The 72,089-nt window shown below is 42.1% G+C and overlaps 1 protein-coding gene across 2 annotated transcripts; it reads left to right on the top strand.

Moving 5' to 3' along the window:
- The first annotated feature begins 1,634 nt into the window (after nt 1–1,634).
- RBFOX3 (RNA binding fox-1 homolog 3) lies at nt 1,635–59,810 on the top strand. 2 transcript variants are annotated; one of them, XM_053452858.1, is made up of 12 exons: nt 1,635–1,888; nt 34,739–34,987; nt 41,105–41,242; nt 44,157–44,210; nt 44,944–45,036; nt 48,628–48,688; nt 49,082–49,135; nt 49,367–49,499; nt 50,202–50,241; nt 51,296–51,354; nt 51,739–51,817; nt 57,660–59,810. In XM_053452858.1, the coding sequence occupies exons 1-12, from the start codon at nt 1,787–1,789 to the stop codon at nt 57,660–57,662; spliced, it is 1,065 nt and encodes a 354-aa protein (XP_053308833.1). In that variant the 5' UTR covers nt 1,635–1,786; the 3' UTR covers nt 57,663–59,810. The 2 variants fall into 2 exon arrangements, with proteins under 2 accessions (XP_053308833.1, XP_053308832.1); XM_053452857.1 differs by lacking the exon at nt 57,660–59,810 and adding an exon at nt 54,724–56,092 and having other exon boundaries at nt 1,640–1,888.
- The last annotated feature ends 12,279 nt before the right edge of the window (nt 59,811–72,089 follow it).

The raw sequence follows: 72,089 nt of genomic DNA on the forward strand, positions 1-72,089 counted from the left end.
CTGAGAGGGTTGTTGATAAGTGGAACAGCCTCCCAGCAGAAGTGGTAGAGGTTAATACAGTGAGGGCATTTAAACATGCTTGGGATAGGCATATGGCTCCTAAATCTAAGGAGTGCTGTTAAATGTTTCCGTGAACCTATACATTTGCAACCCGGCTCGTATTTATAAGGAGCAGTTTTTTAGCATATTCTAAATTTGGTGCAAAAAGCATTCTATTTGTTTCCATGGCAATTGCTCCACCAGTTAGTGCTTCGCCCCAAAGCTGCCTTTTATTATGGGCTAGCGTAACCTCCTGTACGTCAGTGACAGTGTGGGGGCAGCCGGGGGCAGGCAGGCTCCTATCGCCCGTACAAAGGGCATATCTTTTCTGAATGTATTTTGACCAAAATTGCAGCCCCCTCTGTTATAAATAATATTTCCCTCATTTTTGGGGTAATATAGGCTTTTGAGGCATTTTGGGGTTTGCACGGTGATTTCTGCAGCCACACGTTGTAAATTTTGAGTAACCACCACACTGCGCCATTAAAAAACCATCCTGAAAACCTTGTTTTCAAGAATTGCCAATAAATATTAGTTGTGGGGTGGATTAAAATAACAGAGAGTTTAGAAAAAGTAAGATATTTCACAGAGAGGATTTAGGCTGTTCTGGGCTTCATTAAATGACTAGAAATCGATCCATACCCAATCCAAAAACTAGATGTTGGTATTATTCTGGACTGAAGACACACAGAGGATCTTGGGATTGTTCTGTATTCAGTTCGGATGTTAGGATTGTTCTGGATTTGAGAGTGGATTTAAAATGGAATTGGATTTTGGGATTATTCTGGAGTCTAGATTTGGGGATCTTTCTGGATTTGGTCCACAGAGTAAATAAAATGCTTAATCTGGACTCAGGAGTGCAGATCTTGGGTTATTCTGGATTTGATCCAGAGAATAGATGATAAATAGTTCCACTCCAAAGAGTGAATCTTTGGATCATTCTAGATTCAGCTCAGCTTGTTGATGTTACGATAGTTCTAGACTGCAGAGAGTTGATCTGGAGATCATTCTGGGGATCTCGGTTCTGTAATTCACTGCCTTTTATCTTGGGATATTTTTCGCATCCTTTCACTCGTTTAGATTCCAAAGTCTTTTCCTCTCCTTGGTTCCTAAGAGCTCTTTTTTGGTTCTGTGTCTTTACTTCCCATTGTTCCCTTTTTTCTTTCGATCTCTTAGGAATCGGTCCCCCGCTGCTCCCGGAGCGATCGCACCGGGCAGTGTTGGGACCGGTCAGGGACTGGTTAATGGTGTCCCGGGATGGGGAGCGGGGAGAAAGTGTCAGATCAGCTGTCCTTCCCTTTTTTTCCCTCTAATTTTATACAGTTGTGTGTTTGATGTTTAGATACTCTGGGGACACCTCCCTCCCCCCACCTTTCCTCCTGTATCGACTGCTCACTCTCTCTCTTCCCCCTTTCACTGCCCTCCCCTTTTATTCTACTCACTAACACTCTCTCCTTCCCATCCAATCTTTCCGAGCACGCGGAAGCCAGCAGCAGAAACACAGCCTAGTGCCGCTCATGTGTGGTGCGCTTCGGCTGGCACAGGGCGGGCGATAGCGAGAGCGAGGAATAGACCTTAATAAACGTAGTGAAGACGGGGGGAATAGCGAGAGAGAGAGAGAGAGAGAGACGGGCGGAGGGAGGAGGAGAGGCGGAAGGCAGACTGGGAGACACGAGGGAGAAAGCAGTGTGTCTGCAAGAGGAGGAAAATTTGACTTATACAGAGCAGCTGCCTGACCTCGCATTACATGCTGTGCTCTATGGCTAATTCTGGTTGCCTCTTACTTACCAGCTCTGCCATGATCCCCCATTCCATCTCTGGTCCCCCGGCGTTCCTCTACCTTCAGCAGGTAAGACGTCTCCTTATGTTTCTGCTTTCCGAACGGCACCCAGACTGTCCGAACCGGTTTGCCTGCTCTCGGCACCTGCTTGGCTCCGATACTCTGTGTGTGTATGTATGTATGTATGTGCGATGTTTGGGGGGTAGTGCTCGGCAGCGAATACCGTGAGGGGTTTCCCCTCCTAGGGTCTGCAGAGGAAATGGCCAGCCGCCGGCACCGCGATCCCGTCTCGTGTGGTAACTTTAGGAAGGATGGATGCTGCTGCGGATTGTGGGACTCGAACCGATTGTCCTCCGCTCTGCCGTTATCACAGCGAGTGCAGACATTCCATCACAGCGCATCCCGACCGGCAGCACATGTCCCTCTCCCGCCTGCCAAGTGCTGTGCGGCAAAAACTTCTGGAGCTGCATGTTTGCATGTCCGAAAACACAGCCGGATAAGTTTTCTTTTTTTGGGGGGGGGGGATTAAGATTTTCTTTATTTTTTTTGGGGGGGGGGAAATGTATGCGTTCTCTCCCTAAATGATATTGTGGATGATGATTTCTGCGCTAGAATCCTCTATGTCATGATGTGTGTAACAATATCGCAACACATTGCAGCACAGTTATAGAAAGCACAACGCCTGGGTTAACACTTTCATTGCCAGAGATAGGTTGTGGTGTGTGTGGAGGGGGGGGTCGAAAAGCACCCCATAGATCTCTCTGGCAAAAATATTAAACCTGTAGAAAGGGGTCGATGGGGTGTTTTTAACCCATCCAGTGTCAGATGGGTGTAGCACACTTGAGTTCACCCCTCCCTGGCACTCCAATAGTTATCTGTCTGGGATATATAAACATATATACGGTATATATATATACACACACACACATATTTCATAATGTACTGCAGTGCTAAGAGAGAATACTGCAGAAGTTTTCTGGACATACCAGAAGACGATGGTATTTTAAAACTATTGAATATACACATATATATATTTGTCTTTTACAGATACGGTATTTTGAGACCCTGTTGATTTCTATACATTCACGCGCACACACCCATACACACATACATAGAAACGCACCCGTCCATATACACATACAATTGTATAGTTATAAATATTGGAGCACACACTGAATCACATTATGATATACTGCAATGCTGTGGCATGTCATTTATTTAAACGCGAGGATGTATTGTGATTTCTACTTATTGACTGTGGTTATTATTAATGCTGTACGCTGAAATAAACAGAAACACTTTGATTGTTTTTTATACACGATGCTATGTTTTGATATTAAGGGATACGTAATATTTTGTAGAGCACTCTTACGTTATAGTGTAATAAGTACTGCAGTACAGACAGTGGTATAATTACCGTGCTGGGGTATAGTGTGTGTATGTGTGCCTCATTTGGACCAAGTCCCCGAGTCCCATCAAGCCTTGCTGTGTAAACAGAAATGTTAAATTAAATTGGATCCAGGACTAAAGTACAGCTGGTGCACTGAATGCCACAAGTCGGGCTACTCAATCTTCTCTGATTTCCACCCACCGGCTGGGAGTCAAAAAGGCCTGCTCGTCCTGGCTTTTGGTATTCCAACACCTGTACCTTACCGGACGGGGTCTTGGAAGAAAGTTATTTATCACTCATTCATATTTGACAGATTCCTGTTTTGGAGTCTTGTCTGTCCAAAATAAAGCTAGGGTAATAATCTGGAACATGGGCCTACGATTATGTTTTTAATGATCAGTCTTCGATTTAGTGCACCACTAGTTTGAATTTGTTTCCTGGGGGAAGATGTTGGTCTCTTCTCTCTGATGAAGAAAGTGTTGGGACTTTTGTTCCTCGTGGAAGTGTCAATGTCTCATTTGTAACAAGAGCAAGGGTTGGACTTTTATTCCTCATGGGAGGAGCTGGAACCTCATAGGAGGGGATGAATCATTACTACAATAGGTTTTTTGACATAATAAGGTTAGTTTTTTGTCACTATGAAAGGTTTGTATCTTGTCTGAAGTACCATGAGAGATATTCTGTACAGGTCTTTAGGTTTAGTCCTATAAATTCATGAAAATAATCTGCCATTATATACTCCGGTGTGCTAAAGGTATAAGCATTTTATTCTGTTTAGCACATAGGGTTATGTTTCTGAAGAACAATATTGAGACTAATGTTAGGAAGCATTAACCAAAGACTTCACAGCCCATAGAAGAGGTGGGAAGTTTCCCCAATTTATTATCTTTTCCATTTGACCAAATAACCAGATCTATACATAAAAGGGAAAGGCTTGGATAAAACATGTTCCATTGTGCTGCATCAGGGAATATGCTGGTGCTTTATATGTAGCGGCATGGGAAGACACAGATTTACATGCCTAAATAAAAATGTGGTTGATTAGGAGAATCCCAAACCACGAACGAAAGAACCTTTCTTTTTTTTCTTTTACAGAGTCTTGCTAGCTACGTTCCTCCTCTTTTATATATTTAATCGCTTTATGCAAACCAAACAGCAGCAAGTGTTCTCCACTTAACCCGTGAGCAGCGCCGGAGCACGCCTCTATGGACAGGCGTTCAGTAAATCACCGTGGCTGCCTCCAAAGGGTTAATCCAGAGGTGATTACTTGGTTTTATCTTACAACCCGCAATTAGCCATCAGCACCTCTAGAGTGGAGACATCCAGCATTTAGTGGCTATAACCTCTTCTGCAGAGCCATTAAAGGGATTTCCAGGAAAAGTCTGGTAATCTCTTCAATTATTCCAACAACTGTACAACTGTTGCATTTCCCCTCGGCTCCCCCAGGAACGACAGAAAGGAGTAAGGAGAAGACCACTTAGCGTAACTGCTCGCTGATCTGCTTGTTACAACGCAGACCTTGCATTAACAGAAGAATAGGATTAGTGCCAGTGTACTCTTTAATAGACATTGTCGCAGAGAATCTGAGGACACTTAGTGGTTTTATTCTCCGGTACCCTTTAGACCCGAGTCCTTATTCTTCTTTTCACCGACAAAGAGATAAAAGCTGTTTTCAGTGATTTTCTCATTAAAATAGATAAAGCAACAGAAGCAGACCCCGTATCTTCCCAAGCGTCGAGAGGGAGTGCTGAGGCTACGAATTAAGTGGAAAATTGTTCCACATTACACCATTAAATCAATACGCATCTGCTCTCCCCTGCCCATTGGCTTCCTGAAAGGCTGATTCTTTTTACGTGTCGGCATATTTTAAATCCAGAGCTGAAGGGGTTATGATATTTTGGCCGTGTGGGGTGTATCAGGTGACCGGCGTACTCCTGCTCCTTACTGCAGTAAGGTTCTTGTGAGTTCCTTCTCACTCTGAGACCATCCATCAGGCATCTGTTGCTGGAACCCAGAAGGTATGTGCTCCGAGCCCCAAGCCGCTGCAGATATAGAACTTAATATCTCCAAATCACTTTTTCAGTGTCTGGTTACCCCGAAGCACCTTATAATGCAGAACGCACAGCCCCAGTGTTAAAACCCTATATTTCAGTACTTACACATTTGGCAATGGAGACACGCGATAGCCCCAATCCCACCTTGGGCAGCTCTACACCATCGGCTCGACCTAGATTGCTAGCTCTTGGCTCTCACTGCAAGAGCTAGCAGGTCTCGATATTCTTCTAATAGCCTAGAACCCCCACCTTTTGCGTCACCCAGGACTATTTGGGCGAAGTGTTATACGTAATGCGTTGCATTGCTGTACCCCCTGACAGCCAAAGGGTTCGTTACCCTAGGTATACATGTTTACAATGAACCTCATTGCTGGGGGGGGGTTAGCGCTGTTCAGACAGGTTGCCAAAGGCACAGAACATCATTAGTGTGAAATTGTACTTCCAATTGTTCTTAATCATTCTATTGACTTCTTCAGTTAGATAAGCTTGTCTTCATAGAGAAGAGCAAATTTGGTGTGAAATGCCGTGTCTGCCGCACATTACGGAAGCCGCATACAGCGAAATATTAAAATCGATTTAGAGAACACAAACATATTCAGCAACGCTTTGGGACAGGAGCAACAATACCGATAATAAGTGAGATCACATTTAAATATACTAGCAACCATAAGAGCTTACAATCTAACTGTGTTTCATGGACGGAAAAGCAGAGTCTGGCTGTGTGTCATAGGAGCCACAGTGCCCAAAAAAGTAAGGGTGGGCCTACTGGGTGGTATGCCAGCCAAATCAGTGGGGGGCTAATACGGGGGCTTCAAGAATGCCTTCAATAGACATAAAACTGCCCTGAGAAGAATGTAAAAGCTGGATGAGAGTGATGGTAATTGCTGTCGCACAATGGCTGGAGGGCCGCAAGTAATGCAATTCTGATCAATATCAGGCAATCGTTCTCACTAATATCAAGGGGCCATAATACATGGAAATAGATTTAACATTCTAACGTAGACACCATGTTTGCTGAAGTGGCATGTGGCCCCTGGAGGCGTGGACCCCAACCTGCAGGAAAGGCCACACACTTCTATAATATATCATTACCAATTTAATAGACTTTGCCTCCCCCAACAGGCTGCAAGTCTTGTAAATATATACGGCCCTCCATTACACGGTTGGACAGTACTGTGCAACAAACGCAAGCAGCGCCTGTGGATTATGCCCCGTGACTCCATTTCTGTTTACAAAAGGGGGGGTTTAATGTATGCAAATTGCTGAAAATGATCTAGATTTCGAGAGTATTCGAGATCTTCCCAAGTGCTGTTATACTAATGAAGCCACTGTAAACACAACACGAGACAAGGAGCTCGTAGAGACAACACTCCGGAGCTCGGAGTCCCAAAAGATCGTCAAATGAGTTATATTTTAGAGATTTAGTCATTTACAAATTTCTGTATGATTAAGGGGTTGTTTTTACAGCCAGGAGTGGAGTCATCCATAGGGATCCACATAAAATAGCTAATAAATGGAAGGCAGCAGAAACGTTTTAGTAGCCGTAGCCACGCAGCGCCTGGGATTTGTGCTGCCCTTTGTCAGGTGGGGTGACCAATGCAGTAAAAAGTAAGAGTCCCATACATATAACCCCTGACGCAGTTATCAAGCTTACCCAATAGTCCTTATTTACTGTTCGAGTGAATGAACGGGGCAAAAAAATAAACATTTTGGCCGCAGGACAGTTTAACCCAAACCTGCCTCCGTTTCTTCTGGATTCCAACTCCCATCCATCGTTGGTGGCTAAAGCTGCACCTTCTGCATTGCTAGCCACCTTTATGTGTTACGGGTGAGGGCATGCAAGACTTTTTTTAAAATATTTTTTTACATGGCTTCACAACTGCTAGAGCGTTATTATTATTATTCTCTTTTATTTATATAGCGCAACCAACCTCCGCGGCGCTTCTTACAGTCCCTACATTCAAAGGGTCCGACAAAACTAGAACTGACAGGCTAAGACGAAGCGATAGATTAGGTAAAGAGGGTCCTGCTCGCAAGCTCCAATGTATTTGTGTGTTTATCAGAACTGGCTGTATTATTTAAAAAGGTAATTTATAAACACATTCCCTGCTGTTTATAAACACAGTGTTGTTTGTTTTATTGCCATGGAACACATACTAAATATTCTAAGCCCCCGGGACCCCAGAATAGTGAAACGGGACAGAGGGATTTTAGTCTAATGTTACCATTTGGAAAATTGGGATATTTTGCTGTTTCAAGCAATTTTATAATGTTTTCTTGTTTGTATATAATCCTCTAGAGTTTAACCATCAGCACAAAAGCCTCCTCAGCCATCTGGCACTCAGAAGGTTAAGTGCTTGCCTGTGCTTTTGTTGAAGGGGAAGGGTTAACAATTGTGATGGGATTCTTACAGTTCAAAAACACAACGAGTTCTGCGAATTTATTTATTTTTTTAAATCACAGAATTTAGGTTATTCTACAGGTTGAATAATTCGCTAATTCTTAGCGGGAACAGCAAATTTAAATGCAAATCTCATTTGATCGGTTTGTCCGTCTTTCGCCTGCTTCATGGGCTTTGACGTTAAAATGTGATGAGGACAATAGAGTATACAAGTCCGTCATTACGTTACATCTGTTTATATAGCGCCAGCGGATTCCGTAGCGTTGTTAGAACAAATCAGATCTTTTCAAGCTAATGTGTTTATTTATCTTGAAAAATAAAAACATAAAAATAACCCCTATAGCCCATATATTTGATTATATATATATATATATATATATATGTGTGTATATGTGTATATATATATGTATATATATATCCTTGTGGGTTTGAAAGCCTTCAGGTATTTCCCAGTTTAAGTTATTATAAACCCGCAACCTAAACACTTATCTAGAACATTATCCAGAATGTTGATGGGGAATTCTGCATCTTTACTGCCCTTACTGTAAAAGGGTTTCCTGTAACCTTTTCTTCTAGTTCATCGGCTTCTACCTTTCCACATAACCGCAGTGGTGTAAACAGTTTGCCGCGAGTCATTCTTGTGGCAGTTTTGATATAGTATTCTGATGATTGCGTGTTTCGAGTTCACATGGATTCCCTTCCGCGGGTGGAATTAGCTCCCATTCCGCTCGTTCACGTACAAACCATTTCAAAGTGTGTCATTGCCAAATTTAATCAATCTCACAGTTAAATATAATCTACTACTGAATGGTAATTAGATTACTGGTCCGGCTCCTGGAAAAAAAAAAACTGGTTTTAGTAAATACCGTCAAATTGCTGAGACTGGAAATTTCACACTTTAGTGAATCGACCCCTTTGCAGCTAATTTGGGGAAAAAAAGCAATGGCGTGATGTTAAAGAGCCCATTAATACAATGGCAGAGAAAGGATTTAAAAAGGGAAAGGCTGATGGGTAACACATTAGCTTTACAGTAAAGGTAGTAGATATATGGACTAGCCTTCCAGGACAGACATTTTAAGTAGTAGATACCAGGAACTGTGTTTCAGAAGAAGCATTTGTGAAAATCCAGAAATGTTGGGGACATCCCTGTATATAAATTCGGGATTTTTGAATATAAATAATAAAAACTAGGCCAGTTGTTTTCCGCCAACACCACAGGGTTAGATTCCGATAGCCGGGGTAAAATATATAGCAGTTTTTTATCTTAAATATTTTCATTACAGCCCATGGTATTCAATCTCGGGAGATACGTTTGTCTCGGGTAATAGAACAGTAGGTCGGGAGCGAGATTCTATCAGAGAGGAGCTGTCCGTGGTGCTGGAGGAAGGGCGCTGCTGGGATCGGGGGTTGGGGGGGTCATGCAGCGAGACGTTTCAGAGAATGGGTCCCAGTGAGCCCTCGCAGGCAGATTAATGAAATCATTAAAAATATATCCCAATACTTCCATTACATAATAACCAAATAACCAAACACCTCATTTCATTATAGATGTTATTCTGATATATCCAGCAAAGTTTTTACATTAATAGTGCAAGTTCCGGAACTCGGAGAGAATGTTTGGGTAGCCGGATGATGTAAATTTGCCCTGTGGGTTTGGAGCTCGGCAGAATATATTCGGAATAAAATTAACGGTTTTAATTATACAGTGGTCATCCGCGAAGAGGCTGTGTAACAAAACTACGAAGCTGCACATGCACACACAGATTTGTTCTAAGTCCCTAAATGACCCATTCATGCGGCTGTAAAGGGTCTAAGGGAACCGTGTGACCTCACGTGTCTGATGTCATAGAAACGATTCGATATGATGGCGGATCAGACCCATTCAGGCCATCTAGTGTGCCTGTTATTCCTGATGTTTAAATTCCTTTACTATATTATCCTCTACTATATCTACTGAGAGGCTGCTCCATGTATCTTCCACTCTCTCAGGTTTGATTTTCAAGGTATATATATCTGATCAGCTTGGGGAATATGGTTTTAGGAGCTTACACTCATATCTGTCTTAAAAATATCGGTATACAAATGTTCCAGATTAGAACTCTATAAAGCCAGTGATAACAAAAAATGCACTTTAGAGGGTTAAGATTCCAGTGAAGTCCCCTTTAAATACTGCCGCTGACACTCTAAAGAAGTGGTAAAAAGGGTTCAGTCAGCAGGAGTATGCTGTCGGTTGCCGTAGTGACTGCACCACTTTTTTACTTTGCATCATAATTTATACATAACCCCAACTGTTGTTACAATAGTCGATGATGTAATGAAGGATAACATCGCCTTATTAGGGCATTTGGTGGATAGGTGGAGGGCAGATCAGTACTGGATACAGGGGAGGTATGTTAGTGGGAGACCAGTTCCAGACACTGCAGAAAACCAGGTGGGCAGGAAAACCCAGTAAAGCTGAGGCGTAATCGGCGTGCCTGCGCTAATAGCCTACATGATCCGGGCGTGCGGAGGGCATGTGGCAGGCTGTGGAGGAATGGCTCTGGAGTTTGCAGTATATGTGAAGGAATGCGGCTCCTCGCCATCCTCCCCGGGATTCTGCAGCCTGCAGAGTATCAGACCTTCACTAATACACAGCGTTATCTGCTTGTTCGCTGATAGCGAGAGGACCCCAGGGGACGCAGACAGACATGTTCACTTATCACTTAAGTGTTTCTGCAGCCCTGGTGCAGCTTCGGGGGAAGAGCTATCAGAGGCCAAACTCCCAGCAATACACACGGCTGTACAGCCATCCGACTAACCCAGATTCACGCGAAGCCGTGTGCACAGAACCGGCCCCCGATTCACGCGGACCCCGCGCCCCGTACATGCAGCGATAACCCACATTCACAGGCACGGGGTCTGCTGTGTACGCAGAGAGCTCACCCCGCGTGCAGACATATGAGCAGAAATCACTCGCATTCACACGTAGGAAGCCTGCACAGCGAGGAGCTCCGGTGCAGCGAGACCATAACATTTGTAGGTACGGAACTTTACCAGATGTGCCCTTCAGGGGGGCTTTAATGTCTCCGAGAACCAGGGCTTTGCTGCACCAATTACTCAGCCTCCTGTATAGACGGAACCACGCTAGAAACACGCAAATGTATTGTGTCTGCAACACAGATACACGTATCAATCTACCGTCTGCCCCTATACACACGGAATGAACACAAATACACATATCAATGTACCGTCTGCCCCTATACACACGGAATGAACACAAATACACATATCAATGTACCGTCTGCCCCTATACACATGGAATGAACCCGGATACACGTATCAATGTACCGCCTGCCCCTGTACACACGGAATGAACACAAATACATGTATCAATGTACCACCTGCCCCTATACACACGGAATGAACACAAATACACGTATCAATGTACCGTCTGCCCCTATACACATGGAATGAACCCGGATACACGTATCAATGTACCGTCTGCCCCTATACACATGGAATGAACCCGGATACACGTATCAATGTGCCGTCTGCCCCTATACACACGGAATGAACCCGGATACACGTATCAATGTACCGTCTGCCCCTATACACATGGAATGAACCCGGATACACGTATCAATGTGCCGTCTGCCCCTATACACACGGAATGAACCCGGATACACGTATCAATGTACCGTCTGCCCCTATACACATGGAATGAACCCGGATACACGTATCAATGTACCGTCTGCCCCTATACACACGGAATGAACCCGGATACGCGTATCAATGTACCGTCTGCCCCTATACACACGGAATGAACCCGGATACACGTATCAATGTACCGTCTGCCCCTATACACATGGAATGAACCCGGATACACGTATCAATGTACCGTCTGCCCCTATACACACGGAATGAACATGGATACACGTACCTCCATAACTGCCCCTGTGCACCCAGATCTAACCCAGTATCATCACGTACCCCCATAACTGCCCCCGTGCACATAGTATTGCATTAAGATGTATATGATGATTTATACATGAAACCTGCATAGAAGCGACAGATAACTGCTCTCCATTCATAATACACGAAGCCGCGCGTTAATTAGAAAGAACGTTTTATTACACTTGAAACGTGTCATTTGTGCACCCCACTGTTTTTTGTGTGGTGCCAGCATGTTACATTCTCCCATCTAATTACAATAACGCTACAATACAATATTCCAAATTAACAACAGAAAAAAAGTAGCAAATGTGTTACGACATCAACAACGACAACAACAATAGTAATAATGACAGGGAAACACAATAGGAGTAAACAATGGGCAAAAGCTGTCCGATGCTCATAAGTAAGAGAAGTCGTCATTCTTGGACTGGATCCCCAGGAAACCCCCCCCCCCATATACCCCATGGAGATGGGGCAATACAAAAATATCTGGTGCCCATAATAAATATCGATGCTTTGGGCCCCTCAACGTCATCTCTATTCCCACCGCGCTTTATGTATAGAACGCACTCTGCTTGTATCCAATAAATCTATTCGTCTTAGTCGCTGTGTATCGGTACGTTCCTGCGCGCAGGTAACATCCGGGACGCCAGACAGTTAAAACCCAAAGCCGGGGCATTTCCAGCCGTCGCCAAAGATTTATTTCCAATCCGGTTTCCCCACAGATAGAGTCCCCTATAGGAACTAGGAGCTATTAATTCAAGGCTTGCTAAGAACAGATAAGGACCGGTCCTGTTGGCGAAAAAACTGGTAATTTCATCGGTCAGATTTTTAAAATTTGACCCTTTCCTTGCCAGGGAACCTAACATTTAAATGAACCAGACATCGCTGCAATATATTTATATATATATTGTAATTGTACAAGATTTTATATGTATATATGTTATATATACTATTAACTTAATTCACCGCCTGGCCATAAAGGCTGCATTCTATTAACCCTGCGTGTCCTGGGATGGACCCGCAGCGAGCGAGAGGGTCCCGCTGGACTTTGATGCATCTTTTTCACCCCCCGTTATGCGCACACACCGCCCTTCAGTACATTACAGTTTTGTAATCTTCTGAAATATACATGAACTTTGCCGAATGCAGAAAATGCACCATTTACACTATGAATATTTCATATGAATATTTCTGCTCGGCCCTGAACTTGCATGTCTCACAAGGAGGAAAACGCAGAACAAATAAGCGGGGTCTAGGTGGAGACGTCTAGGATTAACGTCAAATACCCTTAATGTTGGATACGTAGAGTTTTTTTATTTAGTGTCACTTCACAGCCATAGTTCTTTTATGTCGTTTTAAAAGCTCGTCATTGTCTTTGATTATTCTTTGGCTCCTTATAAGAGGCAGAATAGTCTTTTCTTTATTACTGTTAACCTTATTCTGCGAAGAGAAGAAAGGGGCCAATCCATCAAAACCTCTTATCAGATCTGCCATACCGGATGTATTATTGCTGTTTATAATTGGTTGTTGTGGTTCGGTATAGAGAAGAATTCTGCTGCAAAGGGGTTAAAGTGGGGTAATTCTGATGCAAAGGGGTAGAAGTGGAATACTCGGGCTCTAAGGGGGCAGCGGGCATCCTGCTTTGAGCTCAATGCATTGCTCAAACCCACGGCACCCCAGGGGCGCTGCTACACCGGGCTCCACTTCCGTTAATTAGATAATAATGCCTACTTCGGGGTCTACATTCAGGAGCCATTTATCTGGGGATTAAGCGGTTACTGCCTTCGGTTGCCAGTTATGGGTCACTGAGAATTTCTGCGGCTTCTGCTTTTTTATGGCAGGGTGACAATGCACGGTGCAATTGGTGATTTAATGGCTCTGTGACAGGGTCATTTCCCGGTGTCTGATCCCCATGAAGTTATGTTTAATTGTTTTTTTTTCTTGCGTAACAATGAGGATTCCAAGAAAAGATGAGATCAGTCTTGCAATCTTATAGGTCCGGTACGACTAGAGATTTGTTCTGTTGACATAGGCAAAAAAAAAAGATGCTGCTTGCATCAAAAAAATAGGAAACATCTTTCTTGACGTGGTATTGACTTTGCTACATTGTATTTTCTCCTAGACTGTTTGCATCTGTGACCACCTAGCCGTCTATGAGATTCACATAATCTCCCCACACGGTTTAATGCCACTTCCGATCAGGGCCGGCCCTGGTATGCAGGCAAACAAGGCAGCTGCATAGAGAGCTGATAGGGGGCGCCACCATTGGCTTCTGTGTTGGCCAGCAAGCTCATGCAAGAGGGGAAAGTCGAAAAAAATAGCTCACCTAGAGCCAGCCCTGCTTCCGCTGCCGAGAGCATTGAGCTGCCTCCTTGCCTCTGCCGAACCTTGATTATGGTTCTTACTTCTGCATAGAGCTGGGCAAGATGGCTAGTGGCACGGAGCCATTCCAGACCCAGCATAATGAGCTCTACATGCGCCGCCATGCACCCAAATCCATTGGAGAGGACGTAGTTTAGCCATCTCGGTATCCAATCATTGCCCTGGTCTCCTGTCCTGCTGTCTGGCCAGTCCAGGCATTCGGCTTGTTCCGTGCTAAATGTCTTACTGATTCACCCGGGCTAATCCTGCTGAGCCTTCACTGCACCCCGAAAACATGCCATGCAGATCTCGATGTTTCCTCCTATTCCTGCTGACCTCCGAGCCTTCCTACTAAAAGATCTGTGCTAAGGAGAACAGAATCTAATAATTTACTGCAGGCTCCCCATTTTTTAAACATACAAATTGAACCTCCGAGACACCTCTTGTGTCTCATGAACATAATCCGCGCATCATTCTTACCCGCTGCTTATGGCACAACAAAAAAACAACGCTTTCACACACATTCAGACCAACGCCCAGTACAAGATTCAAAATCACACAAAAGATTCGGCAGAAAAACACAGATAAAAAATGAAACTTTTTTTTTTTTTTATTTATTTTTTTTTTTAGACCTAAAGCTGGACAGAAAAAAAAATAGTTTCTAATTTTGCCCCAAAGGAAAAACTATTGGCTGAATAAATATTAAAATCTCCGATACTGTGCACTATAATTTTAAATGTCAGGCCTCTTTTGGGATTTATGAAGTGGAGATCACATTTGATTTTTTTTAATTATCTTTATTAATGTTGATCTGTTACTCCGGACCCAAATAGATATTGAATATAGCAATAAATTACCTCTGGTCCTAAACAGCATGATGTCCCTTATTCATCCTGGTATTAATGTCAATATTACACCCACTGCTTTTAATGATTATCTATAAAATCAGCTGTGCAGGAAACCCCTCCAACATAGCCGTTTCCTGTAAGCACCAATAAAACCATATAAATACTACACGGAATGACACGTTAATAACTTCCAGAGGTTTGGCCCCATTTAAGGGGATTCTCTGCATATCTTATTTTATGGAGATGCTTTTCAATTTTCTGTTACTATCAATTACTTGTAAATCGCTCGTATATCATCTAGTGGCTTTTTTTATAATGGGAAAACCTTGGGCCATATTTATGACGCGCGGTTGCCGGTCGAGGGTTCTAAATTCGGAGTGATTAACAAGAACGTTCCGCTGATTTCTGTATCGATTGCTCCACAGCTTTGTAAAGAGGGTCCAGTGTCACAGCTAGGGGCGGCTTTTCCCATTGGGCAAAGTGAGCATTTAACACGAGCCCCCTAATAAAATGTTACCCCTCCTACCACCCCACCACAGAATAGTGCCACGCGTCAGGCTACCTCCCGTTCGTTTTTTACACCCGTACAGAGAAGGTCTATATTTTAGGAGGACAGTAGCTGATTTTCAGTAGGGTTGTGTCTGGTAGACCCACCACTTCATTTTAAAGATGGCCTAGAAGGGGCTTCAGTTAAAGGCCAACGATACATATTCACATGTTTTCCTAGGCATGTAATAAAATGTATTGAGGATAGGCCTCGAATCAGGGACCAGGTACCTTTTCTTTTTGAAAATTACCCCAGGTCTATAAAAAGAAAATAAAGGAGGGATTAGTCAAAGAAAGCCCATTATTGTAAAGTTTGCCCAATGCCCTCTGAAGTCTTAACGCAGCCTTGGTGGCAGTCCGCTATTTTTCTGCACCAGACTAAATCAGCGTGAAGACCAAGTTTTTAAGGTTACTGTCTTGGGAAATTAACACTTTGCATCACAGAAGGCATAGGACATCATTATTAAAGTGAGTAAAACCTTATAACATGCAAACCATTAAAAGCACCATGATGTTGGTAAAGCCTTTTTGTGCCATACAGGTGTTTTTGTTTTACATTTGATCCAACATCAAGGCCTCTTTTCTGATATTGTGTCACATGATATGATATTGTGTTACATGATATGATATTGTGTTACATGATATGATATTGTGTTACATGATATGATATTGTGTTACATGATATGATATTGTGTTACATGATATGATATTGTGTTACATGAGATGATATTGTGTTACTGTTCTCTTTAAATGGCCTTTGTAGTTTCAGACCCCCGATCGCACTGTCCATCCACCACGCTGGCTTTTCCATTGCCCCTCAGAACCTCAAATGAATAATCCATCACTGTTCTAGGAGATTTAGAGATCATATAAAGCCGGCACCCGGTATTTGCAGCAGGGCGGCCTTTTCGGCTTCCTGTGAGTTATCTCCCCCTGAGTGACACTCAACTGTTATTAAAGTAATTTAATAAGCCGTGGAAACCATGGCAATAAAATGTGAGAAGCTCCGGCAAATGGTCCCTGTTGAGTCTCCTGGACAGTATAAGCCACATTCGGTCTCCAAACCCCGCGACATTTCCCCGTTGTAGAACTCTCTTGGCCTCTGCCCCTTATTAGCCACTCTCTGCTTTGCTGTGCCTGTGAGGAGTAGTTGTGGATGGATATCGTGTAGCCTCAAGCAGGCAGGAATTAATTGCCGCGTGTCCACCTGGGGAGGTTTATTAAAAGGACGCTCAGAGCAGAGAGAGCGTGTCAAGCAGGGTCAGGAGTGGGGATGCGGTGCTGAGGGGTAGCAGGGCATTGCCTCTGACACAGCACAAGTACCCGGCGTGCACCAATTGTCACAGGTATGAATGGGCAGCCCTGGAATAGAGCGCAGAAGGTCTGCGTTGCCTATACTGAGGGTGGGGAATATGTCCTTCTACTAATAAGTCACTGGTATAGAGCGATGACAGTTTGAGGAACATTGTAACTAGCAGTGTATGCCCCTGAGTGCAATGAAATGCCAGAAATCCTAGTGTGAATGCCAATGCTGTAAAATCTCTGCAGCCATTATGGACTTAGGATGGGATCCAAGCACAGAACTTATGGGTCAAACCCATTACTAGGACTTTGCCAATTCTAGTATTCATTGGTCTATCGAGGCGATGCTTATAATGAGACTTAAAGATTTGATGCTTTCCTTCACTTGGTTGCTATCCTGAAATGCCAAAGCTTTAATGAACTCTCTGGGGATGAGATGATTCCCCCATGTTCTGATTGACCATGAAAATTAACAGTTACCACGGAATGCACGCGTACCTGTCAGCCGCCGTCCCTACGGAGCTCGAACCTCTTTGATACTCTGCTTTGCCTTATCCATTAGCACACATCACGCTCCCAATAATATATAAATGACATGACTATATAAATCACAGGTACATATGCCCCCTGTTCGATGTTACTCATTTAATTTACAGATTTTGGCCATAAAACAGGTTAACCATAATAATTTCTTGAATTCAGGAGAAACCAGCGTGGAACCGTGTGATCCACTCATACCTGGCAAACATTCTGAGCTCCTAGGAAAGGGGGCTTCAGGGATTTGGGTGCCAACGAGAGTCTGTCCCTCCTTAATAGGGATGTCTGCATCATTTGTCTACTCGGTGTTTGCAGTGTTATAGTTACAGGATCCTTGTTGGCAGGATATTAGCTAAAGACCAATTTCTGCAGACCGGACCACAGAGCTTACAATCACATCTAGTAGCAGACCACAGAGCTGAACACATTGTCGCATTACAGCTTCCCTAGACGCTCCGCGTCTCTGTTTGGGAAGCATTTTTCAGGAGCTCAGGAAAGCCTGTAATTTGGGCTGAACTAAGGAGAACCCGGGCAAGCCTCGGCTCCTGTGAAAGGGGGGCCTATGCCCGTATGAGTAATGAAATATTCACAGGTCAGTGACCACCAGAGGAATGATGGAGATCAGACTCTTCCTTTACAGTCATTCTTTCCACATCACTGATTTCCCTTCATGCTCAGGCTCATTAGAGTGTGCGGAAAAAGCACTTTCAAGATACAGGCAAAATGGGCAGCAGGGACGGAGACACGATGGGGGGGAGCGACATTGGGGACAGAGGAGGAGAGACAGGGCATGGAGTGGTTACCAGGAGGAGAGACAAAGGAAGCATGGGTTAATGGGGTAAAGCAGAGTCCAAAAGGGGTTTATACAGGGACAAGAAAAAAAGGAATAGAGGAAAGGGTCATTAACCCTTTCAGTGTTCTTCAATGCCTTACAAACCCCTCTGACACCTGTGCAGTTAAACAGACAGCCGTAGAAGCAGGAGAAATAACAGAGAAAGAGATACCGACAATGGGGAGAGAAGGCAGAGACTGCGTGGGGGCAGGGCGGAATTAACCTCTCGATTCTGCAAGATCCTACAAGAAAAGATCTGCACGTTCCTCTTAATATTTTAATTAAACCTTGTCGTGGAAGCTATCATGCAGCATAACAATAATTACGTTGACGATGTCTAAGCACAGTTTATGATATATGAATGCTGTCAGAAGACTGCAGTAGCTGAATTTACTGGTTCCTGCTGAATCTGTGAATTTGGACTAGAAATGGCTCATGGTTTATCCAGGAGAGGCAGAACTCAGACGGAATCCAAAAATACATACTGGTCTAGCGGGTACTTAGTAATATTCCCCCTCTGGAAAGATTTCCGATAACCTAATTGTATTAACCCGAGGGGGTTTGCACAGCGCCCCGAACATTCTGGGTAAAATACTAATATTTGTGTAAGTTGCATAAATGAAATATTTCCTACTGGCAATTCCCAAACCCGAAACCACAACACATGGTACAATTCCCCCTCCCGCGCCGGAGCGCCGAGGGGACTTAGGAAGTTGCCCGTGATGTATGGAAGTGTTTCTGGCACATGTTATGGGTCAATTATTACCTGAAATATCTATAAATCACATTGTATGCGTTTTGCTGCAAATGCTCAAGTCAACATTTCACGTCTTAAAATCAGCCTGGGGGGCAATGGATTATTTCCATCAACACTGTCTGGCAATCAAACTGTTAATAAACAGAAACACACGCGAGTTAATATAAATATATATATATATATATATAGAGAGAGAGAGAGACAGCAGGCTTAGTAGATGGGTTCTTTAATCTTCGGCAGTTACTGTTGTATGTTGTCAGTTATTATATTTCCATTTATTACATCACCATATACATTGTGCTTTTTTGTTATTTGTCAATATGTTCTTTAATGCTGAACTGTATGAATATCTGAACGACAGTCATTTCACACTGAAATTTTAGTGTTAAAGGGTAAAACATACCTGACAACTCTCAGGTGTTTAAAACCAAACTTAGGGTCTCGGGATGAATGGGGCAGATTCTCAGGGTCACGTAGTCTAGAGATGACGCGTTCATATTCTGCTCGTATTTATTAATACCTGATCATCCCAGTTGGTGCATCTATCGCAGCTGAATTCCCTACTTGAAGACAGATGACTTCGTTCTTTCCCGTTTTTCATGAAGACCAGTATTAGAACCATTTCATTGACATCATTAGTGGGGTCAGCTCAGAGCTATTACTGTAATATCCCATGCCTTTTTCTCACATAGTGGCAAACCTCTATGACACTAAGCTCATATATCACATAGATCCTAATACTTGGGATAAGTAGGACTTCCAAAGGAATTAGAGATTCCTTGACAAAACTACAGCGTCTAATGAGAGTGGGCTGTGTGCCACACCGTATATATGTCCGTCTTCATGTTCCCCTCCTTGATATTTATTCACCTATATGTGAGATAAAGGTGGAGGGAGCGCTTTACTAAAAACACTGCCTTTGGGACACTGGTGCACCAGAGAGCACGATGGGTTAACACCAATACCAGCTCATCCTGGCCATTGAGTGGTTGACTCGCCGTGATCATGTAAGATTCCAATTGGGGATTTCCATTGCCATCCAGAGAGCCCATCAAGTACTGGCTACATCTGTACAATGCACCTCGCCAATGTAGCCTCTCAGCCATGAATACATATTAATAGAAGCTCATCTTACTTCTTAGTCTTCACATGCAATCTCTTGCGATGTCTCCACAGCGTCACCGGTGAAACATCTCTAGAACATGTTTCACAATCAAATTCTAATCCCCTCACTCGCATTCCCTCCTCAGCTACTGCCACCCGCTCCCAATAACACCTAGATCCCCTCTCCAAACCAAACGTAGCTAGATACCAAGCTCTTCCACCGTAATTATCACGGCTCATTTCCAGTCCTGCTATTCTGCCATTCAGAATCTCTTACTTTTTCATATAAATCCCTTCATTCCGATGCTTCCTGTTGACCCTCTTCTCTTAATATTGCTCTTCTGATTCAAAAAGAAACCTAATGTCCCTGCCGTGTAGTCCTTGGCTGTCTTGATCGCAGGTTTTCTCCCATTGTGTTGGGGTTTCATTATTTTCCAAAACGTTATTTTTAAACGCTATGAAAGGAAAACAACCCTTTTTCAGGAGTTTATGTTGGGCTTATATTTTCAGAAGAAGTAGACGACTTTAAAGGTCTTGAGAACTGATAGAATTGTTTCCAACCAATGGAACGTATAACCAGTGCCGTACAAGCCTTTGATTGGTGCAATATGGCCATATGGCCAATATATAAAGTAGTACTTGCCTGACCCCTCTCTCCCGCTGCAGCGGTGTCCCATTTGGGACGTTGACGTGTAGATGCACTCTTGCTCTCTCTCATACACACACAAAGGGTGTTACTCCTGGTGATTTACACAAAACATCATTTAAGTTGCAGATTTTTTTGCAGCTCAGTGAAGCGGATTATGAGATATCTCGTTCATAGCCGTCGATGTATTTGAGTTCCTTCTAGACGACGATGCAGAGTCACAGGGAACTTATCCGGTAATATTTAAGAAAAAAAATACATTTTGGTGATGCTTCCACCAACTAATCAGAACATTTAACTAATTATTTAATATCCATTCCTATTTTGACATGTCTGGTATTTATTAATGGTCTCCTTAAATCCGTTAAGATATTGCTGAAAAGGTAATATTAGTGAAGCAATTTATCCGCCTATCACGTTTTCTTTTATTTTCAGACATTTTTTTACTATGCCAGTTATGTCAAATCATCAAAGAAAAAAAGATTTAGATTTCATTGTAAAACTGAAAAAATGGCCCCTTAAATTCATTTAAAAAAATAAAATAATCAAATAGTTTAAAATAGTTAAAATATGACATCATAACATCCCTTCAGATTAAACTGAATGGGGTCCAAAACGTGTTTACCGAACGAGATCTATATTTCGAGATATATGTTTTTGTTGAGCTGATGTTAATGGGTGTCCATTGAAAGTGGGGGGACGCGTTCATTGTGTACGTCCTGCCAAGGTCCACATTGTCTCGGGCTTTGTTCTCGCTGAGTAAGCAGTTAAGGTGGAAAGGCTGAATGTGCTTTGCTGGCTCTGTTCACCAGCTCATAATGTAAGTGAATGAGTTGTCAGCGGGTCGATTGCATTCTGAAAGGAAAAGTTATTGCAAAGGCATATTTACTCTTGATTGTGTTAAGGTGTAACAAAGAAAAAAAAAAAAAACACTTTCTCCATTAGCGTCCGATCCAGAATCGAATTAAATTAAATCCGCAACCTTAGATACTGAGTAATCCCAGCCTCACTTTTAAGGGGAAAACATAACATTTCCCATTTTTTACGATAAACTGATTTTTTGGTTTAATAAGAAATGCTATGCTTGGTTGCGCCAGAATATTCCATGATTATTTTGTCCTTTTTGAAGGGGCCTTTATTTAAACCGAAAAAAAAGATAAGTCTTTAAGAGTTTATTCTTGTGTTTATGTTTTTTTTTTAAGGTGGTATTTTTAATGAAGCGCGGTATTTCGCGCCTGCTATAATTCTCTTAATTTATTGGAGTTTAACGTTTTAATTTTAAACCCATAAATTTCAGACTGTTAATAAAAGACCAGAATCGAGTGTTGTTGGGGAGAATTGTAATACGTCTTGAGCATTTAACTATTGGACGTATTTAGGGAAGGTTCTACTTGATTTATGAGAACCCCGAAAGTAGGAAGACCAGGCGTCCCCTTAAATCCTCGTAGGTAAACAAATTAACCTCTTCTCGCCCACGGCTACTCCAGGAAGATCTGTGATCTTATTAAAGAAATTGTATTGCGTCAGATTTAGCGATTGAGATGTTTACATCTCTGCTCGGCGTAACAATTGTTGCCTTTTCTGTGGCTGGCAAAGGCAGAAGCTTTATTGTATATGGATGATGGCTGCAGTAGAAACATTGTATACGTTTAAGGGATTCTGTGTATATAACTCATATAGGATGATCTATACATTGAGCATGATAAAGAGAGCATAGATGATGAATTTGTTTGCACTGTTCCCAATTGATGACATCACGGTGAAGCGCCCTATGCGAATGAACTAGTACAAGGAGGAATAATTAATTTGGGATATGGTACCATGTTGTGATGTCAGAAACGCTGACATTCTTTTTTTTTTCTCCTGATTTATGAGATTCTGTACATTATTTTGTAGTTCTGCTACAGCGGTGTAATAGATTATTTCCCCTGTTCTGGGTGCCGACACCATTTTGGTGGCAGAGTTCCCTTAAGCATGATTTAAATCCTCCCCGATCTTCCGTGATCTTACCGAGAATCCACGAGCAAAAGATATGGATCAGGCAAAATGTAATTATAGTTGTGTCGCGTTGGTCTACGATCAAGGATAGGTTTTGTAAGCATGATAGGGATTGGGATATGGAAATCTTTTCTATATTTGGGTGAATTACCGCAGTTTCTATGAACACCTAGCTGTTTTTGTATGGCTTTCCCCAAATCCTACATATTACAGTTTGGTACAATAAATAAACCCGTGTAATAGTGGAGCCGCAGCAGCCAACTTAACTTCCTTCTAACCCCAGGGTCAACAAAACAATTATTCTGATTATTAGCAAATGCTAAAAAATGCAAAGGGGAACGTTCTTCTTTACCCGCCAATACATTATGTTCCGATTGACACTATTGATTTAACATAGGGTAGATAAACCAATCAAGCAGGAATTTGACTAAAGAGGGACCTCAACAACTGCCGGAAAGGGTAAATACTGTATCTAGAAAGACAGAGAAAAGTGGCAGGACAAGAGGCAGATTCATCGGAAAGATTGGCCCCTTAAATTCGACTTATGTTATAATCGTCAAGGTGAGGAAGATGATTGTAGTTTGTATCAAGATGTGGCCATCATAAATTACTGCATCGCTCTCTGGAGTTATTTGTGTTCATGCTGTGAAGTCGTCGTAGGGTTTTTTCCCTTCTTCTTCTGTATGATTGCGGTAAAACATCTCCCATCGATCTTTTCTGTGCGTCTTTCCATTAAGTGAAATGTGAAGCCTTATGTATATAAACTGCTATATTATTTACCAAATACCACTGGAACTCTGGATTAAGACCTCCAGCTTTTGTAGAACTACAACTCCCATGATGCTGTAATAATCCACGGACAAATACCCTTACTTTTAGGATGCTTGCAAAGCATCATGGGGATATCCATCTCCATGACAACCTCAGGTTTTCCTGTTGCATACCTCCCAAGTGTCCCTATTGAGGAGGACCAGTCCCCACTTTGCTCGCCTGAAGTCCCTATGAGCTCGGAATGTTTGCTGGGTATGAGGGTATCACAGGGTTCTACGGCCCTAAAACCCCCGATAATTAGTAAAAAAAAACAGCAGGAGATGGGTTTGTAAATCAATTATGCAAATAAAACACATTCTTAATACTTTCCACGTGTAAATATATATTGATAGGTCACATAGTCATGCGAGTCTTGGTAAAATCCCATTACCTCTAAAAACCTCAACCCCTAAACTAATACTGGCCCTGATTGGCCCTTTTTTAATGTTGCTGTGGCCGCTCCTGTTTTGGGTGTTCATACTCAAGCCTGGATTTACTAATGTTGGAGTTTGAGGGAGAGCTCTGATATTGCTATATATTATAAAGGTCAATCAATAGTAAGCTCCACCGGCAAACAATGGCAGAGTTGGCCGGTCATAACCCACGGTGATATCATAAACTATAAATTCTTCCACAAACCCCAAGGTTAGTGAATACACCCTTAAGGATTTCCTACAACTACACATGTGTTGCTAACAATGTAGAATGTTTGCGTGAATTAGACACGGAAGGAAGAACGATGTGACTTCCTTCTACCGCCAAAACAGAATAATTGATCCTTAAAATATTCCGGGGATAGCCCTGAATTTAAAAAAGGTAAAGGAGAGAATGGAGAAAGCAAATAGATTAATTTGCATGTCCACGGAAGCGTGTGAGTTGGTGCATGAAATGACTGGAGCTGTTATGCACGTATACATGTTTTTTATACCACGTTGAGCAACACGAAGCACCGGATGTAGCAGATAATGGAGTTGTGGTAGGACTTCATACCAGTCACACAGAATGCAGGCAATGTCATAAGAGCCATCAATGCGTTTCACTGGAAACATTATCAGGGTGAAATGTGTAGGTAGACCCAACAGCGAAGGGATGGCAACATTCAGAATGAGGGGCAAATCAAGTGGCCAACTAATAAAGCCACCTAAAATCAGAGAACATGCAATGCGGGCAGCATCCACCCGTGCCCAGAACACATTAACAGAAGGAGAATGTATAGAAACCATAATGAGATGCAGTCATCAAGGAATGCCATCCAACGTTAATACTGCAAGGGATTAGGCTTTATCAGTCCGTATTCTTGATGGCGTCTCCATCCTATTAATAACTGCAGAGCGTGTATAAGGGAGTGTATACGTTCCGCTGTTTCTCGCAGTGATAGGCACGTTGGTAACATGTATAGATTTGCTGCAGTGCAATAAATTACAAGTCTTCTCCGTGCTGCAGAGGTTGACTTATCACTGAAGCTGCAACACCTCCCTCTCACAAACACAAATTATTTCAATCATACTTTAATCTGTGTTAGAACCCGAGGCTTCTACAATACCCGATGGTCCTCCAAATTAGCCGAGTACCACGCTTATGCTAATAACATCGTTTTTCTGGTGTGTGTTGGACGGCTGTTCGAGCCTCCACTTTTTTCTTTTTTCCATTTGACTCAACGTGTTTGGAATCGTCATCAGAGCCATTGCTGGTCCCTCCAGCGACCTCTTTTAAAAAGCTTTCAAAATGAAAGACCTTAGACATTCAGCTTGTCCCACCCCGTTCCGAATAGTGGTAGTTATTGTGATTTAGAAGGTCCTGTTGTGACCCTACCACTAGTGGCCTCGCCACAACAGGGCCTTCTACATCCCAATCATTCCTACTGTTCAGAACAGGGTGGGACAAGCTGGATGTCGAAGGTCTTTCATTTTGAAAGCTTTTAGAATGTTAAAAATCATGGATAGAGTTTATAAAAGAGGCTTTTGAGACTTTGTAGCATTGACAGTCCAAACATGACCCTTCCCGTAGGAGAATCTTTCCATGGCTTCAAAGCTCGTAGGTAACTGTTTTTCCGATGCTTGATATACGAATGGTGCGAGTATACTGTCTGCATGTCGTGATCGAGCTTAAATATGTTAAACATTACTTCCTTATATAATTCCCATAACCCTCGGCTGATCAGATGGTGGCTGAGGGTGAAGATCCCCCCCAGTTTAACGAAGCCAGAGGTTTGCAGGTTGTGTTAGAAGAACTTGTCCTGCTGCATTGTGTATCCATATGCAGTGTCTTTAATATTCACCCTGCGTTCGCACCATTTGCTGTATTTCCACGGAGAAGATATATTCGTCCGAGTTACTGTATTTTTCTCAATATGTATAAAGTTTATTATCTGTTCTTTCACCGCAGAATGGAAAAAGAAACTCATATTCCCATTCTGAAACCTCTCTCCAAATCATCTCTCCAAAATCATTACACCGAGACCACTCACCTCATTAAGACGTCAACAATCTTCCAATCTCTCCTCCGAAACAATTCCCCAATGCTCTCCTCAGAACCCATTCCTCAAACTATTATCTAATCTCCCCCCCACCACCACCATCCGCAGCGCCGGAACTCTTCATCTCTGTTTGGAAACTGCTCCCCAAATCACCTCTCCACCTGTTTATGAACAGAAAACATCTCCAAAACCTGTTTCTAAATCACTACTTCCAGTTTACATCATCTTATTCCTGTCTCATGTCCCCCTGAACCCACAAAACTCTTTTATGTGTAACCCTTCCAATGCCAGAGAGCATAAGGCGTACTCTTCTACCAAACAAAAAACGCCATGTTGGAATGGAAAGACGGTGCCATGTCATGTTATTTTGGTTCTGATTATTGAAGATTTGCAATTGATGCATTACATGCTACTTGTCCTGTCCACCCATTGTACAGCGCTACGGAATTTGATGGCGCTATATAAAACAATAAATAATAATAATTGATAAAAATTACCTAAAATTCTTTGGATGCTATCCTTTAATTATTGCTGCTTGCATCAAATGCCCTCCCTTCTACTGCACCTCGACCTCTCGCTCATTCTACCTTCCCCATTACTAATTCTCCACATCGCTTCTCCAAACGCCTCCCAATGACCACCCACCTAACACCTCAACGCATCCACTCAACATATTATCTGAGGTCTCCCCCGCATCGCACCCACACCATCACTTAGTGCACCTCTTCACACCACATCTCCATTCACTTTCCTAATCAGCTGCTCATTCTCCTCTCCACTTCAGGCTTCTCTCATCATCATCATGGCTCCGCAGTCCACCTCCGGCGACCACCCCAACTTCCAGCATAACTTTTCCAGGCTGCGCCATGGTCCTCCCTACACATTAAGATACATTTCTAATTCAAAGCATTCTATCCGGCCACTTATAATCTTCATATACCGCCCTAAAGTCCGGAGACAACATCTCCTCCTAACTTATAAAGCGCAAGTACATTTCATAGCTCTATTACAATAAGGGGCAGTCAATATTAATATTGCCGATAATATTTAAACACACCGTATTACGATATACCGGTACTGCTAGTACTTATGAGTTTAAGAAAAGTCACTTTCTGGGATTTTGCTGCAATCGTTTTGTCTCTTAATTTATATTTTTAATAAACATTGTAAAGTCCTACTAACTAGCAAATATCTTTTTGAAGGCTGGGGGGAGGAAATGCCGGACGGCCTCCTGAATTTATTTTAAAGCCACGCTGACCTGCTTCATACGGTTCCTTTAACTTCAGTTGGTTAAATTAAGTAAATAAATCTGCGAATTGCAATTTTCCCGGCATGAATAGCATAAGCGAGGCCAGCGGTACGATGAAAACCATCTGCAAGGGTTAAAAAGCCACGTTCTGCCAGGACTGTCAGCAAGCCTTTGGTCATTATTTGAATGGGATCTTTTATTAAAATACAGGTTATGTATTTATTTAGAGTTTAACACTTAAAATGCTGAGAAGTCACTGACATTCTTCCACTTCGAATATCTAATGTCGTAGAGATAGAGCGGCCGAAAAAAGTATTTGGATCACAGGCATCGCAACCATTTCAGTGCGTGCTGGCCGGTCCCTAGGGGCCGGGAGGCTGGAGGGTCCCTTTAATTGGTGCTGTTTACACCGTATGGCTCGGTCCCTGTCCGTGGTACTGAAAGTGATCAGAAATACCACTGTATTGCACTACACCCCTCTTACAAACCTTTCCTCATTTTTAAAAAAGAGTACCGTTAAACTGCATATATTATATATTTTATTTTAAAAAAGTGAAATACTATATTGTAATAACAATGTGTCTGTTTTTATTACAATTGATTTATTTGTTACCATATATGGTAGCAAACGAATTCATAAAATTGATGGGATATTGCGGTCTGGCTCAACACAAGCCTAGGAACTAGTGGGGGATGAAATAATTATCCGCCATTTTTTTTAATTCCAATAATGAGGTATAAATATAAAAGTCTGATTCGGGTGTTGTGCGTGCGCTGAGGGTATTCACTCGGTGGTTGGATCGGTTGCAGACAAATTGACAATAGAAGGTGCCATGGTGATTGCCCTAATCCTACAGATAAATAGATGTGAGCGTTTTCTACACCCAGAGACCATCTAATTCACCCTCGTTCTTCAGATTCAGAATATCCTGCAACAAGCGCACACGGCATGAACAGCGAGCGAATGGATTCCGCTCTGGAAGTAATACCGCGGATTCAGCTGAGCATTAAGTAACATTCATGATAGCAATAACTTTTTACTAAGGTTGGTCGAGCAACCATTACCATGACATCATCGCCTTGGCTCCTTAAGGAACCCAGAGCTTCCTGACCGCTTTCATTCCCTTGCTTGGCCAGCAATCAGTAGTCGGCAACTTCTGCCGCTGCAAACTATGACTCCCATAAGGCTCAGCCAGCTACCTGAGATTATTAGTCTGCAGCAGTTAGAGCTTTTTGAAGCAGTTTGTTCCTAGAGGCAGCTCGTTTTTGTTCATTGAATCCAAGCTCAATCAGCAATGCATCACGGGCCGTGTCAGTACAGGACTAATGTATGATAAGTAACCCCGTTCCCGTGTGATGAGCGGTCATACAGCTGACTGTCACCGATAGGCAACATTCTGCGGTGACAAAAAAACACTGCATTGGTGGCATTAGGGGCATTGTTCTGCAGCATATGTACCGCTACGGACAATGGGGGTCTCAGACCTTGGATTCTGGGTTTTTTTTTCCACCGGTTCACATTTTGGTTCTCTTTACTCATCAGTTATTATTTAAGGGATGAGCGACTATTTCATTGTCTCATTTATCTGTCCAGAAGATGGTTTTGACACAAAGAACAGAGTGTAGATGCAGGAGGAGAGAGTCCTAAGTATCACCCCGGTGCATGGAGGCACTTGCTTTTTTTTAAATTACTTATGAAGTAGAAGGTTTTCTATCAATCTGACTTGGGGGAAGAAATCTTGTAACATTAGTGCTTGAAAGCATAGATCAAAAATGTCAATCAGAAAGAAATCCGGGTACAAATGAAGGAGACAGTAAAGCTTTCTTTAGTGACGCCGTCCTTTTACGGGAAACGTGGTAGATAAACGGAACAGCTTCCCATCAGAAGTGTTAAACGCTAATACAGTGCAGGAATGTAAACATGCGAGGGGTGGGCATGAAGCTATCCTGAACAAAGTTTGAGCCCTGCCAGCGCCTGTCTGTGCCAGTCATACGCCAGCTGGATGGCATGCTGTCAACGCCAAATGGATGGAGCCAAACAACACTGCAGAGTGTTTCACAGAACAAACACTGGGAGGTGGATTGAGCAACTTCATTCTATTTCAATCAAAGAAACTGATATGTAAAAAAAAGTCATTACTGTTCCTTTAAGACAAGAAGAGCCTGAGGGGTTAATGAATGAAACTAAATATGCTAATTTCACATCAGTATAATTCATTCTCAGTTTTCTGTTATTTTGTGCTCTTGCGAAATTAATATTAATCTCCCACTAGCTCGTAATCTCATTCTGGATTAATTTGTTCGCCAAGCAAGAAATTTGATGGCGTCGGGGAAAATGATTTTATTAGGGCCCCCATTTGTTCGTATGAGTATCTTTTTGGGGGGCAACTGGGGAGGTTTAATTTGAGGCGAAAGAGGGGCACATACCACTAACAATGTATTTACCAATGAGGGGGGGGCCTAGACATTTCAGACCAGAACACTTGTCCTTTGAACGACACGGGGGTTTCTTCCTATGCAATGCACTTAAGGGGTTAATAAGTAAAACACATTCCATGCAGCTCTTTTCATTTCGTTGTTCGGCCAGGAACCGCTGACGTCTGCAAATGACATCATTCTTCCAGAACTTGAGTATCCTCGTTTGCTCGATTCCATTATGTGGTTTCCGTGGCCAGAACAGAGGGTTTAAAATTCCAAAGGGACGGAATCGAAACCGCAGAGACCTCGGGGGACCCTGCAGAGCGCTGCGCACGGCCGGGTGTTTAACGAGAACCCACGGAATGCGGGGGGACAGCGACAATCACAAGGGTCTGAGACGAGATACCCGACGGGTGCCATACAGATAACCGACGTGAACCGACAGACAGAGAGACAAAGAGACAGAGAGACATTCTAGCATGCACTCCAGCGCTGCCATTAACTAATTACATTACCGGTACTGCTTTATGACTCAATCCGAGGTATTGGCCGTACTACGGTAAATCCCTTATCTGTCAAATAACACCGTCTTAGCTGTTTCTGCTAATTGTTCTTTTTTTTTTTCCTTCATCCAAGCTGACGCACCAAAGCAGGAAATAATTAGCAGAAAACAATTCCCCCTCTAAATACAAAAAAACAAGCTGGATTTAAAGTGCCAGAAAATGTAGAATATATTAAAAAAAAATGCAAAAACAAAATCTTAAATACACATTCCGCTTTTAAAATATATCGATTACCTAAGAGATCCGACTGAAGAGATTCTAGTTAAGAAATCTGAATAATTTGTGAATATTTCTTTGGATTCTTGATAAACTTGGAATATGTTTTAAGGGTTACTCCTCACAAAATTCATAATTGTCCCAAATAATCACAGTTTTCATAAACGCAGATTTTATAGAAATTAAACTGAGGAAGCAAACTAGACAAATATTTTATCTTTTAGCAATTTTGTAAATTTTTGGCTATATGGTAAAAAAAAAAAACAAACAAACAAATACTATAGTTTTAAAAACACAATTGATGTTTTTTTTAAAAACCGATCCTGTAATAAATCCCAGAATGCATCTTGCTATTTAATTCTAATTGGCTGCTTATTTGGTTGGGCTTTTTTTTTTAATCCTCGTTTCCTTTTTGTAATAGTTCCAGACGTTAAATAATAATTTATTAAAATAATTCTAAAAACTGCTAAACCATCAAAAAAAAAAGCGTAGGCATTTCTACATATTTTATCGGGTATTTTTTTAAGAAAAGGCAAAGCATCGTACCTTCTACTTGCATTCAAGGGGTACCAGTTCTCCATACTCTGGTTACTTGAATCATTCAAATTCTGTTAACAAACATCTATAACAAATAATTTCAATGTTCCAAAAAACAATTATTCTATTAAAATAATGAAATTATGAAATTAAATATATTAAGATTGCTGTTGAGACGGGCGTCTTTTAGAATTACAAATAAATATTGCATCAGATGGTTAAAGAGAATTATAAGTAATTTACAGGTTTCATGACCGTTTAGCTCTTTTTTTTACCATTTCCTATACTGTTTCCTTTTTCCTATTTTTTTTTTTTAATATTTGTGCATATATATTTATTTTTTTACTATTATTATTATTATTTTGGTATTTTATTTATATATGCTGATGCATTGCCATGTATATTGTGGTAAATATATAAACAGCTCCATCTCTAAATTCTCCAGTGGAAAATATTGAACCCAATAACCACTCGCGGGTCATAGAATTCATCCGATTGCCGGATTAGATCAAAATCACTGTCATTTTGGCCACAATAAATTTCTTTCACATCACCATTATTAAATATTCCATGAAATTGGACTTGCAGATGGCACATATTTGGAATCCTCATGCATTTTAACCCCCCCCAACCAATAAACAATTTAACCCTTTAACAAATGGCCGATGGTGCAGGTTTGGAGCCTTATATCCTCCGTCTGCTCGGCGAATATGTCTTTGGGGTTATATAGAAACAAAATATAGGAACACTGCAGGGTGAGATAGTGGCGGAGGTATGATTTTTGTCTGAAATGGGAGATTTATAGATGTTATAAATATATGGATCATAGAAAAGACCAAATCAATTCCAGGAATCGTAGAACAATGTGGTTTCCATTTTCAGGTCTGATCCGTTCCTATAACTCCACTCAAAACAAAGTTGTTTTAATTTTACATCCAATTTTAATCCTCTTTACGTTGCTTCGCTATTTAAATGTCTGCAACTTGCAGGCATTTAGTTGCTAGGCTTGCATGAAACTAATCACCGGGGCTACCAGCGTAGACCTGAATCATTTATTTATTACATGGTATCTTACCGTGCGGGTTTTCCATTAATCATTTTACTTTCTCAAGGTGGATTGACAGCTCTGAATCCCAAAGGGTCTGGCAGCAGGCAGTATTTTGGTCCTGCAAGTTCTTTTAGCTAAATGGACTGGCTTTTTCCCACCTCAGCGCTGATTGTATGTATATTGGAAATGTCAAAGATACTGATGACCCAAGGGGAAATTTTTTTTCATGTATCAAATTCCGCGCTTGCCGTAAATTCCCTTGATGAGCATCCAGCAATATACATTCAATTGAGTGCACTAAGGATCTGATGTGTGAAAGCAACCAAAACCAGTTTTAAATTAATGTAGACTGGTAAACACACACAGGTACATGCTGGTTTGAGGGCCGCTTCTCTGTGTGCCTTAGGACCGGCCCCGAGACCCTTTAAGATATAAACCCTTAAATAACCCACATCGCACTTATATGCAGCTGTTCACTCATTGTCGCTTACCATATGGCTAAAGTCTAGATGGTCTTTAAACCAGGCTTTAAATTCAAGCATGGAATATACAATTCCATAAGTTCCACCACTGGCCATTCTACCCGGCTTGCAGGAACCTATCTCTTATCCGTCGCTGATCTGTTTTTAGGCAGGGTTCTCGGTTCTAGGTCATTCTAAGGCTTGACGGATTGAGTTCTGTGGCATTAGAACAGCTGAAAGGCCGTATTTCTCTAGATCTGGCCAAAAGAACCAGCTCAAGAACGTAGGATTCTGAAATCTAGACATGCATCACAGAGAACAGTCAACCCCTGGAGAAAAAGTATCCAGTTCTGGAGTTTCCTACAAATGGATTTTCAGTTGCTGTCTTTAAATTGATATATTAACAGCAGATTTTGCCTTTTATCCCTCATTTTTAGTACTTAAATGACTCTACTTCACGGTCCATCGTCAGGCTTCAAAACCAAAATCTCATGGCACAGTAACCAGAGAGAGTTGGTGATGCTGTTTGTTTGGTGCCAGCAGCTGGTGGTCCTGAAGAAGGACCCATCTTCAATATAATGTCTACACCAGCCGATCCATAAGACCGGATCTACCTCCACTGACTCCATCAGGCTCTGGATTCTCCAGAAATGTGCCCCTGGCGATTTGATGAATTTGGCCAATAAAGAGAAAAAAAATACCCTCACCTATTTAAAAAAATACAATTCTGCTGCCAAAAGCAGAGCGAGCGTTTTTTTGCCGATACCCTAATTAACCGTTTACTTGGCGACTCTCTAATGCTAATGAAAAAAGCAGGTCTTCATTACGGCTTTGCCGGCTCTGCTTATTAAAGGTATAGTGCTTCATTACTCCGGAGCTAATTGTATTAAGCCTTTTAAAGGTATCTCTTTGATTCATGTGAGCCATTTATCATCCCCCAGGAGGGCGGCAAGAATGAAATCACCTGATCCGCTTCCCGTTTTGCTCTGCAGATGTTTGTCTGACACCTGCGCAGAGTCTTTAAGGGACCCACTGAAATAAAAAAAAAATAATGCGGCAATCTCGGCTCTGCGGCTCCGATCTCGATGTGTTACACAAGTGCTCTTTTTTTTTGTTGTTCAGGTTTTAATAAAAAGAAGTGGAGACAGGTAACCCGTGGCACGTCGGCTGCTGTGGACTTAGCCATGAACTTTTTTCTATGTACTAACATCTTAGTGGACAGGCCCCCTGAAAACGCATTAATCAATGGATAATAATCATAATAAATGTTTATATATATATATATAGATATTTCTATTTTTTTTATTCATTTTTGATGCCAAGATAACTATTGTATAGTTTAAATAACTAAAAAGAAAAAAGAGTGCATCTTAGTGTTGCAATATAAATTGTTTTAATAGTTAAGCCATTTTGTTTTGAGAGCAGATAAAAAAAAAAAAAAACAACAGTAGTAATGGATTAGAAAAACATATTTTTGCTTATTTTTTATATCTTATTTTATGGCATGATAACCCCCCCAGCACATATCGTTTCCCACTATGTATATTATTTTGTTTGTTTGTCCAGTATGTAGCTTTTAAGTCTCTGTAAGGATGCTATATGATGTAAAAAAAATATATATATATTTTTTAAAACTCTAAAAAAATTATAATTAGAAATAATAATTTTTAATGATAAATAAGGCAATGTATAGGGAGTTTTGTGTTCTAAGTGGAAAGCTTCACTTTTAAAGTAATGGTTTGCAAACCCCCCTAGTACTCAAGGGGTTAAACTTTATTTAATTTATACCCACAGGTTTTTTTATATGCGCAATTGATTTTTTTTTTGTGTGTGTGCGTGACAAATCTAATTTATCAGTAGATATCTCAACAAATTTAATATACAAGGTACAACATGTTACAGCGATATTAACAGCTGACTGTTAATAGACACATCGCGGGCTTCTTGATTAGAATATAGAGCGGCTCTAGAATCATCTGAATTCTGTCCAGAAGGGCCCACATTAACGGCAATTTTACCGGCGTATCATAAGGAAAAAAATGTAGTTGCCGGATTAAATTTGAGCAGTTTGGGGAAAATGGCGCATCTGTCTTTTCTTAATGTATTAAATTCTGTGTGTGGAATTTGACATCCCTTATTTTCTCTTTGATTTTTTTTCCCCCTCTGATAATAACTTCCATGGTTAACGAACTGAATCAATTGAAAGAAACCCAATTAATGAGCGAGGTTGCAAAATGCAAGCAGGACATTTCTATGTAACGGCCATGCATCAGTGTACAGCAATCACCACGGTCCAGCGACGGCAACTGGCCATTTTACTCGGCGATTGGCTTGATACTGTGTAGCCAGTTGCCTGGGGCCACGCCAGGCCACATCAATTTGTCACGTTTTCTGCAATTTATTATTATGATCTTTTTCTTCTTTTTCAGGGAAACCAAGAAACTTCCGCCCCTCCAGAAGCTATGGCACAACCCTACCCTGCCACACAGTACCCTCCACCACCACAAAATGGACTTCCAGCAGAATATGGCACCCCTCACCCACTCCCCACAGCGGACTATCCATGCCAGACCACGGTAGCAGAGCACGCACTGACCCTGTACACGGCGGGACGCAGTCACGAACAGCAGGGTACTGAAGTCAGCACACAGTCCGTTACTGGGACACAGACGCTCACGGTAAGAAAGAACCCAGCGCACGGACAAAGCTTCCGGCAAAGTTGGTTGAGACCTCAGGTGAGGGCTCCCACCTTCTGGCCTGGGGGGGGCAAAGTAAATCCAAGTATCCCACATGCAGACTGGCACATATATGTACACACACTTACACAAACTTATGTGCTCACCCTCACACATACACATGCTTACACTTACTTACACTAGCATACAATTACTCATACACACTCATGGAAACACGCAGTCTCTCACACTACATTCATGCACACACACACATATACTTTCATGCTAACACACAAACACTTACACATACACATCCATGCTAACACACAAACACTTACACGTCCATGCTAACACACACTTTTAATACATTCTCCTTATAACAGACATACAGTCATACCTAATTCCTTACCCTCTCAGTTACTCGCTTGCTCCCTCTCTCACCACTCACCGGCAGCTTTCTCTCTGGCTATTCACTCACTGAGCAAGCAGCCTCACTTTTACCACCAGATCACGTAACCTAGCGTTATGTGACCCAACTGCGTTCCTGCCTTCTTGTGCCGGTCCAAAAATTGTTGCCAACCCACCCCTGAAGACCCCTAGGCACAGACCTTCTAGACTGATTGAGATAGGCATGTCTATAAAATAATACATATGATTTTTGGTGGTATATAGTAAAGATATAAACATTTTTCAAAAACAAACTTTACATAAAATGTCCATTTGTATTTGTTTATTTTATTGTTTAACGCTATTCAGACTGATATGTTCTGTCCTAACATGTACCAAAGGTGTAGCCCAGAACACTTTGAGCACATTTAGGACTGCATTGGATTTCTAATGTCAACCCACTTCCAGTCACCATTGCTTTAGCGGGCTGCGCATGATCCTCTAGCTGTAGAGAAATGGTTCTTCAAATTTAGTTTGACAGCTATTATTTTATAGTTAAGTAAAAAGAATGAAACATGATAAATCAGAAATATTTAGGTGTGAGAATTAGGATTGGGGTGAAGTTCTTCTTTAATATCGTTAGTTCTGTGTGATGTTGGTGCTCGGGTACAGTAGACTTTGAGGCTTTGTTGGATTCGAGCAGTTGTTGCCCCCTGCTTCTCAGCCAAGAAGTTATGATGTGGTCGATAAGAACCGGTGGGTAAAGTTGTCCATTATAACCCAGTCTTGTGTTGTAGGACAGGTTACCAAACCTCTAGTGGAAATTATAGGAATTCTGTTTTACCAACATTTATAGCGCTACCCAGCTGTAGACGCTCTAATTACCAACCCAAGTCTGACACAGACCAAATTCATCCTGATGACCTCTTCAGAAGAAGCACTTTTACAAATATCCCCTGAGGGACTTAACTCAAACGACCTGGTAACATGTTCTTTAAGCCGGAAATATAGGGGATAAATGGAACCTCAGTTTAAGTGACCTCTCCACTTCCTATTCACCACGATACGGCGATAAGCTTATTGTGGGCGACATTGCGTTTATTAACCCCTTAGCCAATTTCAGTAGACTATGTGTTGATAACCAGATTCAAGAAGGAGTCTTAATGAAATAAAGCCCCCGTTAATGCGTATGCATGAAAGCTCAGAGTGTTTGGGCTGAGCGCGGATAGCATGCGCCGTGCCCAGCAGTTAACAGATTGTATCGGCGCTGCATTCCGGCTCCCCGTTCCCTGCTTATTGACTTGTTGGCCTGAGTCTGGTATAACAATCCTAATAGTGATTCTTAGTGAAGCTCAACTGTGGAGTTTAATATTTCTTCCCACCGTACGTCTTTCTGAGCCCGAGGTGCGAGAGAATAATCTTTCTCTCTGTTGCACTCGGCTACGCAGCCCGCAATGTGGATGGGAAAAAAAAACAACAACTTGAACAGAATAAGGGACTTTTGTATCGATCGACCGCCATACTGTATTTGGAGGGTTTCGCGTACCTTCGTCAGGGGTATTTTGCTGATGTTTCAGTTATTTTTCTATACTTTTCCAGCATAAAACCCTCCGTTTTAAAATATGCAAATGCGACATATACGATATAACAATAGATTAGTCATATCGGATGCGGAATTAACCTCTTCTTTTCTGAACAGGTGGGGTAAGAAAAATGGTGTATGCTGTTTTTGTTCTGCAGTGTGTTTCAGAGCATTAGGCACCATAGCTTTCTGGGTGTAAAATAGTCGTATTTAAAGAAATAAGGAAGGGATTTGGGTTCCGCCACTAAGCAGGCTCATACGGGTATGGATGCAGCGCTGTGACTTCCAACGTCTGCTCCGGGGGGGGATCTCGAGTGCAGGAGTTACCCCAACACCAGTACCGGCAGTGCTTTAATCCTGCAGACAGAGAGATGATCGCAGTCAGCTCAATACTGGGAGGTTTCCTTATCTGTCTCCGCTTGCAGGCAAGCCTATCTTTTCTAATCGCTTGTAATCGACCTGCTTGGCTGCTCTCCAAACAGATAGCTTCAATTATGTGTTTGTACTGCAGCTCAGAGGGGAAAAGTGCTGAGACCAGCACTGCATAGTCATTTCACAGTAATAAAGGCAGAGAGTGTCAGAGCGATGTGCCAAGTGCGCGGAGCGGCAGCGGACGCCCCCGACTCCTGCACATGCCCCACCGCCTCCTGCACATGCCCCACCGCCTCCTGCACATGCCCCACCGCCTCCTGCACATGCCCCACCGCCTGGCCAGGCACTGCAGTAACAAGGGTGGGACGGGGGGGGGGTCACACATGGCCTGAGATACAGACACATCGATCAGCGAGCCCTGTTTTGCTCAGACATAAGGAGTGCGGGACACGGCAGATGGATCATTCACTTCAGAATATGAACCCCAGCTACACGTAGTCTTCGGCTCTTTATTTACATCTGCGTTTCAGTTCCCATTTCACTCATAATTCAGAGGGAGAATAGGAATCGGCTTGTGAGATGAAGCCTTTCAAGCCATCGATTTTACTATTATGCATTATGAAGGGCTGACAGTGCAGGGTTTCTCCTGGAAGACGGGCCGAACCTGGCCCTGAATAATGCATAGTTAAATGGGTTTCTTGAGCTCCGCCATATGGTTAAACTCACCCAACTCTGCCCAATCCTTTCCCATGTGCAGGATTGGAAATGCCTAGGTGGCTCAGGCACTTTAAGGCCAGTGGCCGACAAGTGGCGTAAGTACGCAATGTAATACCTGACCTACCTCTAAAGCCACACTATCAGTAAGTATGCGGCTGTACCGGCCACCGCTCCACCAGACATCTGGGCCTGTTGCCCAATCCAGGCCGCCATCCTATTTTTCTGTCTACTAGCCCAGCTTCTTGAAACAGTTCCACTCCCTCCCAGATCTCGTGTGGGGTAAGCAGCGGAGACCTCTAGGGGGCAGTATGCCTGGGAAGTTCCCAGGTGTGAAGGTAATCTGCTTTGTATAGTAGGACCCCCGGCGCATGCAGTGAAGTGATATCACAGTGATTTACTAATGTGCAGCTAGATCTACCACTCATGGTAATATAATAGCGCATTATGAGGTATACTATCTGACAGTGATATAATAACGCTCATCGCCATAAAGGAACACATGCAGTGATCCAATATCGGAGTGATTGAGAGGAACTAATTTTTTAATGGAAAAGTGATTTGTTTCACTTTCCATTATTAGACAGTTCAATAAAAGAAAATCTTTTATATTATTCAAAGCCGGCTACCTCTGATGTCATGGACTCAATGAAAGGCCCCAGCGAGTCAGGAAAAGATGCCGCGTATGCATGCAAATTCATTACCTCCGACCGTTGGGCTCGGCAATTAAATCCAGCAGCTTGTAAGAAATGTAAAACAGGACAATACAACAAGTGTGAGTTGGTGTAACAGAAGCACTGGATCAAGCTCCGGACATTTTTTATTTTTTTATTATTATAAATTATTATTTTTACTATATTTTTATTAGACTGGTGCATTCGGATTTCTACGAATTGCAAAATTATAGAATTTTTGTAAATTCGACCATTCTTATGAAGCTCTGAAAACGAAGCCAGACCCCCCCACGACAAAAACAAAGCAAAAAGCTCAGAATTCTCATCCGAAATGTGTGGGTCCACATTCACATACGCTATCACACTCTCATTCACTCTCTCTCACACTCTTTAAATGTTTCCCTTATTGGCCATCTATTTTGGGGTTGTGGTGTTTGGGTATCAGGAGGACCTCACAGAATAAAATTGTTATTCCCAGCCACCGACGCCTATGGCGGTTTGGTATTGTTAATGCACCGATGAAATTAAAATTGATTAAAGCTGATTAAAATAATGTGTATTTTTTTTTAGAAATCCTATGTGAATAGCATGTTAGCAGCTACCTGAACTTCCTGTTCTGAGGATCTGTATGATTATTCCTCCCCACTAAGTGACTCCTCTAGCTCTGCCGTTCAGTCTGCTGTAATGTCGCGTTATTAAGTGAGTTTAGTGATGCTAAAAACAGTACAAATTTTACGGCTAGCACACCCGTTGTGAGAATCAATACTATTGACCATAACATAGAGATATGATATTGATTAGATATGTGATCTGGTAGCATGCATTCTGTGGGTCAACCAGTAAATATCCTGAATGAGATGCAGAGTATTGTAAGAAATGCCCCATGCTGGCTAGGAAAGGGTTATAGATTGCCAGCGGCGTGGATACACTGGCACATTTTGCGTCATTTTAAAGGGGTTGTAGCTGGTTGTTGCTCTGATAAATGATGACGCTTGCTTTTTAAATTAATAGCATTCTTAGGTTTTTGCTGTTTACAATATTCTAACGACGCAAGAGGAGGCGTGAGTGGGCCGTGGTGATAAATGGCGCCACAGGTCTGTGATCTTTGTGTGGGTAGGGGGGTAGAGTTACCATCTTCAGGCTTAATAGACAACAAAAGCCATTGGTGGTTCTCTTGTGTATCGATCACTTTCAGGATCTGACGTGGAACGCGGTGTCAGTTCTGGAGAAAGTATCAGCGTGAGGGCATCGATACATTATAAAGAACCAGAGAAGGGGGGCAGAACGGTGCTTGGACTGACATCAAGAGAGATGGAGGAGTCACAAAGTGGCTGCCAAAAGAATTATGCTTGTATTTATATGTTGGATATATTATATATACATCTTGGATCTCCAAAGTGACCGAGTGACACTGGCTCTTTCCCCTATATAAGAATTCCTTATGTTTAGTTTGGAATACGTGGCGTTTAATACTCTGAAGTGGGTTTACATGGTAAAACTCGTATGTTCCGGCATCCGCAGTTCCGTTTGGCCGATGACACTTATCACAACCAATTGTGGATTTAATTCTCAAGCTCCCTTAGGCACTGGACTCCGCATTAACCCTTAATCTTCCAGAAAAAGCAACATTCTCGTAGAGCCCTAGTATCGTGACTCTACTATAAGGATGTAATTGACCGATAATAACCGTGGATGCTAGATATTGCCTGATAATGGGAAACCTTGGCCACGTAGCAATGCTGTCCTAACTGGACCCGTTACTCCTAATGTTACAATCGGCTCCGTAACCCTCACATGCATCTGTGAGCTGCTAGCCCTGCTGTCGGAACAAACACCGATACCACCTCTTTAAACTATACAACCAACTAGTATCGATTTACTAAAACCACCAACCAACCATCATTCCGTTATTTAGCCGGCTAACCAAATAACCGAACGCTATGGATTTCCGGCGAGGTTGCAGCCATCTGGCAAGCCAAGGGTCAACTCAGTTTCATTCCACTAGATTTACCGAACAATATTATAAATACTTTATAAGTGCACGTACGTAATTTGTTAAAATTGCATTTTTTTAATCAATTACCATTGTGCCGCGGTATTTGTAGAGAAACCCTGAAGCCTTGTGAATGTACTCTTTCTTTATTAGAAATACCGTTTTCCAAGGATGAGACTCCTGTTCGGCCTACGGAGCAAGCTAGCCGTTTATTTAATAGGACCTGGGGGTGATTAATTACGAGGGGGGAGGTAATGTTATTTCTAAGGAGCTTAACGCTTCTCGGCACAGAGAACCCGTCGGACTCCGGGTGCGTTCCGGGTAACAGCAGGTTACGGAAGTGTTGTGGCGGGTGATACTTTGTTAATGCCCCCTTCTGTTGGTCTTGTCGTTCACAGACAGACGAGGTATCGCAGACAGACAGCAGCCAGCAGCTACAGAGTCCAGAGAGCACAGAGAAGCAACAGCCCAAGAGATTACACGTGTCCAACATCCCTTTCCGCTTTCGAGACCCTGACCTGCGGCAGATGTTTGGAGTAAGTATGAACCGGCACTAATAAAGTCGGCATGGTCAACACTTTCCTTAAACCCCCACCGCTGGATGCCTGATGGGGGAATCCTTCAAAATCGACCCTTTCTAACCCTAAAAATTATCCATACACATATATATGAGTCTAGAACTGGTACAGAAAGGATCTTTTCCCACGGGAGGATTTCGCCCAGGTCCCAAACCCCGCTCCCCCTCCCACCCACAGAGCCAAAGAAAAATTAATTGTTTAGCTCGAATCAAATGGGGAGTTTATTGTAATTATGAATGGCTGTCCGGAGAGACTGATCAGTGAACGGTTTCAGTTTATTCTCCAAGGGGCTGTTAAGATTTACAGAGCTAATAATCTTCAGCGCGGTGCTTCGCCCTCCCTCCCCACTCTGCCGCTTTCCCTTTCTCTCCGTCACTTTTATTCCTAGACTTCTCTTTCTGTGCATTTTTCTTTCATTATTGCATTTTTCTGTTATTTAACCTTTTATAGGGATTTTAAGTATTTTTTAAATGCCATGGCACTGGACAGTACTGTCCTATCTATTGGCCGCTTTATTAGGATATGTATTACAGGGACTCATGGCCAACTAACTTTTATGCTTGTGGATGGCATAAAAACCTCGGAGAGAAACAGTTCGACAGCGCTGGCATTATCTGTAGAATTAAGTCTAATTATCCTATATTCTGATGGTCCTCGCTTTGATAAACATAAATCCCACCGCCTACCCACATTTACAAGACATTAATCATTGATAGATGAAGCGATGCAAGCATTAATAATAATTCACTAGGTTGCAACACAATAGTTGAGATATTCCCCTATAGCCAATGCTGATTGATGCGTATATAGTGTTTTCTGGTCGTTCTTGATGCTGTGGTCCAGCACCTATACCCTCTTCTATGATTCCACTTTCTGTTACATATTGTTTCTCTTTGAGTGGATACAGTAGATCTCTATGGAAGTAGTAGATCCAACTAGGTAGAACAATGCCTCCAACTGCCTGTATGGTCTTTAGAGGCAGCGGAGAAGACAATATAGCTGCTAAATTATGATCTGACTGTGTAGGAAAAGAAGTTGCATCTATTAAGGACTCTGACCGTGGAAGCTAGAGAGCTTCGGGTTTTGGTGGACCACCTGTAGAACATCAAAGTTAGATTAGAAGACCTCATAGAGACTTTGAGCAGTTGGAGCTGGAGTCTTGTACAGGCTTGATACGCTGTATCTGTAATTCATTCTTTAATGCTCCTCTGAATTATGCTGTAACAAGGTATTTCCATCCGTACGTCAAACCATCCGTAGATCATCGGACTTGGCCAAGCGAATACCAAAATGCAGCAGACCCCCTGAAACCGTCATCTCTTTTCTTTAAGGCTTGAATGGCGACAGGTGCAATTAAAATAATTAAAAGGCGGTATTAAAATGTGACCTTTGAGAAATGTTAGCTCCCCTTCTCCTTTTCTTTTTTTTTCCTACTGGATTTGGGCAAAGCAGAAACGCAACCGACTCGTGTAAGTCCCCCGACCACAGCAGCTGCGCGATTTTATTGTCAAGCAGGGAAACCCTCACAGCACGGCAGTCTTATACATTTTATTAAAGTATTAACATTTCCGAGTGATGGCACACACTCTGCTCGGGAGACGGAGAAGGTTGATACCATAATAAAATGTATTCATCTTGTTTAAGAATGGACAGCCGCGGACGTTTGCCCCTCTGACAGCTGTCACGTACGCACGATCAGGCGAGAGTACGCTGTAAAGCGGCACAGGTAACGCGCCGCTTCCTTTCTGTTGTCGGTGATTTGATCCTAATATCCCTTAGCCTGACATATCGAGGAACTTCTAGTTCTTTTATTAAGTTTAAGATATGGGGGGCATAAATGTCGCCCCTCTGCAAGAACAGTAGGGACCCTGTTATACTTGAGGTTGATGTAATTCCTCTTTATATGGATGTTCAAAGAAGTTGAATGCCAAGAAGTTGGCATTATGGCAATACCAAAAATGCCCCATGCATTTGAACAATTAATAAGGGGCAGCTGGGCAATTTGGGGGAGTTTATTACTTTTGTTCAGTTAAAGATAGTAGCTTGGGAAGTTAGCATGGCTGTGGTGGGAGTGGTGGAGGGGGGGTCAGAAGATAGGTAAGAAAAATAGTAAAAATGAAGGGAAAAGATAATAAAAATCAAATTACAAAAAACGGATAGTTTTGCAACTCTGTCCTGATGAGCTGTAGTCTTTTTGGGTTAGATTACAGAGCTGATCCCAGGCAAACAAGGCAGTTATGGCCATCCACGGTAGTGGAACAACCTCCCAGCAGAAGTGGTAGAGATTAATAGAGGGAATAGGCATGCGGCTCCTGAATCTAAGACGAGACCGACGACTGATTAAGGTTTGGAGTCTTTACAGCAGGAACCAGAAGCAGACTAGACGGGTCGAACGGTTCTTGTGTGCTGTCGGATTCTTTGTTTCTATAACCCAGGTGCTTCGGGGTTTTTGGAGTTATCCACGGTGGCATCTCTTGTACTAAAACGCGTCTCGGTCTCAGTAAGGGACAGCAGCGGGTGGCCAACGCGCCCCTTGCAGAGTAAGCATAAAAGCATGTGCAGTAATCTTTGATTTCTTTGTCTTTCATTACTGCTACATTACTGAAGATTAATTCATCGCTGTTAGTTTCTAAATGAGCCAAAATTCCTTGGTTTGAGACAAGTAATTAGTATTAATTAAATAATGCAGTCATCTCCAGCCGCATCTAAATCTCTTTTGCGGCGCTCGTTAGTGTTACTGCATAGCCGGATCTCACAGCACCTGCGCGAGCCGTCCCCAGACCCCCTGTACCAAAGGCTCCTCTCTCTCCGCAGATGCTCCTCAAACACTTTTCCTTCAACCTTCGCTTTTTTTTTTTCTTGTCTTTTGCAGCAATTCGGAAAGATTTTAGACGTGGAGATCATTTTTAACGAGCGAGGTTCCAAGGTGAGTGCAGATATCTCATTAGTGCGGCTTGTCCTGAAGATATAAAGGATTTGCAAATGGTTACCTGTCAGAGCGGGACTTTGCGCACATCTCGCCTGCATTAGCGGGGGCAGGAGAGCAGCGCTGTGACCTGTCACATGGACCGGCTGCCTGCGTTCTGGATGTAGCGTGTGCGTGAAACCCTCTGTGCGCAGTATGGCCCAAGCACTCATTATTTTGCGCGCTTGCCTGCCATCGCCGCCATGTTTCGGACCTTAAGGTGGAAGGCTAAGGGGGCGCGGAAGAGAACAAAAAAATCGGTCACTGGTACCTCTCCCGCTGAAAATAATTTAGTGAGGCCTTTAGTGACATTGTGCTAAGGGTTAATACTCCAGAAGCAGCCATCGCGTATTACTTAATGACCCGTATGTTCATACTATATGCGCATTATCTTTTCCCTTAACACGTAATAACTCCATCGCGGCGTTCCCTCTTAGGTGATCAGCTCGGCTCCTCGTAAGAGGACACATTATAACTCTTCCCGTTCCTATACCGGTCACCTTAGAGGGAACACTTTCCCTGTGCTGACATTTTCTCTCTAATTCCTCGTATTTTTGTGCACTTTTATAACCCCTCTCCGTATTAAAACCTCCGTAGTATTTCCATCTTTTTCTGCTTTTGTATGTCTTTAACTCTCTTACTTGGCTATTTCTCTCTGTCTTCTCTCTTCCCTGTCCGCTCCCCTCTCCCTTAGGGTTTTGGGTTTGTAACTTTTGAAACTAGCATGGACGCCGACCGCGCGAGGGAGAAACTCAACGGGACAATCGTTGAGGGAAGAAAAATTGAGGTACATATCAGATAAGTTTGTGTCCTTTGTTCCTACCCCATATTGTCTTGCGTTCTTCAAAGGTATTGCGTTCTAACGGCAAAAATGTCGTCGGCAAAATATACACCCCCCCGTCTCCCCCATTTCTCCGCCGCGACTAGTCACTTCTTCAGCTTTCTAGAAAAGCTCAGAGATACGAGACTGAGACGAAGTAACCATTTACGCCACATTAGGCTGGTGGAATTTTGACACTAAAGCAGAGGTGGGGTGATTAATTTTATATTAAATTTCAAACAGCGTGAGTCATTTCTCCTCCCACAAGTGACGTAAACCAGCGGGGAAAGAGCGCTCATCCATCCGGGGCGATAAATGATATGCAAAAGGGTAAATAAAGATAATTGTTCTTCGGGTTTCATTTTGTCACCATTAAGATGCCAGCGCCACATTGCTAAATATGCCCTTTCATTTTTTTAGAGGCATTAACACAGACAATAAATCTGCAGCACCCTGCATGTGTTTAATTAATAAGATATTAAGATGTCTATGAGCGGTTGCCTTTCCTTCCAACAGACATGCCGCGCATCATCCTCTTGGATGGGCAAAAGGGCCTGTGTCTGCTTAGCGAGTAGTCAGATCTGCTGTCTGATTCCACCAACGTCGAAAACCGAAAAGGCAAAGTCTGTCACTGGGGGCGGCCATCTTTGCTTGCTTGCAGGATACAGTTCTGAACGCATCTGTGCAAGCAGCAAACGTGCAAGCAACGTGGCACATGAGCAAAGAATGATGCCATCAAAGACTGCATGCTTAGCCATTCCAGTGGGTTCATTGCCCTTTAAATAGTTGGTTTAATATGAAAACGGAAGGTGTGTTAAGTGTAAATACCTCGCATTTCTGCCCAATCCCCTCGCTGCCGTAATCTGCAGAACAAAGGGTGTCTCTTTTTTTTTTCTGCTGCGTTGTGTGTCTGACACGAACGTACATTAATATCCCCCTGGAGAACTTTTCCCAGAGTCCAGCGCTGATGGTTGGAGGGGGGCAGCAGCTGGGATATTGGGGTCAGCAGCTGGTGTTAATTGCTTTTTATTGCTGATTCTTTCAGATCATTGTTTTCCGCAGAGTTTTCAGACAGAATAATTCAGAAATATGCAGATACGTATACTTGACGCCGTTAATGTCCTGATGGGATCCCAGCGTTCAGTCAATCTGCTCTCATTCTTTCCCCAGCTATTGCGCCTGTCAGGCAAACAGTTGGGTGCACTTCAAAGGGCTCAGTTCTTGATCTATACAGTGTGCTGGCCAAGTTGCATCAGAATAGATAATACTTTAAATGTTTTATTTTCCCCACTGCAATGTCTCGATAGGCTTTATCCGCATAGACATTTAGAAACCAAAATCAGATTCACAGGAGGGTTCTGATTATATTCTTGACATCAATTTTAGGACTCATTTTTGGGGTTAAGTAAATTCATGTTGTATATTGTGGGCACTTTCACATAAGAGGTTTGGTTTGCATGGTGTTGGTTGAGGACCATGGGAAACGTGTTTCAGCAAAGGCTTTAGTACATACTCTCCCATCCTTGAGAGGTAGAAGTTTGCCAGCCTTGATACTTCAGCTTCTTTGCCTTGGGGTGGCTGTATAACCAGAGCTCTCCTCTCCTCCGTAGGAAGCCAGGCCTCCCTCCTGACACCTCTCACCCACTCCTCTCTTTCTGCAGCGCTGCCAATTATGTGCTGTTTTATAGCGTACATTAGATCTTTATGGTTACATGAAGCATTCCGTTTCAGCCAAGGCTCTCTCCAACAATTCAGCGTTGGGCCCGCCTGGTAAAATGGAGTGTTGGCACATCACCGCACTGCGGTCTGCTCCCTCCCCAGCCCGCATCCCGCCGGCCCCACTGTGTATCGTAACAAAATATACGATGCCAATTTTTGCTGACATGAATTTCCGACGAGCTCAGCCAATCAGGGGCACCGAAAAATTAACTGCGCAATAAAACACAACATCACAAAAAAAATGGCTTTCATCAACTGGTCAACTTTGAGGGAAGAACGAAACCTTTTTTTTTTTGGGATGGGAGCTACCACGTCTTCAAAATAAAGTTTTACAGCCGCTGCATAATTACAATTACAGCCGCGGCCCGCAGATAGCGTATACAGAGCTAGTAAAATTCATAGCAGCCACTATGGATGGTATATATCACACAAAACCTTTACAAATACCCGCGCCTGGCGACACATCCGTTTATGGGCCGAGTTACCGCATCATTTAAATAAATGGGCATTTAAATAAAAAGAACACCAATAAATTGTAAATACCGCTGGACAGTCGTTGACGAAGGGATGTTAGTATAATGTCGACACGATTTATTCATGGTAGCTATTCAGACGCGACGGGTGCACGTTCATGCCCCTCCAATTTTCAATCCCATGGTGGTAGGTCCAGACCTGCCGGGCATGAACCCATGCCCATAACCACTTATCCTGCTGGACGGGCCAAGACGCCATTCGAGATTGTTTTTAACATTATTATAATTATTATCCATTATTTATTCATCGCTAACCTTATCTGTAGAGCTGTGCAATTCAAATATGGGGTGGGTAACACCAAGTATATAACAGATGTTGGGGACCCTGTCCTGTGATCTTATTTAAACAAAACATAAAAAAAAAACTAACATTTTATTTAAAATAGAAATTTTCTACATTTTCTACATTTTTGTACAGAAACAAAAGGGACAAGTATTTAAACTTATTTATTTTAACACTCGGGGTTTATTCACTGGTTGAGCCAACCAGTAAGAAGGGCTAACTTGGCCCTGTATAATGTATAAATCAGAAGATCACTGAGCTTTGGATCTTCATAACGAATGCTCAGCTAAAATAAAACTATCGTGCAAAATTCTCCTGATGATTCGCCATTTAGTGAATAGACCCCTGTACACGGTAAAGCGGTCATTTTCCCCCCGATGAACACCCTGTTCAAAAGAAACTAATTTCCAATTTTCGGCAGCCCTTCTCCTTCATCTCCCTTATCATTGCATACAATATAGAGAAACAGTCATCAATCTGTGAAATCTCAGCAGGAGTCTCCAGGACCCCAAATGATGTTGTCTATAATGAACGTCTTAAGTAAATCCGATTTGTCTCAACGAAAATGTCTCATAGACCCCGCTGGGTCAAAACACGGCCTTCAGACCGCTGACTACACAAATAATGGGCCAACACATCCCTTGAGATTTTGGTGTTCTTGTAGGTGACGTTACATGGTTCTAGAACAGTTGATGTATCTCAAAAATTTGAATCTCAACACAGGGCCTTGGGACAAGCTCGCTAATCACTCCGGTGTGCCCACACTTCCAAATAATCCTTAAATCCTGAAGGTTCCGCTTCATCCCTTTGTCTTGGCATATTCTGTAATATATGTAACAATTTTGCTCGTGAGTAAATGTCACTTGTGTTCGTGTATTACGGAGACACGGAACCAAGGTTAATATTATAGTAATAAATCCCCATAACATTAATGTATCGTGTTCTTACTCCGCCGTACGCTCTGAGCCGCTGTAAGTTTATATCTCTGTGGTTAATTTCCCTTCTCTCTCTTCCCCTCGCTAGGTAAATAATGCCACCGCTCGGGTAATGACAAACAAGAAACCTGTTAATCCGTACACAAATGGTAAGTGCCCCGCTATCTCCTGCGGATAATGAGATTTCTGCATTTCATATTTAGATCTTGTTTATTTTACAAACGTTAATAAAATTCCACGAATTCCATCAATTTTTTTTTTTTTCAAGGTAACATCATAAAGAAAAATATTTGTGCTTTTTAAGTCTTCTGTAGTATGGAAATTAGATCGTTTTAAAAAAAAAAAGAAAAAAAACGTACATTTTGGTTCCTTTTTCATAATATATATTTCTCTTCATTTGCTAGTTAATTGTGTAGCATGTCTGTTCAATCTGCTAAGGAAATATATAAAATATATATATATTTTTTAAATGTGGAGGGTGACATCATACCCCGGGGCTGGAAATGTGACACGGATTATTTGAATTTCTTTAAATCTTACAGGCTGGAAGTTAAACCCTGTGGTGGGAGCGGTGTATGGCCCGGAATTCTACGCAGGTACAATATGTCACTTGGTTCTCCGCAAACTGTTAGCGTGTGTTCTACGGCACAGAGCACACTGTCAGCCGGTTAAAATGTTTTTTTGTAGAATACTTCAGGGCAGTTTATTGTAGTAGAGTAAAAATGCTAATTAAATAATAGGAATAATAATTGGTTTTGCGAGCTCACTGTAAAGGAGTTAATGCCCTGTAAAGATGCCGCTGACGTCATTTCTCTTTTTTGTGGCAGTTACCGGTTTCCCGTACCCTCCTGCAGGCACCACAATTGCATACCGAGGGGCTCACTTACGAGGAAGAGGCCGTGCCGTGTATAACACATTCCGTGCCGCTCCTCCTCCCCCACCCATCCCTACCTATGGAGCGTGAGTATTAAAATCAGGCCAAAGTAATAATGGGAAGAAGGTTCATGCCACGTGAACCGTGAATTCCAATCACATATACACTTTGCTTATAAGCCAGGTGGAAAAAACTTGGTCTGTTTGTGGAATGCATCTGTCATCATCATTGGTCTGTCATCCGGCCATACCATGCACTTGGAGGGAATCTGTCACACGGTGAATAAACAGCATATTGCGCTGGGAAAACCCCCAGGAAATAAAGAAAAAAAAAGGGGCAGAATTGAAATTCTCTGAAATTGTATATTCAGCAGAATTCTTCCAGTGGAAAATTCTGCCCACATGGTTGGGAAGTTGATGGAGCTAACACATGCCTACTTCTTTCCATCTTCTTTTTACTTGACCCTGTCCCTCCAGACTTCTTTCTTCTTTCGTCCATATCTTTACCCTCCATCCTATTGAAGCTTAGAGCAAACCAGTATAATAGGATGATCTAAATCTTTATTGAGCCGCCAAAGTACTTCCTCCGCTTCTCTTATACCTCCATCTATCTGGAACATTCGGTAGATGGAAGAGGCAGCAGCTGGGGTTTGTAGGGTAATAGGCGGTTTACCCAGCTGACCTTTGCCCTTTCCATTCAACATTCTTATTCCTTCTCCTTGTATTATGTCTCTAATTTGTTAGCCCATTACTGGCTCCAAAATCACAACGTGTAATGTTCTCTTACAGGGTTGTTTACCAGGATGGCTTCTATGGAGCAGAAATCTACGTAAGTTTTTTTTAAAAAAACTTTCCTCTATTTGTATTCATCTAGGAAGACCTATTTGGTTCTAGGGCCACTAACAAACAAATATTAAGGCAATTTGTGGCTTACCAGAGACCCAGAAGACTTTCTTCTAGGCACGAGATTTGAAGTCAATAATAATTGATAATAATAAGATGTTCTATAAGATGCCACTTTTTTATGCTTCTCTAAGGAAGACCTGATTGTCACAAGATACAGACCATTAATTATATCCGAAACTCACCCCTTAACACTTACTTTTTTAAGGGTAATGTTGTAGTAGTTGGCGAGGCATGCTAATAAGTCCGTGCTGTCAGAAGGGTCAAAAGGGAAAGAGGAGAAGAGGCCATATGGAGCGAAGATAAAAGAGGAGGAAAGGTTATGTCTACGGAAGGTCAAGGAGCCTAGAGGGCAGAGAAACTAAAGCACCAGGGCTTAGGGGCAGCAGACACATTCGCTTTGAAATGCTAGGAAAATCTCTTACATCCTGCTGTTCAGATGAATACATTAAAAAAGACAATGTAGGAATTGATTCTGTGCCATCAAGGACTCGTCCAAAGGGGAATGGAGGTCATTATTTTGAATTAGAATCTTTGTATATATTAAGTAGAATAGTTAAGTAGAATAGCTTCATATTTTGTGTATGCAAAAAATATACCAAACTATAATAGATCTATACGTCTGCTTTACTATGGAAGGGTAGGGGTTATGATGCTTAGAAAGTGTTTTTATGGAGGGTGGTTAGAATGGATACCTGACTCCATGAGCTCAGAAATTAGAGGGTTCCCCAAACGCAGTGTGTTATATGTTAGATATATGTAAGGTTACTTTGATTTTAAGTATATGTGTGTGTACGGTGTACACGGATGCACGCCTATGGTAAGAGTAATTTTGTTAATGTTGGCTCCGTGTCTGCCCGTGAAGCCCTCTCTCAGACTCATAAAGACCCCAATAATGCATTTTTAAACACATAAACGTGAAAAACAGACAGTGATGTAAATGTGGAGGACACTGACCACCTTGTTTATACTGTGTACAGGGTGGATACGCAGCATACAGATACGCACAGCCGGCAGCGGCCGCGGCTTATAGCGACAGGTGAGTGTCATCGACGTACCTCGGGATTATACGTGCTTTGCTACCCCTTCTCACCTCACTGACTCAAATTCTAATAGCATTCATAAAAACAGCTTTGTGGCAGGAGGCACTGCATATAATACAATGGTTATCTTGTTCACCTTCGCGTTTAGTAAATGATTTCACTTAAATGCTTATAAAAGAATATACAGTTTTACCTCAGGAAGGTGCCATTTTGAAATAGCAATGTTCACTTCCTGTTTGGGCAGATCAACTTCCTGCTCAGCAAAGAGCGTAGTAAAGTGGCTCTCTATCGCTGTCTCTTTCTTCTGCCCCCCATTGACCCCTTGCACGCAGTGCTGTATCGATGATGGTGGGTAATGAACGTTTGTGGGTCTCTTGCAGTTATGGCAGAGTGTATGCAGCGGCAGATCCTTACCACCACACCATCGGACCGGCGGCTACGTACAGCATAGGAACAATGGTAAGTAAGATTTAGCGAGCTCTCCAATACGTGTCAGCCTCACGGTGCGTCTGCTAGGTGCCAATTAATGTGAACCAATTGGAAGAACACAGCAATACATATTCAAGATCACCAAGAACCACACAGGACCAAACCCAAAAATATATACGGAGCTGTTATTAACAAAATTAAAGATGACCTGCCATCTAAAACAACTTTCAGTGTCCTTATTTTAGGACATATTCTTAATACTAAGGTGCCAGCCACAAATTCTGGTACGTTTAAATTTGTCTTATTAGATACCGACCCACTACTGGGACAGTAATGGTTTGTGGACATCACGAGCCAGTTGGACAGGTACTCTGATTTCCCCTGACCAGCTCAGGGAGCTGTAAAACTGAAGGAGGTTCTGTGCTGTTGCAGCTGCCACACGGCCACCTCGCGATGCTCTGCAGCTAAGCTCCGCAAGGTGGCTCGTTGGATAAGATGCGTAGTTGGTTGCATCTCCAGTCCTGTCCACTCCAACCTATGGCCCGGCCCAATATCACCTCCAGCCAGACATCTTGGCTCAATGTTGTCACTCTATGAATAATAAATGTTAAACTCTTCTGCCAGAATCCCCAAACAGACGGGACATATATGGCCCCATCCACAAAAAATATAGTCCCTGTGAGAACGCTACATTAATCATAGGGGCATAAAGACTGGTGTTCCAGCTGCTAAAATTACCTGGCACTAACATTGAGTCTTGTGTGTTTAGAACATGTTACAAAGAATTCTACGGGCTTCCTTTATCCTCTTGCTATTTTGTGTCCATAGGAACTGCAGATCAGTTACAATGATTCCGAAGGTTTTATTACAGAGAGTTTTTGTGCAGTAGAGATGTAAAGTTCTCATAGTGCCAGTGCCTGTTTTGCCTTCCATCTTCTATGAGAAGACCTAATCACTTGGTAGCCCCTCTCCAATTAAAATAAAACATAACACTTACGTACGGATGCACAATTGGTGCTACTAACGAGGAAGAGAAAGCCAGGATTATAAGATAGCCAAGTATAAGAACTCCATACCTCCCAAGTGTCTCTGTTTAGGAAGGACCCAAATCCCTCTATCCCTCTTTCCTCCCCTCTGTCCCTCTTTCCTCCCCTCTGTCCCTATTTCCTCCCCTCTGTCCCTCTTTCCTCCCCTCTGTCCCTCTTTTCTAGGAGCTCGGAGTGTTTGCTGGGTATGAGGGTATCGCAGGGTTCTACTGCCCTGAAAGTCATAATAATATGCTAATAAATATTTTGGAATGTGTGTACAATTGTGTAAGTAAAGTACAGGATCCCTTCTTATAGAAGGCTTACGTGGTGACATATATTTTCACACAGCCCGGTCCCATACCTGCAAATGCACCCCTAAACACAAATGTTTCTTCAGCCACCGGAAACAGGAGATATCGAGAAAGATGAGGCATCCCCCTTTAATAATAAAATGTCTTCTGATTGCCTTGTCACACGTTCTCTTACACTCTGTATGTCAGAGTAAAGTTGTTTTAGATGACAAAATCTTTGTTTTTTTTACTTATTTATTTAAAAGGTTCATTTTCTAGGCAATAGAGAAAAACAACACAATTGTTGACCAAGGTGTCATATTCCCAGTGAAAACCATATGTCCATATTGTGTCAAAAGAGGGTGTTTGTCCTGCCTGGTTCTTAGTGATATTTTAAATTTTTCTGTGATGTCATACGATCACAACTTCTCTGAATTCTCTTAATGTAATGCACAAAACATATATTCTTTTGACATTTAACCCTTTCAGAACAAGAAGGGTGAGCCATACTGGTGGCGTTCCATTCTAACACTGAGAAGTTTGATCACTGTGTAGGGGGGGGATCTTTTACCACCCATAGACGTACAGCACATTGTTCGGTTCTGAGTAGGCTCAGACACTGAACCAGTAGCATTGGTGGCTCGTATCGTCTTTGTTCTCCGCCTAGACAGAGCCATCAACTCTCTGGATTCCCTCCCGCGCTAAAGAGTCCAACATAAGTTACGTTTGCAGGCGGGGGGTACCAGGATCCTACGGGAACTTCTGAGGCATTCCTGGCCGGGATTTAGACATCTTCTTTAATGTTTGTTTTTAGCTAGCCTGGTAACAGCATCAAAGATGAAAACAAAATTAGACAAAAATCTACGGACATTATAGTCCCATGTTACGGGGCATGAAGAGTTCCATCAAACTCAAACCTTCTTTTTACCTGCTCGTCTACCTCCGTGTTTACTCCCCAAAATTCCAATCGGGTAGAAACGCAACTGCAGAAGGGAGATTCCTATGGAATAGTCTTCTCATTGACATCTCCAGAGCAGCTGCTAGCTAAAAGCCATCATTAACAATACATTACTTACCCTCCTTTTTCTATAATGGGTTTGATGTCAACCCTTCCTCTTCCATATCACTCTTGTCTCTCGTCTCCATCCCCTCCTTTCCTTCTCTTTACATTATCACATGCTCTCTGGTTTGCTCTTTAAAAGTCTTGAAGATTCTGCTTTGGATTAATTTCTTTTTAGATATTATTTTATATATATTTTTTTTTGCCTTCCCCACCATTTCTTTTCTCTTGCACGACAAACAAGTGTTTAACTGGCTGGGGAGATGCACCTTATGTTCAGCTCACCCCGTAGTGTCAGGGAAGTTAATAGGAGGTGTAAGTCCGAGCGGCTTGGTTAAAATCAAGACCGGCAAAGATATTGAGGTGGAAAACCCCCCCAAATAAGTGAAGAATTGTTGCATGGTAACCACCATTTTCCACTTTTGTTCCAATCCTCCACCAACTCACCCCACAGAGCCATTTAAACCTCAGATCTCTGAGCAAGAGAAGAGTAGTAGGTGAGGAGTGTCTCTCTTTTGTCCACTACTGATTGGCTGTTTTTCATCTTTGATGTTGCAGGCTAGTCTGTACAGAGGGACTTACAGTCGATTCACCCCCTACTAGCAAGTGATCAGTCTCCCTAAACATGACATCATAAAAAAAAAACAGTAAATCAATCCAAAACAAACAAACAAAAAAAAACATCTGGGGTGATGAGTCCACAGGCCATGAAAGGAAACCGCCTGTGCTACCTACCCCATCGCTCCTCCGTGGAAGGACAAACTTTTACCTCATCCCCCGTTGACCCCTTTAACCTTCGTGTCTATGTGTGTACCTGTGCGGGATATACTAATTTGTAACTTGTAAAATAATGAATCTTTGTAACTGTTTTTAATGACTCCTGATCTTGCGCAGAGCTTGGTCAACTCCTAAAGGGATCCGTTTAGAAGCCTCTTTGTTTCCAGCGTTCTAGCATAAATATAGTCAAAATGTCGCCGTCAGGGTGGTCATCCTGTTACTTTTCAGCTGATTTTGGACAAATATCTATTGATGAAATCCAACAACTATAGCAGTACAGTTTACATACTCATTGGGACCAATTTAATCTTAAATGATACACAGGAGTTGAAGTGTTGAAGGGCTTGTTTTTGGCAACCCTTGTTTGATGAACACGAACGAGCCCTTGAACACCTCACCTCCTGCGTGTGATCAGTTTCCATTTATTCTACTAAGTGTGGTAACCATACTGCTATCCGGATCAGTCAAGAATTATCAGTGAGTCAAGTGCCATGTCCAAAAAAACATCCACACTACCCAGCCCCCCAAAAAACAGAATCATTGTAGACATATTGCACAGCTCGTGCTCTTGCATGCCTAAAGTATTCTTCTATACATATTCTAAACATATACATGTTCTTTATACATATTCCCAGATGGGTCATAAGTGTGAAAACAAAACTGTGTTGATTTTGTCTGGATATATATGGTCCATTGAAAATAGTTTTTTTTACTATGTTGGCTAGACCTAGAACTTTGTGTACCGATGTATTAATATATGCAGCTATGTAATGTTCATGTAACTATGTAACTATATCTAGTGTGTGTATGTATATATATATATATATATATAAATATATATACACATATATTTGCTTTCTAGATGAGTCATTTAATTTTGTTATATAGTATATGGTATATGTATATTTGTTACGATGAAAAAACAACAGAAACAACAATATTGAGACTCATTTATAGAACTAGATGTTTGATAAACACAAGGACACAATCCTACCGATAATACACGCATTTTAGTATCTAAATGCAGAAAATGTCAAGTTCACATGCATCATTCATGAAAGCCAAGTTCCAGATTACGGCGCCATACACCACAGATAATAAAGTTTTCCTTTTTTTGTTGTTTAGTTAATTTATGAAAGTTTTTTGTTTTATGCGAGAAATAGTCCTCGCTTTTTTGATACAAATAGTCACTCTTAATTGTTACTCTCTAAATTCTACAGTTCAGGAATATATTTCTTTCATTCCTTCAGTATTCCTTCAGAGTTACAAAATTCCTTATTTTCACCAAAAATAATCATTTAAAAAGGCATCATAAGGAAAGAAATTACAATAATGGCATTGATTTTTTTGAAAAAAAGAAACGTAAGCTTATTTGATTTTACATGAAGCTATGCAGCATGCATTTTTCATAAAAATCATCTTTAACCTTCCATTTGCCAGAGGAGCTGTTTCTAGGGGAATGTAAAAACAATAAATAATACACACATCCAATATTATTGATTAAAAGAGAAAATGTCAGCATTTTAGCGACCCCGTATTTTTTTCAGTGGAATATTTTTTATTTGCACATCTCATGCCGTTTCTTGCTATTCCTAAATCTATAGGTAAAAAAAAAATCACTCGGTTTTAAAATGCTTGGGTGGGTTTTGATTCTGTAGATTGGGGGAATCTAATTTGCTTTACACCTGTCACTTCCTGTTCATATATATATAACAGGAAGTGCTTCTAAAGAAACCCCCCTCCCTTAGAAAACAAAAATATATTCAGTATCTTAGTATATGTGTCTGTAGTAATAATATATAGTTTAGTGCCTAGTGTTGTATAAATTACATCTGAACATTATACGTCAAATGTGACAGTTCTTTAGAAATTATGGCTATTGTGATCTTTTTGTTCTTTCCCAATCTCATTACCACATCTCAGCAAGACTATCGCAAAATATCTTCCATATATATATATATATATATATATATATATATATATATATATCTTAAATTAAACATATCATTCATTTTACAGCACCCCTTCCTTTGTAGATCTAGCTATATTTTATTATATAAATTAAACTGTAGCAAAGAAGCACACTTTAAATTAAACATCATTTTAAAGTAACAGCGCATCGTGTAGGAATCTACACCTACTATATATTTCCTTTTGCTTTTTTTTTGCATATATATAGATATATTAATTTGCATTAGAGCACCTATAGGCACTATTTCCCCTTTTAATACATATCAACATGCGGTTCCACAAAGGCAGCATACTCTATGAGATGCATAGTATATTGTACTGTATCGGTTTTTCATCTGTAGTGATAGAAAAACATCGGAGTTAACATAGTAAAAAACAAAAAATGACTTTAAATGTATGTATATATATATTTGTAAAAGCGTGTGTATATATATATAGAGTTATATATGTAATATACATATTGTTAAAATACATTGCTCCCTCCTGATGAAGGCCCCGTGATGAGGCCAAAACGTTGTTTATATCCATAGTCCTGTGGAAGTGTCCCTACGCTGTAATTCTGGCCTTGTACTATTTCTTTGAAGTGAGCCTAAGGCATTAACATGAGTTTTCTCTCTTTCGCTACTTATCCTATATGTGTATATAAAACCTATTTCTATATGTGCAATTTATATGTTTATATATATATAGCTAATGGTGGCACTCTGTGTATTTTTTGCTTCTTGTGTGTTTCATTTGTTTTGTAGTGAGAACATCAGTGGATCGCCCTTATAAATATACTGCTAACTTCTAGAAGGGACTTCAGTAAAGAAAACAAAAATCTGCAAAGATTAAAGAGGCATCTACCAACCTGTCACACAATCTTCACCATTCCTTACTCCACCGAGACATAACATCAAACCCTCCCCCGTCCCCCCCGTCCCCAAGTCCCACCAAGGAGAGGATGCTGGGACAGATGCTACACAGAATAAACTGGTCAGACGGGTCGGCAGCTTCCTATGTGAACAACTTTTTTGATTCTCACCTCCGAAACCATCCTCAGACCCTGCTTCCCCTACTTTTCAAACTGAGCTTCCACCCTCCCTGCTGTACGGAGAGATCCTCGTTACAAGACGCAGGAGGCAGAGACTGGTATGAAGGATGCACGTCCGCAGGTCAAAGCTCTGCAGCCTCTTAATTGTCACTATGCACCCAACCTTTTATATGTCTCCCCCGACCTTGAGCGCCTGACTCTCGGAAGGAGGCGGCTGAACTCTCCGGACCCTCGCAAGCTTTTGGCGGCCTCGAGGAGCGTCCACGGCAGCCGCCAGCCCAGTGGGAGTCTCTACACTGGGAGAGCTGTCATGTTGGTCAAGTTAAGAGGAGTCGCCGCTGGGAAGCTTTTACATGCTTAAAAAAAAAGCTTTTTTTTCCAAAGGGCTTCCTCTTTTATATATTTATACGTACATCAAGAAAACAATGATTTCCACAGCACTTTAATGAAAACCAACTGAATTCTCCTTGTCCCTGCACCCCACGCCCCTAAAAGACATACTTAATTCCTGATGGTCCAAGAGGGATTTTACAATGGTGCTGAATGCCAGGGTACAGTTGTTTTTGGGGTTTTTTGTTTTTGGTGTACAATTTTTTTTCTTTTTTTTTGCTGTAAGGTGTCAGATTTAACCTCTGTGCTGCCAGATAAGATACTTTTCCTTGACTCTGCCAGCAGTCAAGGGGTTAAGAGCTGCTACACAGTCTGAGATATGTGATACCTTGTAACCAAAAGGAGCGTTATCCATAGATGTAGTTGGTGGAAGAGGTCTCTTTCTTGCCCACTGGTCATATCCTACCCTCCCTGGACCTTTCCCCTAACCAGCCAGGTCTAAACTACATCTATGAAGGACCCTCAAGTTGGTGCATTAAACGGTAATTTGCATACAATTCAAGAACTGAACGTGTGAAATGGGGCGGAAAAAGGCCCATCATCTCAGATTATTCAACCTACCAACACCTCTACCTTGGGTAGCAGGTACAAACTCGGACCTTGTAAATTGTTCTCTATTGGGCGGATCTCAAAGCTTCCCTCACCCCCCTTGCTCTGCACACCACAATGGATTGGGAAGGAAAAATATATTTAAAAAAAATATATATATATATTATTGAGGGACTGGTAAAGAAAAAAAACAAATGACTCTGCCCCTGCAGCGGAGAGCAGAGGAGATTCCTGTATATATATATTATATTATATAGAATATCTATACACCAGTTAATACTCCCCTTCCACCCTTCGAGATGGCTTGTCCCATACACCATTAAATGTTTACTTTATACTATGTGTGCTTTGAAAAAATACAATAAAATGCAGAATATTTGAAACCAAGGAAACAGCAAAACAAAATCCTTTTTTATACGAGATGTGTATGTATATCTATATATATACCTAAATATCTGTATAGATATATGCACATATATATGGGTCTGTGTACATATATATGTGTCCGTGTGTATATAAATGTTTCTTATAGGTAAGGGCATATGTACATATATATCACACACATATATATATATTTATATATATATATATATACATGTGTGTTTGTGTATGTGTATTTAGATACATATCTATGAGATACATATGTTAGTATATATGTGTACATACATAACTTCATATATATGTACATATATATATAGTGTGTGTGTGCGTGAGTGTATATATACATATACATATATGTAAAAGTTTTATATATATATATATTTGATCTCCCCTGCAGCTGTACATTAAATTACTTTGCTCAGAGCTGTTCTATATCTCACCAGCCTTCTCTCTGTCACTCTGTATGCTTCAAAGGTGTTATTCAGATTAACAATATATAATTATTATTAATATTCAGATTAATAAAGATTTCTTTCTTCAACAACGTTGTGTGTCATTGGTTTTAGGCAGGGGTGTTGACATTAAATCATAGAAGTGGGGGGTCATGGGTAATGTCATTTTATTTAACCATTATTTTTACTGATGTTTTTTTCTTATTATTGTGCCATATAAAATTTCATTTCATCACATTGTGTTCAGGATTTATTAAGCAATAAATTAGGGCTCGGCATGGGAAATATATTTTAACTTAATTCGGAGAGTTGTCTCACCGATTGACCTCTTGTTCCGGTGAGGCCATGTACTAAAGACTGCACAAAGTTCATTTAGATTTTTTCATCGGATTAAAATTTAACTATTTTAGTTTAAACCTCATTTACTAACAGCGGAATTGCCAAATTAACCTATCAAAGTCTTGAAATGATACGACAAGTGTTTTTGTAGTGGCAGCTGGTAGGATTTTAAGCTACTTGGGCACAAACATGACATTCTAGCTTCTTCGTTTTATGTTCTTCCAAGTAGTAGTCTTCCTTAAACGTATATTGCTTGTATATGAAAGTGTGCTACGAGAAAGCATTTTTCAAGGGATTTTTTGTTATTGGCTCAAGAGGCCTGTGTGCAGATACTAAAAGCTATTATTAAAACTAATATTATTATTATTAAAACTATTATTAATTGTTGGCGCTATATAAATAAAAGATAATATTAATAATAATAATAAAAACTCATATGGAGAGGACGCAGGAGAAACCGTGCAGGTTTATACCCATCTAAATCACGGCTCCATTCTAATTGGCACCTTTTCTCCACCATAATCAGATTAGATATAAGATTCCCACAATCATTTTCCATTCATTTACTCCATTAAATATTACGATTACTTTAGGATGGGTTCCTCTGATAACAAGTCAAATGGTCTTCTACATGGAATCCAGAACTCAATCCCAGATCACGGATGATCCAGTGTTTTCATGCTAATGCACAATAAATGGCACAATAAAATGATGTTCAATTTGGAGTCTAACCTTTTTGCCATTTCTTTCACACATAGCTGTATTTTACACTCTTACCTTCCCTGGATCTTCTTCTTAAATGTTTAGAACAGCCATACTTTCTTGCTCTGACACGGGATACAAGTTGTCGTCATGGGTTTTTCATTCTTTTGGCTTTTTCCAATAAGAATGTCTAAAGAGAAAGGACAGCACTCATTAGCACTCCGCTATGGCCTCCAGAATATTCACTATTTACCCGATAGCCTTAACACTTTCAGGTTAAATCCCAAATCCAGTTCAATGGTGGCTCCAGGTTAACTCATCTAAGTAGACAATTGAAACATCTCATTACTCCTAGCGGCTGGTTTCAGACTTATTATTGAGCTGGCAAGAATATACTAACAACGTTACAACAAATTAAAGTGCCGAGCTCGGCACATTAATCAGACAGACGGTGAATTTTTTTCTTAAATCTAGTTTTGGTGAGCAAATTCCTAGACATCATCAAACAAACCATACAATCAACCCGGGCAAGAGATGTCATTAAGCAACCGAAAAAAATGTCATTTCATGGCATTGAAAAAAGAGAATCAAAGTTTATTTAGAGAAAATAAGCCCTTAAATGTCCTTTTTCAAGAACAAGTAATGTTTCAAAAACATGGCACAGAGCTGGCGAGATATTATTTTTTCCGCACAAAAGATATTTGATTTTCCCCTGATGGCTTTCCTAGATTCTATTACTCTGTTGCCTGGTGGGAATATCTAGTTTATGTAAGGGGACAGTATCATCAAAGTATGTTACTACCCTATGTGTCTTTAATACAGTCTTAGTTTTATTTGGTTTACAGCTCAATATCGATGTCAGTTTGCATAAATGTGTAACTACTTTATTTCCTGGAACAATCTTATCTCCTGCGCGTCTTCTGCCTCTCCACGTCGTGCCGTTCTCCTTCGCTTGTAAACAGTTCCGTCGACTATAAATACACTTGAAAAAAAATCCATGCCACGAGATAAATCACGAAACTTTACTTTTTAGCTGACAGAGGGAAGGGAATGGTGTTTTTTTATGTTGTTTTTTTTTCTTCTGATGAACATTAATACCAAAGGGAATATTTAGCCTGAGACACCATTTTCAAATTAACACAAGCATGTCTTTGATTGAGTCATAAAGCCCAGGTTCATCTCATTTGAAAGCTAATTAAATTCCCTGGCTAATGAGATATCACACACTTAGGTTTGGGATAATTACAGTTTTACTGTCATCTAATCTAACCTTTGACTTTAAATTTCTCAAAACATGGTTTTCGATGACCATTGGCCCGCCTTCTCCTTTGTATCCGACTTTCAATCACTAGCTGGGTCTTGCTACTCTTCACATTGTCTCCAAAATCCAACCAACCCTAGCGCAATATGCAACTAATACTTAATGAACTCCCCCCATGCAACACCTTGATTGTTGCAATTACTAAATGACCCTCCTCATAGAAGAAATCCCTCTTTTTAATTTGTTCTAGATCCTTATTAACCGAACAAACTTCCGTTGCTCAAGTCTTCAAGCCAAACCAAAGTGCTTAATGCAACGATGGTTTTCTTAAAGCCGATTCACCAGGTTCAACCACGTAATGCTACCTAATCCAACCCACGTGCATCCTTCCAGAAGTGCCAGAGCTTTTCTGTATCTCTGTTTATTATGTTCTACTCTGTTCTAGATGTCACAATGTTCTTGAGACACCCTCCATTGAAATGTTGTCCACCATGGATAAATGTCCCTGTTACTGACCCCAATGTACCTGTTTTCATAACTCTCCATCCCTTGGATATAATTATGTGATAATCTAGAGAGAAAATATATATAGCCGTGAAGTTAAGAGCGCCAAGAAAACTATAATACAATGTCATGTTTTATTATATTAAGTTTTGTTATATTTGAATGCATTTGATGTCCTCTTGGGTGGAAAGGTTTTGCACCTTCTGATCTTCCTTCTTTCACTTTTTGTTACGCGGTGTGAGCATGCTTTTCACGCGTACATGGAACCCGCTACAGCATGCGTATCAGGGGAATGGCTTGAGTTGTTGGGCCTCGGGGCAAAAACAATACCTGGGCTATCATCCCCATGTTTGCAATTCACACGTGTGATGCAACAAAGCTATAACATGAAGAGTTCAGCAAATCCCACGTCTGTCAACAGCCAAACGCAGAAGCTCCACGAACAAGAAAATCTTTAAAAAGTGAGCAGCTGTCCACTGTCCAATCCTTCAAGACAGGTCCACCGTGGCTGCCCCTGGCAAGCTCGAAGCTCCAAAATCCTCAGCTTGCAGCCAGGCCACCACATTTATCATAGCGCCTGCTGTTAGATTGAAGGGGAGAGGAACATGAGGGGCACAGAGATGGAGGGAGTGGAAAGGGAGCTTTAACCGAGAGAAGGGAAAACTAATGAATCAAAGATTTGTGGAAGAACAAAGAAGACAGATGTGGTTGATTGATCGTAAGAAAGGGGATTAGGTGACACATAGGAACCTGAGGGTTCTTGGGAAAGTTGTTGGGGTCTGCAAGCATAGACTTTCCTAGTGCCCCTTAAAATTAAGAGATAAACCAAGAACGACACATTTACCTAAGGCTTTACTTAGGGTCCTGCGTTCAGGTATTGCAGGGTAGGCACTAGTCATAGACAATGTCGGGGGGGGAAGAACGAGTAGGTGCAGCAGCATCACCAGAGGTCATAATGAACAGGATCATGGCATGTATGGGGGATGTGGGCTCATAAGCTGTCCAAGAATAGTTGTCAGCCTGGACACCCGTCTGGGTATTTCGCTGGTTTGATGATAGGAGGGGGAATGCAAGCACCTTTAATATATTTAGGAAGTCAATTCGGAGGAAGAGAACGTGTCTGACTCTCAGAGGCAGCAGAAGACATCCAGAAAATATGTATACAATCTCCATGTAACTGGGATGGCGGAAAGGTCTCTGTTCTAGACTACTCGCCCCTATAAAAAAAAACAGAGGACCAAGCGGGGCAGATTTAAAACTATTTAAAAGGACATCTCAGCCGTTATATATGTGTTTATTATTTTGCAAACGTTTGAAGCAGAGAAATAATTTTCCAGATGCTCGGAGGGAAAGGATGGATTGCAGAATCATTTTTAAAAAATGTAAGCATAAGATGATAATATACAAAATGCATTTATAGCTGAATAAAACATGCTTTAATATGCCCCTCCGAACCTCAGCCATAAATGACTCACTCCGTTTATGTGAGATCAGCAAATGTGTGATTATAAACCTCGATGCAATGATGCAAAGTCACTGCATGAGCGTGGAGGCAGAAACAGACCTGGGATGCCCCTCAAATACAGGGTTACCCCTTTTACTAATCCCCCACAGAGGTTCTATTGCAGGACTCGTTAATGGCAGCAGCCAAATGGCTCCAGTACCGATCCTTATGAAAAAGATATACTGAATGAACTTACCTGTATTCAAGCAGTTATCTCAGCTGTGTTAAAGCAGAGAGAAACACCAGTTGAGATGCTCAGAGATCCTTAAACCAGAGTAGAATATGGAGTTGGAGCAAGACTATGTGGCCCTAAAAATATGCCCATTCACCTCCGGACCTTGGGACAGTTAGCAGATACGGGTAAGAAGATACAAATTACACCAGTGCCTTAACAGTGGCACCCACATGCTCAATTTGGTGCAATTTATTACAACTTTGTTACATTTGTCACCGCAATGCCAGGTTAAGGAGCTTGGGGCCCTGCAGCACTTATACAAAAAGGGCTTGTCTTTTTTGCGTTTATTTTTCCTCATTAATAGAAATAAAACAAACCAAAAAAATCAGTTTGTTGTAGATTCCTTTACATTCCTTCATATTAAGCAGTGGCTTCGCATTGTGTCCCACCTGGCTTCGCTGTAAAACAGGTGCTGCACATGTCTAGCCAATGGTGTGCCGACAGGTTGTGAGGTTGGAGGGGGCTGTTGTGCAAGATGCACAAAACTCCTGGTCATGACTGTCCTGTTTATATTAAGACAACTGACATAATGTGTAATAAATAATATGAGGTGCTTAAACTTCTTGTAACTGACCTGGAGTCGCTATCAGCCTTTACAGCTGAAGACTTGTTGTCTGGAGGCTGAGGGCCGGAGCTCCTGCGCAGCAGTCCGAGTAACACGGCGGGAAAAGAAAATGTAGGAGAGGCGAGGAACAGAAGAGGAAACAGAACAGCCAATCAGAGCACACTCCGGGGCCTAAATCCCTCCCACTCTTACTGACTGGGCGCAGAGGAGCCGCTCTGACTGGATTTATCCGGTAATTTCCATACCTGCTGCAGAGCGGCTCCTCTCTGCTGGCGCCTGACGGCCCCTCACATTACCTCAGAGATCACAGGCCGCACAGGTTATGGCAGCAGAGGGGCAACTCACATACTACAAACAGGCCTACAGCAGGATGGGGGGCTGAGGGCCCACTACCCCTATTGGGGCCCCTTGCACCCTGTGCTCCTTTGTTTACCTGTATTTTTAGCATTTATAAAATGATTTAAAGCAGGAAATCTTTTAACGCATTTTTTATTTACGATATAGGACTTTTTTTTATCTTTAGTTTTTTTCTATTTGCAGTGCATTGGTAAGTAAAACGTAATACAAGCACGAATGTCCGTCCAGGCTCGCCGTTCCAGGCTCCATAACCGTTTGTCAGGTTTAAGTCTGTCAGTTTTTTCTTTCCTGTAAGCGAGGTTTTCTGCGCTAACCGCTTAAGTGATGCTCTTTGTGAAGATTCCAGGAGAATCCATCGTCTTTGCTGAGCTTGCAAGAAACGCGCCTGCCCTCATCTGCAAAATTCTAAATCTTACATAATTAATATTTTACTCTTCGGTGCCATTTTATGCATTTCTTTACGCCTCGTCCGCTTTCGCTTGCTGCACTTGGAGAGGCCGAGAAATTGCTCGGGACGAACGTACGGATATTTCTATTGTCTCCGCTTGTTCTCTGTTTATTGAATTATGATGGAGTCGTTAGTCGAAGATGATACCTTTTACTGTCCGAAAATAGAAAAAGATGCGGTCCTTAAGCGTTCAGGACCTCAAGAGCCTCTTCTTTAGATGGAAGTAGACCTCTGAGGCTTCAAAACCTTGATAAGAGGAATCATCTTTGACTAAAGACTGCATCTTCAGAAGAATTCTCAGGATCCTTCAACTTATTCTGGGTCCCTTATGTTCAGTAATCAAGTATTTTACACCAATTATCACACCATGGTGTAGAGAAAAAATGATGTCAGTAAATAATAGCATACCAGTTCTCTTACAGTATACACCCAACAGTCCTGGTTTTGGCAGGACAGTCCTGATTTTAAGGAAAGTCTTGTGCATACTGCCAGTGACTTCTGCTGGGCTCCCTACACTACAGCCATGGTTACTTCGGCTACAATGATCACAGAGAGGAGGCCGGGCAACCCCACTGTGGATGAGGCATGTGGTCGGCTCCTGGGGACCACTTTGCCAACCAAAGGTGGTTGGCACCGAGACTGCCAGCAGCTTAACAAGCTTCCCTATGAGATCATACTTACAAAATTTCCAATAAACCACGTGGGGACATTAGTGGGTTTATGATGTCACGGGCGACGTTGCCTACATTATGGTTCACCTATGACATCACGCACCTACCAATGCCCCTACATGGGATATAGGAAATTCTGTAAGTATGATATCATAGGGAAAACACAAGCAAAATATGACCTTTCCTTTTGAAAATTCCTTTTTTTAGAATTCCAACAATATATAAGAGAACGATAACAGTCTAATTCTCCATTTTGTTCTGAAACGGAGCTTTTCCGCGAAGGTAATATTCAGCTACAATGTTTGTTAAACAGAGAAGCTTTCGGTAATATCCGTCTGTGCCCACATGTAATACCCCGTGTCACTCTGCATTTCCTCGGGGAGGATTTTCCTTTTTCTTGGAGTCATTAGCGGATAATGAGGAGGTTCGCTTGGGACTTGCTGCTCAAACCCTGCTCTGTGCTGACATTGTTCCTGCGAGATAATTAAATGAGTTTGAATAAAGACACAAGTCATCTTTCACGCACTGGCATCAGCTGCAGACATTTTTGGCAGCAGGTGGGTTAAAGCTGTGTGCATCGGCAAAGTCCTGATGTATATCCCACGACTTGTCAAGCTCCGTCGCCTATTCCTCCAGACTAAAGCGCTGTAATGGGGCTGCGTGTGAATGTTCGTGTATACAGAAAGATGTATTTTAATATTGCAGCGCCGCGGCGCGCTTGCCTCCTTGGAAGAGAAATCAGAAAAATACTAATGCAGGGGGATCTAATGTAAGAACACTTGGATAACCCACCGCTGCAAGAATCTCTAGTATAAACAAGTGGAGTGCGCCCCACGTTCCATGTCTTTGGGGTCCCCCACCTTGTGTTTTTATGTACGCAGGGTGGAGATGTTTGGGGTCTGTGGTGGTCTAGCATGTTTAGTAGGAACATGGAAAGGTTTGCATATCTCTGAAGTGTCCATATTTCCACAAGATAGTCCTGATTGTCGGGGGCCGACCTAAGGAACTCTCACCGACGTCACGGGCTGCCCGCTGACATCAGAGGACCTCCCACTGACGTCAGTGTGCAGTCCTGGCCACGTCCCACAAGGGAAGGCTCCGGGTAGCCGGAGCCCAGAAGTTCCCGGGTATGGTTATTATTATTATTTCTTGTTTTATATAACACCAGCATACTCTGTAGCGCTGTACAATGGGAAGACAGGACACAAAAAGTAGTAGTTAACAATAAAACAGAGTAGAATATGAGGGACTCGGCTCCAGATTGTGAGACCCTGAAAATCTGCCCATTCACCCCAAAGGGTGAAAAGAAAACCCTGAGAGTTCCTGGGTTTGAATGGGGTCGCAGGCAGCTTGTGCTCCTTGTGGGGGGTATCGGTGGCAGGAAAGTGTGTTTTTTTTGTTTTAACACCAACCATTAATGTATAACTGACAGCGGGTTACCCGGGTCTCCTCATACCTGCACTGGGCTGCTCCACTTTGAGCAACTTTGGCGTTTTCATATGTTTATATTGTGCATTTGTGATATCACACAATTATTTTCAATGACTGGATCCTTTCAGGTACCATCTATGGAGTGTGTAGCCCTTTTAATGGCTTCAAGTGGTTGACGTGTAAAGAACTACAGTATACGCAAATTCATGTAACAACTGATTGCTGAACTTCAGGGGCAATCCCTGGGATGGTTTAATCACCCCTTGCCTTCCCCACACACCTGCGGCTGCTCTTGCCTCCAGCTCCCATGTGACCAGGGCAGGTTAGCTCTCTAACGCTGAATCCAAGACCTGCTATCTGTACTGTACTGGAACCTGAGGAGATCCTACCAGATAAACAAATATTATCAACTTCTACTGATCCACGGAACCCCAAACTAGGAGACAGACAGACAGACAGACAGACAGACAAGAGATCTCTGTAAGTATGACATATGTTTATCAAACTGTTACGTTGCTACATATTATATTATAACAATCATTCATATGCTTTGTGTATTGTTTGCTGATGAATTAAATGCTATACTAGGAGAATGGGCACCCGAATACATATCTCTTAGGGACATTAAGCCTGTACATGTATGGCCTCAAAATGCATTGTTTTCAATGGGTTTTGGGACCGCCCATTGTCCTTAAGGGGTTTAAATGTAACAGCTGACCTGGTTGGAATACTCAATGCATAGGCTTTTGGCATCTGCTGTCTTATGTGTCTTATGATTATAGTTAGTCCATATCCAGCCCCTGACAGACTGCTCTTCAGAACCTTGAGTACTCCTTGAGTACTATTATTTGGTGTTAGAGATCACTAAGCACACAGGGTTCCATCCACTAAAGCTGAAGGGTTCCATCCACTAAAGCTGAAGGGTTCCATCCACTAAAGCTGAAGGGTTCCATCCACTAAAGCTGAAGGGTTCCATCCACTAAAGCTGAAGGGTTCCATCCACTAAAGCTGAAGGGTTCCATCCACTAAAGCTGAAGGGTTCCATCCACTAAAGCTGAAGGGTTCCATCCACTAAAGCTGAAGGGTTCCATCCACTAAAGCTGAAGGGTTCCATTCACTAAAGCTGAAGGGTTCCATTCACTAAAGCTGAAGGGTTCCATCCTTTGTATTATGAAGGACTAACCCTGCAAGCATCTCCTACAAAGAAGGTCTGAGCTGGCCCTGCATAGTGTATAACTCATTTTTACAAGCCTCTTTCCAAAATCTCTCTGCTTAATATACGAAGCTCAAATGTTTTTTTTGACCCTTCCTGATCCATACTGAAATCATAAAGTTGAAACTGCAAATCTGACGTAGGTTCCCACCTTGGCGGATACTCCCTGCGGTTTATTCTACATGGCGGTGCCACCTTTTATGCTTTTTGTTTCAGATCAGCAAATTATGTTTTGTTTAATTGCCCAGCCACAAGTCATTTTATGAGCACCTGCGCGGAGATCCCGAAACACTGCCCGCAAAACAAAACGAAATCGCAAATTTTCCCGTGATTTGTTTTTATTATTATTATTCAGAGTACGTAGACTTTTTCTCTCTCTAAAAGCTGGGAGGTAAATATGGACTTTTCCTCTAATAAATCCATTTCCAGGAAAAAAAAAAAAGAGGTGGGTGGATTTAACTACCCCGGTCCCCGCTGGACCATGCTATATTCACTGGGTACTATTAAGTTTAAGGAACTGAAAGCGTAAAATTAACAACTGAAGGTGTTTTAATCTGAATATAAATGTTATATCGGAACAGAATCGTTTTAAGAGAGCGGCGCTCTGTCCAAGAGGTGATACCCGGGAGTCCTGAGTTTGGGAGGTATATGATTACGTGTCCAATGCATGCAAAGAAAATCTAAGAAGAGGATCGGTTATTCAAACCGAGGGACTAAACCTCTTAATATTTCAAAAAAATGTTTAATAACGTTGACTCTGTAGGACGAAGGCACGAATTGGTATTTATCTCAAGTGAGATAAATGAATTTAATATGAGATAAGGAGCCGTCCTTGGGAATAAGGAGACTGTGGTTCCAAGAAATTATACTGGAGGGGGGGGTGAGCAATAATTGGGAATTTAATTACTTTTAGAGTGCGGATCGTCCCCCGGCGCTATTACAGTGTACTCCGCTGGAATTCTGGTTTACATCTAAGCGACGGGACAAACCTACCGGAAGAGGACATTGTCTTCTATAGGAGATCTTGTAGGGGGTCCGGCTTGTTGATAAGGTGGCATCTTAAAGGGGCAGTGGCAAGAGAGCCAGGTGTATTAATAAATATATATATATTTGGCTTAACTGGATACGAATGTTAATTTTTTTTTTTAGTTTTTAACAATACTGTATCTTTATTAACCTATTAAGTGCTGTAACTGATTATAATTTGGGATATGTCATGGCTGGCCACTGGTGTGTTTATTACGAACGTATCCTGAGAAAGGGGTTGCGCAACCGGTACACGGCCCCAAAATTTCACCACGTACATAAATTTCATGTTGTCACTGGGAGCTGTCGCTGTGGGCAGGGTTTTCTGGTGACTTGTTGAATTAATCTAACAAAAAAGCACAGTAAATAATGGGACTTAGCTTATCCGGGTTTCAGTAAGGCAACCGCCATCATTATGCGCTAACTTGAACTTTGGGCAAAATGATGAGGACATCACTGCAACTGGCACCATATTGCCCAAAGTTCAAGTTGGGGCAAAATGGTTCAGTGACATCCTCACCATTTTGGCAAAAGTTCTTGCCAGGAGATGCAGATTGAAGACAGAAGGTAGGGAAACATTTAGAGAGCAAATGTGGGCAGCGGGCAACGAATTTCTGGGTTTGTATGCCAGAATAGTTGAATGGAGAAGACAATGGTTAAATGATAGGAGACAGAAGGTCGTAGTATCGTCCGATCTGCGGAGGTGGGATTACACACGTCTCTTGGTTCGGTAGGGTGGCCGTTGTTAAAATGAATATTCTCCCCAGATTCCTGTACCTCTTCCAGATCTTGCCCATTTTTCTCCCTCGTTCGTTTTTTAAGAACTGTCACCGGGTTTTTCGCTCTTATGTTTGGTGCTCTAGGTCCCCTAGACTCTCCCATGCCCACTTAATTAGACCAAAACTCAAGGGGGGTTTGGGGTTGCCGGATTTGGAGAAATATTGGCAGGCGGCCCACCTCCGCAGAATTGTGGAGTGGTCCATTACGGTCCCTAAGCAATGGTTGGAGATTGAGGAGTCGTTGGTGGGTATCTCTCTTTCTTGCCTTCCTTGGTTGCTAGATCCCAAAAAGCATTTTGTCGCTGGGGTGTCGCTTGCTGTCGGCGCTACTCTGCGTGTGTTTACCAGGATTCTGAAGGAGGGCGCTTTGTCCTCCAATCCTGGTTCCCTCTATCCGATTGTCCCTAACCCTGACTTCCCTCGCAGTATGTCTGTCCACCGGTCCCCGCTGCAGCCCTCCCTCACGTGGCGTGTTTTGCGTTTTTACACTGCGTATGTGGGCGACAGGTTTGTATCCGCCGAGATTTTTTATGGTAAACAATCCCTATCTCCGGCCGAACTCCTGTTTTACATTCAGGCTCGCCACTTTGTGCTGTCTATACCCAAGACTCCCCTCTTGTCCAGGCCGTTGTCTGCTTTCGAGACGCTTTGCACCTGCTTTCTGTACTCTATGCCTTGTTATTGGACTCGGCCTCCAGGTCGAAACCCTATTTTTTGAGCTTGTGGGAGGGGGATCTTTCTGTTGCGCCATCCCCCCAAGACTGGGATGGGGGTTTTTTTTGCCACTCATCGGGGCTCCATCTCCAGCAGAATACAGGAGTGTTCATACAAGCTTTTAATGAGGTGGTATAGGACACCCGTGGACCTTCATAGGTTCTTCCCCGCAGTTTCTAACGTTTGTTGGAGATGCGGTTCCGACAGGGGGACGTTGTACCACATATGGTGGCTGTGTCCAGTGGTTCAACCCTTCTGGCAGGTGGTTTTACGGGTAGTGGAGCGTGTGGGTGGCATGGATCTGTTGGCCAAGCTGGAAGCAGCCCTGTTGCACCTTACCTCGCTCTCACCGCGGGCTTATAAACGGACACTCATCGTGCATCTCCTCAATGCGGCCAAGGCCGTGATACCCATATTTAGGCGTACCTCCACCCCTCCATCGATCGCATTGTGGCTCCAGAAGGTGCAGTTTCTCAAACACATGGAGGACTTGGTGTGGTCATCCAGGGGTAAGGGTTACCAGCATGCCAGGCGTTGGTTTTGGTGGCAAGAATTTGTTGCCTCCGTGGATTTTAGGGTAATTCTGGGTCAGTGCCTTCCAGCTACTCCCCCCCCCCCAGTT

The sequence above is a fragment of the Spea bombifrons genome, chromosome 13, assembly GCF_027358695.1.
Source record: "Spea bombifrons isolate aSpeBom1 chromosome 13, aSpeBom1.2.pri, whole genome shotgun sequence".
Lineage (NCBI taxonomy): Eukaryota > Metazoa > Chordata > Amphibia > Anura > Pelobatidae > Spea > Spea bombifrons.

Bases quoted from the DNA above. Each gene is read 5' to 3' on its own strand.
- RBFOX3 (XM_053452857.1), top strand. From the start codon at position 1,787: ATGCTGTGCTCTATGGCTAATTCTGGTTGCCTCTTACTTACCAGCTCT. The intron at 41,243-44,156 runs GTAAGTATGAAC...TGTCTTTTGCAG, and splicing joins ACCTGCGGCAGATGTTTGGA to CAATTCGGAAAGATTTTAGA. The intron at 49,500-50,201 runs GTGAGTATTAAA...GTTCTCTTACAG, and splicing joins CCCATCCCTACCTATGGAGC to GGTTGTTTACCAGGATGGCT.